This window comes from Ornithorhynchus anatinus, chromosome 5, assembly GCF_004115215.2.
Source record: "Ornithorhynchus anatinus isolate Pmale09 chromosome 5, mOrnAna1.pri.v4, whole genome shotgun sequence".
NCBI lineage: Eukaryota > Metazoa > Chordata > Mammalia > Monotremata > Ornithorhynchidae > Ornithorhynchus > Ornithorhynchus anatinus.
The window spans coordinates 688,063-755,783 of record NC_041732.1 but is presented as its reverse complement, the minus strand read 5'-3'; the positions used below and the strand labels follow the sequence as shown (position 1 = coordinate 755,783).

General features: G+C 56.8%; 5 protein-coding genes and 1 non-coding gene across 8 annotated transcripts in view; 4 read left to right on the top strand and 2 right to left on the bottom strand.

Moving 5' to 3' along the window:
• The window catches only part of RTN2 (reticulon 2), a 10,110-nt gene extending 9,739 nt beyond the window's left edge, over positions 1-371 (top strand). Inside the window, exon 11 of the mRNA XM_039912167.1 lies at positions 1-371. This exon is cut by the window's left edge and continues 273 nt beyond it. The gene's annotated coding sequence lies outside the window, so the exon portion shown is untranslated.
• A 31,425-nt stretch (positions 372-31,796) lies between these two features.
• FOSB (FosB proto-oncogene, AP-1 transcription factor subunit) lies at positions 31,797-39,799 on the top strand. Of its 3 annotated transcripts, none has more exons than XM_029065310.2 (5): positions 31,798-32,582; positions 35,042-35,344; positions 35,677-35,784; positions 37,091-37,243; positions 37,417-37,504. In XM_029065310.2, exons 1-5 carry the CDS (start codon positions 32,457-32,459, stop codon positions 37,417-37,419), a joined length of 693 nt encoding a protein of 230 aa, XP_028921143.1. In that variant the 5' UTR covers positions 31,798-32,456; the 3' UTR covers positions 37,420-37,504. The 3 variants fall into 3 exon arrangements, with proteins under 3 accessions (XP_028921140.1, XP_028921143.1, XP_028921142.1); XM_029065309.2 differs by having other exon boundaries at positions 31,801-32,582; positions 37,485-39,799; XM_029065307.2 differs by having other exon boundaries at positions 31,797-32,582; positions 37,091-37,663.
• A 1,078-nt stretch (positions 39,800-40,877) lies between these two features.
• TRNASTOP-UCA lies at positions 40,878-40,964 on the bottom strand. The gene has a single exon. It is a non-coding gene; the product is annotated as a tRNA-Sec (tRNA).
• A 7,366-nt stretch (positions 40,965-48,330) lies between these two features.
• ERCC1 (ERCC excision repair 1, endonuclease non-catalytic subunit) lies at positions 48,331-51,371 on the top strand. Its single transcript, XM_001517542.6, has 9 exons — positions 48,331-48,507; positions 49,086-49,280; positions 49,945-50,048; positions 50,260-50,359; positions 50,520-50,596; positions 50,768-50,867; positions 50,951-51,022; positions 51,106-51,174; positions 51,275-51,371. Exons 1-9 carry the CDS (start codon positions 48,346-48,348, stop codon positions 51,326-51,328), a joined length of 933 nt encoding a protein of 310 aa, XP_001517592.3. The 5' UTR covers positions 48,331-48,345; the 3' UTR covers positions 51,329-51,371.
• Positions 51,219-55,084, bottom strand: POLR1G (RNA polymerase I subunit G). The gene is made up of 3 exons (XM_029065276.2): positions 54,757-55,084; positions 54,267-54,405; positions 51,219-52,706 (listed from the first exon to the last, which is right to left on the bottom strand). Exons 1-3 carry the CDS (start codon positions 54,785-54,787, stop codon positions 51,467-51,469), a joined length of 1,410 nt encoding a protein of 469 aa, XP_028921109.1. The 5' UTR covers positions 54,788-55,084; the 3' UTR covers positions 51,219-51,466.
• Positions 55,085-57,621: 2,537 nt separating this feature from the next.
• PPP1R13L (protein phosphatase 1 regulatory subunit 13 like) lies at positions 57,622-67,338 on the top strand. The gene is made up of 12 exons (XM_029065205.1): positions 57,622-57,697; positions 60,503-60,592; positions 60,700-61,464; positions 61,993-62,091; positions 62,188-62,285; positions 62,411-62,969; positions 63,319-63,815; positions 63,992-64,123; positions 64,229-64,362; positions 65,142-65,308; positions 66,771-66,970; positions 67,138-67,338. Exons 1-12 carry the CDS (start codon positions 57,694-57,696, stop codon positions 67,174-67,176), a joined length of 2,784 nt encoding a protein of 927 aa, XP_028921038.1. The 5' UTR covers positions 57,622-57,693; the 3' UTR covers positions 67,177-67,338.
• Positions 67,339-67,721: the final 383 nt, after the last annotated feature.

Below are 67,721 nucleotides of genomic sequence, written 5' to 3'. Positions count from 1 at the left end.
CAGGGGCGCAGTCCGACGGCGGGGCAGGGTGGGTTTGGGGAATGTTTGCAATCGGGAATGGATGGAGGGGAGACTGCAGGGGCAGCCGGGCCCTCTGCCCGGACTACATTTCCCAAAAGGCCTTGCGGCAGGGGCAGGGGAAGGCGAGGTGCTTTGGTCGCTCGGCATGCTGGGATTTGTAGTTCTTTAGTAGCGGGGCCCGAGCGTTGGGTCGCGGCCCCGATACCCCGCGCCCGCCCGCAGCCTCCCGCAGCCTCCCTCCTGCTTCTCCTCAGGGCGTGGGTGCGGGGCTGCCTGGGGCCGGGGGTTGCGGGTGATGCGGGGCGCCCAGAGCTTGGATTTACACTTTAATAAAAACTCTTGTGGACGACCTCGGGGGCGGCCCCCGCCCGAGCCGGCTGGGCTCCATGGCCCCTCCTTGGGGCTGCGCCGTCGGGAAGAAGGGAGGGAGGACGAGGGTCGAGGAGGGGGGGGAAAAGCCGTACTCTCGCCCTGCATTCTGTCTTTAATTCATTCATTCATTGGTATTTATTGAGCGCTTACTGTGTGCAAAGCACTGGACTAAACTCTTGGGAGAGTACCATACAATAACAGACACATTCCCTAACCACAACGAGCTCACGGTCCTGCAGAAGAAGCCGGAACCACAACAGGAGACAGACCCCTGGCTTTTATCTTTTTCCGGCATTTGTTATGTGCTTACTATGGACCAGGCACTGTACTAAGCGCTGGGGTAGAGACAACATAATCAGTTCGGATACACTCAGTCAATCGTTTTTATTGGGCGCTTACTGTGTGCAGAACACTGTACTAAGTGCTTTGCAGAGTTCAACATAACAATAAGTAGACGCAATTCCTGCCCACAGCAAGCTTACAGTCGGGTGGGGGTGGGGGGCAGACATTCATAGAAATAAATAAATTACAGATATGGATGTAAGTGCTGTGGGACTGGGAGCGGTGATGAATAAAGGGGGATGTCCCACATGGGATTCACAATCTTAATCCCCTTTTTACAGGGGGTAAAATGAGATAACTGAGGCACGGAAAAGTGTGCAGGGGGCTCCACTGAGTGCGCAGAGGTGAATGGAGAAAGCCATTGTGTAGCAATGACACAAATAGCTGGAGCCTGATGAGTCTGACCTCCATCCCTTCCATTGCAACAGGGGAATCAGAAGATGCCATGAACCTGGGTCTCTAATAACAACAATAATTATGGAATTTGTTAAGCGCTTCCTATGTGCCAAGCGCTGGGGTAGTTACAAGGTAATTAGGTGGTTCCATGTGGGAATCACTGTCTCAATTCCCATCTTACAGATGAGGTAACTGAGGCACAGAGAGTTTAAGTGACTCACCCAAGGTCACACAGCAGACAAGTGGTGGAGGCAGGAATAGAACCCACAACCTCTGACTCCCAAGCCCATGCGCTTGCCACTAGGCTAATAATCTCTACCGGGCGCTAGAGATCACAGCAATCAATCAGTGGGATTTTATTGAGCACCTATTTTGTGCAGAGCACTACACTAAGAACTTGGGAGAGTATAATACAGTTGGTAGACATGATAGTTCTCCCAAATCTTAGATCCTGGTCCTTGCTTTCTGCTTCACAGCTGTCCCTCCCCAGGGCTTAGTTTCTCCCTCCCCCTTGCTGGGAGAGCAGCTGCAGGGATAATGCAAAAGCATCAGATAATATCATGTGGGAGGCAACATGGGATGGCCCCACCCCTGGAGCCTGAGAGAAAAAATCCTCCCTCTCCCCCCCCCGCACTTCCCTTCTTGTTTCTCTTTTGAATAGAGCCTTTCTCCTCTCCCTTCCAAAGCCCACTGGGTCTCTTCTCCGTCTCCTTCGGCATCTCCCCGGGATTGCCCTCCTCTCTCCTCTGCGCCTCCCTGCTCGTTTAACCGCCACCACCACATCCAGTCAATCAGTCAACAATCAATCAATCATATCTATTGAGCGCTTACTGGGTGCAGAGCACAGTACTAAGCACTTGGGAGAGTACAATAGAACAATAGAACAGACACATTCCCTGCCCAGAATGTGCTTACAATCTAGAGGAGGAAACAGACCTTAATATAAATAAATACATAACAGATAGGGACATAAAGCTGTGGTTCTGAGAGGGGGGATGATTAATGGGAGCAAGTCAGGGTGACGCAGAAGGGAGATGGAGAAGAGGAATGGAAAACCTTTTTGAAGGCACGGCTCCTCCAAGAGGCCTTCTAAGAGGAGCCGTGCCTTCAGAAAGGTTTTGAAGACGGAGAGAGTCATTTTCTGCCCGATATGAAGAGGGAGGGCCTTCCAGGTCAGAGGCAGGAAGTGGACGAAAGGTTGTCGGTGCGATCCATGAGATCAAGGTACAGCGAGTAAGGTTTGCATTAGAGAGGAGAAGCGTGCAGGCTGAGTTGTAGGAGAATAGGGAGCTGAGGTAGGAGGGGGGCAAGGCAATTGAGTACCTTAAAGCTGATGGTGAGGAGTTTCCGTTTGATGTAGGGGTAGATGGGCAACCACTGGAGGCTCTTGAGAAGTGGGAAAACCTGGCCTGAGTGTTTTTGTAGAAAAAATGATCCGGGAAGCAGAGTGAAGTATGGACGGGAGTGGGGAGAGATAGAAGGCAGGGAGGTCAGCAAGGAAGCTGATACAGTATTCAAGGTGGGATAGGATAAACGCTTGGATTAAGATGGTAGCAATTTGGATGGAGAGGAAAGGATGGGAGTATAGACGAGAGCCTACTGAGGGCAGGGCCCTCTCAATCAATCAATCAATCAGTCATATTCATTGAGCCCCTTCTGAGTGCAGAGCCCTGTTCTAAGCAGTTGGGAGAGTTCAGTGGATTGAGCAGACCCAATCCCAGCCTGGAGGAAGTTACGGTCCAGGCCAGACCCCATCCTAAATTACCCCCAAACTGTGCTTGGCCTCTACTGAGCCTCTCAGCTGTCGGGCCTCATTCATTCATCCATTCGATTGTACGCCGAGAAGCAACATGGCTTAGATGTAAGAGCCCGGATTTGGGAATCAGAGGAGGTGGGTTCTAATCCCCGCTCTGCCACTTATCTACTGTGTGACCTTGGGCAAGCCACTTCACTTCTCTGTGCCGGAGTTACCTCATCTGTAAAATGGAAATTGAGACTGTGAGCCCTACGTGGGACAACCTGATTACCTTGCCTCTACCCCAGTGCTTAGAACAGTGCTTCGCACATAGTAAGGGCTTAACAAATACCATCATTATTCTCTATCTGTTGCCAAATTGTACTTCCCAAGCGCTTATTACAGTGTTCTGCACACAGTAAACGCTCGATAATTACGCTTGAATAATTATGAACAACCTGATTACCTTGTCTCTACCCCAGTGCTTAAAACAGTGATCGGCAAATAGTAAACGCTTAACAAATACCATCATCATTATCCCAGCGTTTAGTACAGTGCCTGGCAAATAGTTAAGCGCTTAACAAATACCATAATTATTATTATTTATTGAGCACTTACTGTGTGCATGCTTGGGAGAGTACAAAATCCTGGCTCTTACCCAACCCCTTCCAGCCCTCTAATGATCATGATGTTGAGTAAGTGCTTATGCTATGCCATTAGAGAAACTGGGCTTAGTGGATTGAGCATCTGCTCTCCCTCCTACTGAGACTGTGATTCCCATTTGGGACAGGTAATGTATCCGACCTGATTATCTTGTATCTATTCCAGCGCTAAGAACGGTGTTTGATTCATAGTAAGCTGTTAACAAATACCACAGCTATTAGTATCATCCTAAATTTTGGCCCAGAACTCCTTCCACCAAGTCACGACGCTTCCTGAGAAGCAGTGTGGCCTAGTGGATAGAGCATGGGTCTGGGAGTCAGAAGGACCTGGGTCCTAATCCTGGCTCCGGCCACTTATTTGCTGTGAGATTTGGGGCAAGCCACCTAACTTCTCTGTGCCTCAATTACCTCACCTGTAAAATGGGGATGAAGACAGTGACCCCCTTGTGGGACAGGAACTGTGTCCAACCCAGTTTGCTAGTATCCACCCCAGCACCCCAGTGCCTGGCACATTGAAAGTGCTTAAAAATATTACCATTATTATTATTACCAATAATAATAAGCAGCCTCTCAACAGGGTCCACTGACAGGCTCAGGATGCAGCAGGAGGGATGAACAGGAGCTAAGGGGGCAGGGCTGAAGTTTGCTGAAAGAAGGATCGGGTAGATGGTGAAAACATGGAATTGCCATTCCCCAAATTGCACCCCACCAGAGCGAGGGGCCCCCACCGGAGCTCTAGGGCGGCATGTTCACAACGAATAGCAGGAGGCTTCCCCCAGGAAGGGTGAATCCATGGCCCACGCTGGCTCACCTGGGGGCCGAGATTCTCTCTCCTTCTTAGCCCTCACTTCTTTCCATCTGCGTAGTGGACAGAGCCCCGGCCTGGGAGTCAGAAGGTCATGGGTTCTAATCCCGGCTCCGCCACTTGTCTGTTGTGTGACCTTGGGCAAGGCACTTCACATGTGTGGGCCTCAGTGACCTCATCTGTAAAATGATGATTGAGACTGTGAGACCCATGTGAGGCAGGGACTGTGGCCAACCCGATTTGCTTGTATCCACCCCAGCTCTCAGTGCAGTACCTGTCATATAGTACGCGGTTAACAAATACCGTAATTATTAATTATTATTCCCCCCACCACCTCCCTTCTGACCGCTCCGCTCTCGGCACCCGGACCCCCTGCATGCATGTTCCATCCTTCCCGCCAGGGGGCGCCAGGGGCGCGCAGGAGGAGAACCCGCCCCGCCCCCTCCGAGATCCTTGGCCCTCTTCGCTGCGCGGCCTAATGGCTAATAATAATAATAATAATAATGTTGGTATTTGTTAAGCGTTTACTGTGTGCAGAGCACTGTTCTAAGCGCTGGGGGAGATACAGGGTCATCAGGTTGTCCCACATGAGGCTCACAGTCTTCGCCCCCATTTTGCAGATGAGGTAACTGAGGCCCAGAGAAGTGAAGTGACTTGCCCACAGTCACCCGGCTGACAGGTGACAGAGGCGGGATTGGAACCCGTGATCTCCGACTCCCAAGCCCGTGCTCTTTCCACTGAGCCACGCTGCTTCTCTAGAGCCCGGGCTTGGGAGTCAGGGGTCGTGGGTTCTAATCCTGCCCCTGCCACTTATCAGCTGTGTGACTTTGGGCAAGTCACTTCACTTCTCTGGGCCTCAGTTCCTTCATCTGTAAAACGGGGGCGAAGACTGTGAGCCCCACGTGGGACAACCTGATGACCTTGCATCTCCTTCAGCGCTTAGACCATCGCTTGGCACATAGTAAGCGCTCAACAATTATTATTATACTCTGGTCTTCAGCTCCCTCGTCTGTAAAATGGGGTTGACAACTGTGAGCCCCCATGTGGGACACGGGCTGTGTCCGACCTGATTACTTTGTATCTACCCCAGCGCATGGCTCAGAGCAGTACACGGTGAGCTCCTAACAAATACCAAGGAGGGAACAGAGCCCGATGCCACCCTTCCCTGCTCCACTCCGGCCTGCAGCATCCCGCTTCCCAGCTCCCTCTGGCCGGTTAAACTGGGTTGGGGCTGGAGGGGCCGGTGTCTCGATCCCACGTCGCCCAAACTGCAGGTGCAAGAGAGAAGAGGAAGCGAAGGGGGGGAAGGGGGAGGGACCTGGACGCCAGGGTCCCATTCGGCTTCTCTGCAGGCTGGTGACTCAGATCCGCGCTTCCAGCCGCGCGCGTGCGCATCCGCACGCTACAAATACACACACACACACACACACACACACACACACATTTGCGCGCTATTCTCTCTCTCTGCTGCATCCATTTTTACCTCGAAGGGCTAAATATAAATTCCCGGCTCAGAGCGTCGCCCGAAATAGCAGCGACCTGATATGGCAAAGCGATTCAGTTCTTCCGGGGAGCAGGCCTCCTTCTCCTCTTTCTCCTTCTCCTCCTCCTCTCCAGCCGGGCTGCAGAGCCCCTGGACGCACCCTACCCCCACCCAACGGCAGACTGGGGTCCTCAATTGGGGTGGGAGGCCGGGGGCTGAGGCTGAGTTCCCTCCACACCTCAATCAAGCAGAGCAATCAGCATTTATTTAAAGAGTACTCTGTGTAGAACGCTGTACTAGGCGCTTGGGAGTTAGACATGGGAATTAGAATGGCCAAGTGGCAGTCAATCCTATTTATTGAGTGCTTACTGTGTGCAGGGCACTGTAGTAAGCGCTTGGGAAATGCGAAAGAACGGTAAACAATCACATTCCCTTCCCACAACTAGCTTGCAGTCTAGAGGGGGAGACAAGCATTAATATAAATTACAGATATGGACATAAGTGCTATGAGACTGAGAAGGGGATATGAATAAAGGGAGCAAGTCAGGGTGACCCAGAAAGGAGTGGGAGAAGAGGATAGGAGGGCTTAGTCAGGGAAAGCCTCTTGGAGGAGATGTGCCTTCTATAAGGCTCGGAAGAGGGGGAAAGTAATTGCCGGTCAGATAGTAATTGTCTGCAAGAACACGGGTCTGGGAGTCAGGGGACCTGGGTTCTAATCCCAACTTCCCACTTGCCTATTGGGAGAGCTTGGGAAAGTTACTTAACTTTTCTGTGCCTCAGTTTCCTCATTTGTAAAATGGGGATGAAACAGCTGTTCTCCTTCCTCCTTAGTTAGACTGTCCAATCTGCCTATAGTTTATCCGCCTCAGCCCTGGGGCACATAGTAAACCCTTGACAGATACCATAATAATTATTATTATGACCCCTGCTCAAGGGGTTTAATCTCCACTGGGGAAGACATTTACTGGCCTAAATTACAGATAGAGGGAATGTATAAAAATATGCTTATAAATGCTATGGAAGTTGGGAGAATTTAAATGCTTAGGTGGTGCAAAAGGGCTGAAGTGGCAGTTAGTGAATATAAAGAGGGGGATTTCGAGATGATTCACTCATTGCCTCCAGAGTTGCTCTGTCGAAAGGGAGGAGGAGGCGGCAGGTATAAGGGTCGAGGTTCTGGGGAGGGACTACTGGCCCGCGGGGAGTGGGAGCCCGGGATGCTCCATCTACAAAGCCCAGGGTGGAGAGGGCAGGGTACGATCAAGAGGAGCGGGATGGGGGTCCCCGAGGGGTACCGGGGAGGCACTAGGTCTGCAGAGCTTTATTTCATGCATTCAATTAAATCGTATTTACTGCATACTTACTGTGTGCAGAACACTGTACCAAGCGCTTGGTAGAGTACTAAATTACAATAAACAGATACATTCTCTGCCCACAACGAGCTGATGGTCTAGAGAGGGAACTCGGGGAGAGCGGGTTTGCGGCTTTGGAGATTTGAGTAGAAAAGGGAGGGAGGATATGCGACTGGGAGAGGTTGACTTTTCTGACTCTGTGTGTGTCTTATTCATTCAATCGTATTTATTGAGTGCTTACTTCATTCATTCAATCGTATTTATTGAGCTCTTGTGTGCAGAGCATTGTACTAAGCATCTGAGAAAGTACAATCCAACAATGAACAGTGACATTCCCTGATCACAACAAGGTTAGAGTCTAGGGGCGGAGACAGACATCAATACAAATAAATAGAATGACAGATAGAAAAATAAGTGCTGAGGGGGTGGGGCGGGGGGAGAGCAAAGGGAGCAAGTCAGGGTGACGCAGAAGGGAGTGGGAGCTGAGGAAAAGTGGGTCTTAGTCTGGGAAGGCCTCTTGGAGGAGATGAGCTTTCGGTAAGGCTTTGAAGGGGGTGGAGGGGAGAGGAATTGTCTGTCGGATTTAAGGAGGAGGGGGCGTTCCAGGCCACAGGCAGAACGTGGACCAGGGGTCGGCAGAGAGACAGGTGAGATCGGGCCCAGTGAAAAGGTGAGCGAGACCAGAGGAGCAAAGTGTTTGGGCTGGGCTGGAAAAGAGAAGCGAGATGAGGTAGGAAGGGGCAAGGCGATGGATTGTTTTAAAGCCAATGGTGAGGAGTTTTTCTTTCGGTGGAAAGATCCCGGGCTGGGGAGTCAGAGGTCATGGGTTCAAATACTGGCTCCGCCTCTTGTCAGCTGTGTGACCTTGGGCAAGTAACAACTTCTCTGTACCTCAATTACCTCATCCGTAAAATGGGATTAAGAATGTGAGCCCCACATGGGACAACCTGATTACCTTGTCTCTACCCCAGCGCTTAGAACAGTGTTTTGCACATAGTAAGCGCTTAACAAATGCCATCATCATCACTGGAAGTTTTTGAGGAGCGGGGTGACATAGCCTGACCCTTGCTGTAGAAAAATGATCCGGGGAGTAGGGTGAAGTACGGACCGGAGTGGGGAGAGACAGGAGGCTGAGCCGGTCATCCAGGCGGGTTAGGATGAGTGACTGTACGGTTGCTCCGCTGGTGTCCTGCCAGAGCCCCGGGGAAACCGAGTTCGGTTGGTAAGGTGTCTCACGGTGGGCTCTCCGGGGGAGTGGAGGAGGGGCCCGCTCGTGGGGCCCTGAGCTCACCGTCCACCTCCCACCCAGGGCGGCCTCTGCGAGGGGGGCCGGGGACCCCCAGGAGCAGACCCTGAACCCCCTGCCCAGGCCCGGCCAACCGACGTTTGTCCCCCCTGCACCCCCCGCCCCTTGACCCGGTTTATGTAACCCCGGTGAGGCCGCCCCGCAGGGGGAGGGGCGGTGGCCCGAGCCAGGAATCTCAGGAATCCCAGGAATCCCAGGAATCCAGCCAAGGCGGCGGACAGGGAGCGGGACGGGGAGGTGGGGGGACGGGAAAGCGGGTCCGATCCTTCCTCGCCCCATCGCTCCATCGCCCCCCGACATCGTCGGCCGCCGGCTCCCGGCGGGGCTTCTGTTCCGGTGGCGGCCTCCTCCTTCCCTTGGTCCCTCCGGGGCCGGGGCCGGGCCCGGTCCCTCCGCCCTCGGCCCCTCCCCCGGACCCCCCCCCCCCCCCCCCCCCCGCCGTGGCCTAGAGACCCAGTTCACAGCCGCTAAACATTTGTCTCCTAGCAACGCACTCGACCGCCCCGACCCTGCGGCCCCCTCCTTCCCCGCCCGCTCCGGACCGACACGGCTCCTTCCCCGGTGGGTCCCGGCCCAGCCCAGCTCCTTCCCCGGTCCGGTCCGGTCCAGTTCCTTCCCCGGTCGTGCCCAGGCCGAGAACAGAGCAACCGGTCCGGGAGAGGCAGCGCTGACCCTTTTCGGGCTGGGAAGCAGCTGCGGAGGCCGCGACCACACACAACTACACGGTCCCACCAAACCGCAAACATTCACACATAGCTGCAGATAAACCCGGCCACACACAGCGCTACACACAGAGCCATGGGTACTCTGTCACACAACTACACATACACACAATCACAGTTACAATCACCCTTACTATCCGTTGTAGACACACCCACAACACAGTAGCACATGCACCCACCTGGAGTACCTTCTCCGACAGTAATGCACAAAACAGACCCATCCAACAACCCAGCACGAAAACTCGAACCCACAGGCCAGGGTCCTAGGTGTAGAGCGATCACATCGCTGCCCCAGCAAACACCCCCAAAATACGAAGCAGGATCGATGGTGCAGATCTATCGCATCGATCCCACTTCCCCCCCACCTCCTACTACTAATAATAATAATAATAATAATGTTGGTATTTGTTAAGCGCTTACTATGTGCCGAGCACTGTTCTAAGCGCTGGGGTAGACACAGGGGAATCAGGATGTCCCACGTGGGGCTCACAGTCTTAATCCCCATTTTACAGTTGAGGTAACTGAGGCACAGAGAAGCTAAGTGACTTGCCCACAGTCACACAGCTGACAAGTGGCAGAGCTGGGGGGCTCTGAGCTGGGGGGAGTAGCACTGAGCTACTAACCATCGCGGGGGGTCGGGGGGGCAAGTGGGGATTGACTCTCGATCTTTGCAATAGTGACCGTTCCCAGGACGGTTACCGAACAGGCTCAGGTCTCCGTTCAGTCGGCTCAACCCTCCCCCGCCTCCCCACATTCTCATGCATCACACAACCCAATATAACCACATTCACACATAAACTGAGAGAGAAGTGGGGGAGGTTGTCATATTTTAGGCATTTTGTCTCTCTCTCTCTCTCACATACACACATGCACACACTCTTCTCCATCCCCAGGGCGGCCCAGGAGTCGTCTGAAACTGATAGTTTTATGCACATAAGCCTGTTTATTTTTGTTTTGTGATAATAACAATGATAATAATAATGATGATCATATTTGTTAAGCACTTACCTTGTGCCAGGACCTGTACCAAGCACTGGGGTTGACACCGATGGGTTGCATGCACAGTCCCTTATCCCGCGTGGGGCTCCTAGTCTCAATCCCCATTTTACAGATGAGGTAACTGAGACCTAGAGAGGTTATGTGACTTGCCCAAGGTCACACAGGGATCGGGGCCTTGTGCCAGACAAGTGCCAGAGACGGGGATTAGATCCCATGGCCTTCTGACTCCCAGGCCCATGCTCTATCCACTATGCCGTGCTGCTTGTACTCGCCCAAGCGCTCAGTTCAGTGCTCTGCACACTGTAAGCGTTCCACAAATACGATTCGAAGGAATGAATGAATGGTTAAAGGTCAGAGGTCAGTTAAGCACAGAATTTCCCACGGGGCCCGTCTCTACCCAAAACGCTCAATTGCTTTATAAAATCGATAGCGCCTTATGGGGACAATAACATACTCTAATACACTTCCTGCGAAATGCTTTTCTACACCAGAATACACGAAACCTACTCCTCGGCGAGCACGCCCCTCTTCTGCAATCTGTCCTCCCTTCCCAAATTTCAGTAAACCCTTGTCCCTCTGCGCAGTTCCCTACCCAGAGGATCCCCCCTACCCGAAACCTGCTCCTTTTCCGGCTAGAGGATATGTCCGTTTCCCGTGCAGCTGCCAGTGGGGAGGGTCGCGGCGGTGGTGTCTCAGCCTCACGGGATCGGGGGAGGAAGGAAAGGCCGGAGGTCGCTGCAGCGGAGGCTCGGGGAGCCGCGTTTTGCAGGATACCGTCACCCCGTAGATGGAGGGCGGCGGGAGCGAACGATAACTGTCTTCGGGACCCTCGCTGGGAGACCCCAGGCCGGACTCGCCCCGGCGGGGACCAGGAGCATCCTTTTCTGCGGTGCGGCTCCTTTAAGAGCGCGGCTCGCCCCGCCCCTCCGGCGCTAAAGCCCGCCCTCCCGTTGCCATGGGCTGCCCGAGAACGGTTGCCGGGCAACGTCAACAAATCAACGCCGGACGTGGTGACGTAGACCAGGATGGAACGCCGTCTCCGTGGTAACGGACGGGTTGTTTGTTCTGGCTGGGACCGCCGCCGCACGTGGTGGCTGGGACCCGGGATCAGACACCGACCGAGCGGCGGACAGACGGTGACACAGGGACCCGCGGGGGGGGGGGGGGGGGACGGCGCGGGGCCCCAAATGGAGGGTTTCCGTTTGGAGATGCCCTGACCTCACACGTCCGGACGGGTTGCCCGGGGTTGCCCACCCAGTCCTTGGAGCCTTCTGCCAGTCCTGGTTGCCCCGGCCCCCTCCCCTCCCTCCTACCTCTCACCGTTTGGGCCCTTGGGGGACTCGTCCTCCCCAGGCCTGGTCCAGGGCTGGTCCAGGACTGGACCGGAACTGGTGCAGGGCTGGTGCAGGGCTGGTCCAGGGCTGGACCAGGGCTGGACCAGGGCTGGGGGGGCCGGAGTCCAAGGTCCGGCGGGGGAAACGGGGCCAGGCGGTCCGTCCCACTGGCCCTTCTGTCAGCCCGAGTTGCCCCGACCCCCTCCCCTCCCTCCTCCCTCTCACCGATTGAGCCCTCGAGGGACCTGTCCTCTCTAAGGCTGGTCCAGGGCAGGTCCGGGGCTGGAGTCCAAGGACCGGCGGGGAGAGCGGGGCCAGACGGGTCCGTCCCGGGCCGGGAGAGGACTCGCGCGAGCCCCCTACCCGGGCAACATCCCATCCGGCGCTCCAGCCGGACCCCGCCCCCTCCCGCAGGCCCCCTGGATCCCACCTACCAGGGAGGACCCCGCCCCCTCCCCCCCGCCCCTCCTCCCGCTCCTTACCGCCGCCTCCTTCCCAACCCAGGGTCCGAAACCCGCGGGGACCCTGCGGCCACCCCGGACCCGGAGCCCCGATCGAAAGGCGCGGAATGGGCGTGTTTGCACACGTGTTAGTATGAGTGTGTGAGTGGGTGGGTGAGTATACGTTTGCGAGTGAGTGTGTATGAGTAATTTGTAAGGCGCTTATGATGTGCTGTGCTAAGCGCTGGGGGTGGATAGCCCGCAGTCACATCTTACACAGTCCCGGTTCCACCCGGGTCTCACATTCTAAGGGGGAGGGAGAACATTTCACAGATGAGGACGGTGAGGCACCCAGACGTTAAATGATTCGTCCAAGGTGACGAAGCAGGTTAATGCAGGAGCCGGCAATAGAATCCAGGTCTTTTTGACTGTAGGTCCTGTGCCCTTTCCCCTAGGCCACACCGTTTCTGTGGGTGTGTAATTAGGAGTAGACATTCCTGAATGAGGGCAGATATGTGTGAATTTACAAGTCTGTGGGCATGAAAGCGTATGTGAGTGTTCACGCCTATGAGTGTACACAGTGTCAGAGTGGGTTTGTGTGTGGATCGATGGATGCGCATCCGAACCGTGGCCGCTGAACAGAAAGAGTGGAGGTGGGTCTGGCCACCTGCAGAGGCTCAGACTGAATCCTTGAAGCATAGAGACCCTTTGTCCAGAGGATCAGCAATAGCAGAGCTGGAGCAGGGGAATCTGGGACATGTCTGCTGTGTGTCCTTGGGCGAGTCACTTCACGTCTCTTTGCCTCAGTTACCTCCTCTGCAAAATGGGGATTGAGACCGTGAGCCCCATGTGGGACAGGGACTGTGCCCAACCTGATTTGCTTGTATCCACCCCAGAGTTTAGTACAGTGCCTGGCACATAGTAGTTGCTTAACAAATACCGCAATTATTACTGTCTTCTCTCTCCTCCCACCCATTGTGATGCTGGGAGGACTCACTTGTATTGTTTGAATACAGTGAGTGGGTGTCTTGTCCCATCAGAATGGCCCCCGCCCCCCTTCAAATGGGGCAGGGACCGTGTCTCTGCTGCTGAACTGTACTTTCCAAGATCTTAGTACAGTGCTCTGCACACAGTAAGCGCTTAATAAATACGATTGAATGAATGAATGAATGAATGTCTCCTCTCTCGGTTCCTCCCCCGTTCATTCATTCAATCGTATTTTTTGAGCACTTACCGAGTGCAGAACACTGTACTAAACGCTTGGAATGTACAATTTGGCAACAGAGACAATCCCTGCCCAACAACAGGCTCCCAGCACTCAGCTCTCAGTATATGGGAGTATGTAATATGATGACAATAATGATAATAATATTTATTAAGAACTTATTCTGTGCCATGCCTAGTCCTAAGCACTGGACTAGATACAAGATAATAAGATCAAACACAGTCCCTGTCCCACAGTCGAAGTGAGAGGGAGAACAGGTATTGAATCCTAGGTTAACAGATGAGGAAACTGAGGCACAGAGAAGTTGTGACTGCCCAAAATTACACGGGAGACAAGGAGCTGAGCTAGGATTAGAATCTGGGTCTTCTGAGTCCCGGGTCTTCTGATTCCCAGCCCTGTGCTCTTTCCACTATTCCATGCTGCTGCTGGGTCAAGGGTGCTGGGGCTGTGCCCCGCCCTGCCCTGCCTGAACTCACTCTACAAACTGGGGGGCCAGGAGAGTCAAAAGGAAGCTTATCAACTGCGACTGGAGTCCTTAAGGCGGTCCCCACCTGGAATTGACACCCCCTACTCCACCTGATCCCCAAAGCTAATTCAAGGGTCCTTAACGATCGTATTTACTGAGCGCTTGGTGTGTACAATAATAATAATAATAACGATGGTATTTGTTAAGCGCTCACTATGAGCCAAGCACTGTTCTCAGCGCTGGGTGGATACAAGGTAATCAGGTTGTCCCAAGTGGGGCTGACAGTCTTACTCCCCATTTTACAGCTGAGGGAACTGAGGCCCAGAGAAGGGAAGTGACTTGCCCAAAGTCACACAGCTGACCAGTGGCCGAGCGGGGATGAAGACTCCCGCCCTCTGACTCTCCAGCCCTTGCCCTCTCCATTAAGCCACGCTGCTTCTCTAGAACGGCGCCTGGTAAGCGCCTAACAAATACCATAATCATAATTATCATTAGCACGCAGTAAGCGCTCAGTAAATACGATCGAATGAGTAAAGGAAATGAACGAAAGTCAGCACCGGATGAATGTCATCGATTGATGTCTTTAGACACTATTACAGTCTCCCCTCTGGAAGTATTCGAGGCCGTCAAGCGGTAAGGGCCGGGGTGGTGTCTACCACGTCTACCGTAGCCCCCTGGACGCCCCCTCCCCTCCCGTCCCCTTCCCCTTCCTCCCCCGTTGTCGTGACTCGGATGACCAAGCGCCGGGCACCGGGCGCCCTCCTGGTCCTGCGGGAGCCCGCCGGCCGCAGACCCCCCGCCCGGGCGGAGGTGGCGGGGCCGGGCGGGCGAGGGGGGCCTGTCCTCCGCCGGTGACTCAGCCGCCGCTCGGACCGCAGGGGCCACGGCGGGGCCGGACGCGGGGGCGGGACGGGACGGGACGGGACGGGACGGGACGGGACGGCGGGGTCGGACCCCGGGGGAGGGAGGGAGGCCGGCCCGGGGCGGGCCAGCCGGTGGGAGGACCAGGTTAGGTCGCCAGGAAAGCAAACTGTGGCGATCCCGCCCCGGATGCCGCCCTGGAGCCCCCTCCCCCTTTAGAATAATAATGGTATTAAGCGCTTACTCTGGGCCAAGCACTTTTCCAAGCGCTGGGGTAGATCCGCAGTTGTCCCACGTGGGGCTCACGGTCTTCGGCCCCCCCCCCCCCCCATTTTACGTGAGGTAACTGAAGCCCAGAGAAGTTAAGCGACTCGCCCAAAGTCGCACAGCTGGTAAGTGGCGGAGCGGGGATTAGAACCCACGACCTCTGACTCCCACTCTCCCCACCGTTAAAGCCATTCTGAAATCACATCTAATAATAATGTTGGTATTTGTTAAGCGCTTACTTTGTGCAGAGCACCGTTCTAAGCGCTGGGGTACATACAGGGTAATCAGGTCGTCCCATGTGAGGCTCACAGTTAATCCCCATTTTACAGATGGGGGAACTGAGGCACAGAGAAGTTAAGTGACTTGCCCACAGTCACACACCTGACAAGTGGCAGAGCCGGGAGTCGAACCCATGAACTCTGACTCCAAAGCCCAGGCTCTTTCCACTGTGCCACGCTGCTTCCCCAACATCTCCTCCAAGAGTGCCTCCCTGGCTAAATCCTCATTTCCTCTACTCCCGCGCCTGTTCTGTATCTCCTATGCACTTGGATCTGTAATAATCGTGGTATTTATTAAGCACTTACTATGCCAGACATTGTACTGCTTGGGGCAGGGGGTGGGGGGAAGAGAAATACAAGCAAAATCGAAGTGGACACGGTTCTTGTCCCACATGGGTCCCACAGTCATAATAATGATAATAATGTCGGTATTTGTTAAGCACTTACTATATTGCAGAACACTGTTCTGAGCGCTGGGGTAGATACAGGGGAATCAGGTTGACCCACGTGAGGCTCACAGTTAATCCCCATTTTACAGATGAGGTAACTGAGGTACAGAGAAGTGAAGTGACTTGCCCACAGTCACACAGCTGACAAGTGGCAGAGCCGGGATTCGAACCCATCACCTCTGACTCCCAAGCCCGGGCCCTTTCCACTGAGCCATGCTGCTTCTCTGTCATATGCGCCATTTTAGAGATGAGGTGACCCGGGCCCAGAGAAGTGAAGTGACTTGCCCGAAGTCACAGAGCAGACAAGTGACAGAGCCGACATTAGAACCAATGACCTTCTGACTCCTTGGCCCATGCTCTATCCACTAGGCCATGTTGCTTCTCTGCACCCTTTAAGCGCTTGACATTCATCCCACCCTCAGTCCCACAGTACTTTAGTTCCAAATCCTTATATCCTGCCATTTCCCCTGTCTGTATTATTACAGTGTCTGTCTCCCCGTTTAGATTGTCAGCTCTCTGTGGGGAGGGATCCTGTCATCCAACTGTATTGTACTGTACCATCCCCAAGTGTTTAGCACGCTGGTCTGCAAACAGTATATGCCCTCATTTCCTCTTCTCCCACTCCCACTTACATTGCCTTTGCAAGTGGATTTGCACCTTTTATTCACTCATCCTCAACCCTTAAGCACTTATGTACGCATCGATAATTCATTTATTTATAGTAATGCCTCTCCCCTTAGACTGTAAGCTCCATGTGGGCAGGAACATGTCTACCAACTGTTATAATGTACTCTCCCAAGTGCTTAGTCCATTGCTTTGTACACCATAAGCGCTCAGTAAATACAATTGATGAATTTGTTGAATAAATACTACTGATTGATTGATCGATATGATGTCTGGGTGGGTGGTCAGTGTTTCGGGTCAATGCAGAATCACGTCCGGACTCCAAGCTTTAAGCGGTAGGCCTCCTGCCTGTCCCTCCGGCCACCGGCCACGGGCCCCCACCTTCTGGACTCCTACCGCCCTCACCACCATCTGGCTCCATTCTTATCCCCCTCCGCCTTGCTGCCCCACCTCATGGCCACCATCTGGTTTCTTCTCTGTCTGACCCCCACACCCCATCCCGATTCCTGCCACTGGTCCCTTAAAGAGAGGAGGAGACACCGTCCATCTCTCCCATCACCAGCCTCTGAGAGGGAGGAGGAGACACCGTCCCTCCGGCCACCAGCCTTGCAGAGGGAGGAAGAGACACAGCCCATTCCACCACCGGTCCCCTCAGAGGGAGGAGGAGAAATGGCCTCTGCAGTCAGGGAGTCGCCTTTTTGATGGAGGCAGAACATACACACATGCACCTATGTACACACACACACACACACACAAAAGCTGAAGAGGGGGCAGGTAAGTAAGGATCTGGGGGGGGGCTCAATCAATGTGGAATCAATTGAAAAATCTGGGTTGGGGGTCAGGAGTGAGTCTGGGACGTGGAAATATGGGTCAGTTCTGGTCCCAGCAGACCCCAATTCCCTCCAGGGACCCAAGAGCCCAAAGAACCTCACAGCGGATCCAAAAAAAGCTGCTGGCCTGGCCACTGCCCTGACGGAACTGATCCAACCCCAACTCGGTGGGTCGGGGTAAACGGGGGTCAGGGGTCGCTATTCCAAGAGGAACGGCGAGGCTATGAGCTCACTGTGGGCAGGTTACATTTCTACCAAGTCTGTTATATTGTACTCTTCCAGCTGCTTAGTACAGTGCTCTGCACACAGTAAGCACTCAATAAGAATACTACTGATAATAACGGTATTTGTTAAGCATTTCCTACGTGCCAAGCACTGTTCTAAGTGCTGGGGTCGATACAAGCTAATCACGTTGGACACAGTCCCTGTCCCACACTATAATAATAATTCTGGTACTTGTTAAACATTTACTATGTGCCAAGCACTGTTCTAAACAGTGGGGTAGTTAATCAGTTTGGACACAGTCTCTGTCCTATATGGAGCTCACAGTCTTAGTCCCCATTTTGTAGATGAGGTAACTGAGGCACAGAGTAGTGAAGCGACTTGCCCAAGGTCACACAGCAGACAAGTGGCAGAGCTGAGATTAGAACCCAGGTCCTTCTGACTCCCAGGCCCATGTTCTATCCATTAGGCCCTGAAGAAGAACAATAAATACCATTGATTGGTTGGCATTGATTGTCGAAGAGGCTCAGTCACGATAACTGCATTTCCAGATATGCAGAATCCTGAGGGACGGTGGGGAGTGGTGGGGGATGGGGTGGAAGGTGAGGTGCTTAGATACCCATTAGCCCCCGATGAAGGGTGTGAAGTCCGGGACCGACTTCTTGTTCTGTGATTTGGGGGAGGAGAAACAGAGAAGCATTCCACCTGTTCTGATTGGCTTTGAGTGAAGAGGGGCCACAAAGGAGTCAATCAATCAATCAATCATATTTATTGAATCCTTACTGTGTGCAGAGCACTGTACTAAGAACTTGGGAGAATATAATATAACAACATAACAGACTCATTCCCTCTCCACAATAAGCTTGCAGATCAGAAGAGGAGGCAGAATTAATATAATGAACGAATTATACATGTGTACATAAGTGCTATGGGGCTGGAAACAGGGGTGAATAAAGGGAGCAAATCAGGGAAGGCCTCTTGGAAGAGAGGTGCCTTCAATAAGGCTCTGAAGGTGGGCGAGTGATAGTCTGGATCTAATCCCTGCTCCACCACATGTCTGCTATGTGACCTTGGGCAAGTCACTTAACTTCTCTGTGCCTCAGTTACCTCATCTGTAAAAAATGGGGATAAGAGTGTGAGCCCCATGTGGGATAAGGACTGTGTCCAACAATTTAGAACAGTGCTTGGCACATAGTAAGTGCTTAACCATACCATCATTATTATTATTATCATTATTATTATAGTAAGTGCTTAACCATACCATCATTATTATTATTATCATTATTATTACTATTCTCTGAAGAGGGAGGGCATTCCAGCTCAGGGGCAGGATGTGAACAAGTGGTCTAGACCAACACTGTGCTGGGGAGAGAGTTGAAAATCTAATCCTCCCTGCACCAAGCCTTCTCTCCTTCTCTCCCTCAGCCCTCCACAACTTCTTACTCCCAAATGGGGGTCAGACCTCTCCTGTTCCTTGAGTGCAAGACATCATTTCTGCTTTCAAGGAGCTTATCATCTAGTGAGAGAGAAAGATAAGTAAATTAAAGGCAGGAGGAAGAAAGCAGGTTTATAATGATAACTGTGGTATTGGCTAAGCACTTAGAATATGCCAAGCACTGGGGTAGATAAAAGATCATCAGATGATAATCAGTCCCCACCTCTCACTGGGCTCAAGTTGAATAGTAATTTAATCCCTATTTTACAGATGGAGGAAACGGAGGCACAGAGAAGTTATATGACTTGTCCAGGGTCATCTAGTCAATCAGTCAGTCCATCAGTAACATTTACTGAGTATTTACTGGATGCAGAGCATTGTACTAGGTGCCTGGGAGAGGACAATAAAACAGAATTAAATGCAGGTCCTCTGAATCCCAGGTCCATAACCTTTTCACTATACTATGCTGCTTCTCAATCAATCGATTTATCAATTAATGGTAATTATTGAGTACTTACTAGGTGCAGAGCATTGTACTAAGAATTTGGGAGAGTATAATACCACAGAGTTGGAAGATATAGTCCCTGCCCACAAGGAGCTTACAGTCTAGAGGGGGAGAGAGACAGTAAAATAAATTCTGAATATGTATATAAGTGCTGTAGAGCTGAGGTGGGGTGAATATCAAGTGCTTAAAGGGGCAGATCCAAGTGCAAGGGCAACGCAGAAGGGAGAGGAAGTAGGGGAGTTGAGGGCTTAATAGGGGAAGGCCTCTTGGAGGATATGAGATTTCAATATGACTTTGAAGGTGGGGAGAGTGGTGGTCTGTCAGATATGAGTAGGGAGGCCAGAGACAGGATGTGGGCAGGGCTCGGCTGTGAGATAGACGCGATCGAGGCACAGTGAGTAGCTTTGGCATTGGAGGAGTGAAGCGTGCGGGCTGGATTGTGGAGGGAAATCAACAAGATAAAATAGGAGAAGGTGGGCTGACTGGGCTTCGTAAAGCCCACGATGAGGAGTTTCTGTTTAGTGCAGAGGTGGGTGGCCAACCGCTGGAGGTTCTTGAGGTGTGGGGAGATGCAAAATGAAAGTTTTTTCTTATTTAGGAAATGATCCGGAGAGCAGAAGGAAGTAGGGGCTGGAGTGGGGAGAGACAGGAGGCAGGGAGCTCAGTGAGGGGAAGCAGTGTGGCCTAATGGATAGAGCTCTGGCCTGGGAGTGAGAAGGATCTGGATTCTTCTCCCAGTTCTCGACACTTGTCTGCTGTGTGACCTTGGGCAAGTCACTTAACTTCTCTGTGCCTCAGTTGCCTCATCTGTAAAATGGGGCTTAAGCCTGTGAGCCCCATGTGGGATAAGAACGGCGTCCAACCTGACTAACTTGGATCTATCCCAGTGCTTAGTATAGCGCTTGACTCATATTAAGTGTTTAACAAATAACATTTAAAAAAAAAGTGACTGATGCAGTAGTCAAGGGGGAGAGGATAAATGGTTGAATCAGAGTAGAAGCAGTTCGGATGGAGAGGAAAGGGCAGACTTCTGCGATGATTGTACAGGCAGAACCGACAGGATTTGGTGACAGATTGAATAGGTTGGTTGAGTGATATATTATAGATTATTTATTTATATTAATGTGTATCTCCCCCTCTAGACTGTAGGCTCGTTACCACAGGTTTTATTATAGAGATTTTACCATAGGTTTTAAAGCCCTCAGTAACCATAATAATAATAATTGAGGTATTTATTAAACACTTTCTATGTACCAGCCACTGTACTAAGTGCTGGGGTGGTTACAAGCAAACTGTGTTGGACACAGCCCCTGTCCCACCTGGGGCTCACAGTCTCAACTGCCATTTTACAGATGAGGTAATTGAGGCACAGGAAAATGAAGTGACTTGCCCAAGGCCACACAGCAGACAAGTGGCAGAGCCGGGATTAGAACCCATGACCTTCTGACTCCCAGGCCCTTGTTCTATGCCACTATGCCATCCTGCTCCCAATGCCCCTTCCTACCTTACCTCCCTGATTTCCTACTACAACCTAGCCGGCATTCTTTGATCCTCCAACACCAACCTACTCCCGGTACCTCGATCTCATCTATCTCCCTCGCCCGTGTCCTGCCTCCGGCCTGGGATGCCCTCCCCCTCTATATCTGACAGACAATCACTCTCCACACTTTCAAAAGCTTATTAAAAACAAATCTCCAAGAGGCCTTCCCTGATTAGGCCCTTATTCTCCCACTCCCTTCTGCACCGCCCTTGCACGTGGATTTGCACCTCCTTCAGTCCCACAGCACTTACGTACCTAGCCGTAATTTATGTATTTATATTGATGTCTCCCACTCCGGACCGTCAACTCGCTGAGGGCAGGGAACGTGTTGACCAAATCCGTTATATTGTACTCTCCCAAGCACTTAGTACAGTGCTCGGCACACGGTAAGTGTTCAATACATAAAGTAGGTTGATTGGGCCTGCGAAACAGACCGAGAAGCAGTGACTAGAGAGAGGAGGAAAACTAAAAGAGTAGTGTCAGTGAAGCTAAAGTTAGATTATGTTTCCAGGAGGTAGGGGTGGTGCACAGTGTCGATGTCAGCTGAGTGATTGAGAAGGATTGGGGTGGAGTAGAGGCCGCTGGATTTGTCAAGAAGGAGGTCATTGGTGACCTCTGAGAGAACAGTGTCTGTGGAGTGAAGAGGGTGGAATCAAATGGGAGGAGATCAAGGAGAGAATTGGAGGAGAGAAAGTAGAGGAAGCAGGTGTAGACAACTTGCTTAAGGAGTTTGGAAAGGAATGGTGAGAAGGAAATGGAGTGATAACCGGAGAGGTCAAGGGAGGGTTTTTTATAGGAAATATGAGCATGTTTCAAAGCAGTGAGGAAGGAACCACTGGAAAGAGAACCCTTGAAGATAGCTACGAGAGATGGGAGAAAGGGGTTGGTCAAGTGTTTCGATAATGTGAGGAGGGATGGGGTCAGAGGTGCCAGTGGAGGGGGTGGATTTTGAGAGGAGTTGTAAGACCTCCTCTGGAAATACTGCTGGGAAAAAATGGGAGTGTTGTAGAAAGGGCAGGAGGATGGAGGGACGGGTGAGGAGCAGGAGAGATTTCAGGGAGATCACACCTATGAAGTATGTGCGTAAACGCTACGGATACTATGGTAACTCAAATGTTTGGGTGGTGAATAAGCACCGAGGTGACCGTTGAGGGGTGCAAGGTGGAACAGTGAGAGACTACTCAGGGAAGGCCTCCTGGAGTAGGTGTGAGCTCAGCAGGCTTTGAAGATGGGGAGAGCTGTGACCCACCGGTTATGAAGGGGGAGGACATTTCCCTCCTGGTAGTGGGGAAAAAGTGAGTAAGAGGTCAGTGATGGGAGACATGAGAATTAGGCACAGTGAATAAGTTGGCCTGAAAGAGGCAAAGAGTGCAAGCTGGAGGGTAGTGGGAGAAGAGAGAGGTTAAATAGGAGGGAGCGAGAGATGAGCATGAGAGTGTCTTAAAGCTGGTGGTCAATCCATCGATCTATCAGTTGTATTTACTGAGCGCTTACGGTGTGTGGAGCTTCTTACTAAGCTCTTGGAAGAGTGCAATATAACAGAGTCGATAGGAGTTGCTACTCTATCCATCTATCAATCAACCAGTGGTATTAATTGAGCACTTTGTTCAGAGCACTGCCCAATAGCATCTGCATTTAGTCAACACTATTCCTGCCCTCAAAGAGTTTACAGTCTAATGGGGGAACAGACATTGAAAGAAATTACAGGTAAAGGAAGGGATCCAGTACATGGGTGTGTACACAAGAGCTTCCTTAGTACATAGAAGTACCAAAGGGTCTGGGTGGTGGGACTAAATGCATGGGAGATGGGTGAGGGAGGGAAAATAGGGTTGGGGGATGAAAGCTTAGTCAGGGAAGGCTCCCTGGAGGAGAAATTATTTCAGTTGGGGGTTTAAGTTGGGGAGGGTGCTAGTCTGTTGGATATTTAGGGGGAGGGAATGCCAAACAATTAATCAATCAATGGTTTTTATTGAGTGCTTACTGGGAGTAGAGCACCATACTAAATGCTGAGGAGAGTACCATATATCAGAGTTGGTAGACATGTTCCCGGCCCACACCGAGCTTATAGAGGAGAGAGAAGCCAGAGGCACGGAGGTCGGTGAGGAGGTTGATGCAGCAGTCAAGATGGCATCTGACAAGTTCATGAACCAGTGTGGTAGCTGTTTGGAGGGAGAGGAAGTTGCAAATTCTGGAATGATTTTGGAGATGCTTGATGTGGAGAGGAATGGAAGATGGTTGAAGGTTTTTGAGAAGCAGGGAGATGTGTGTGAATGGAATTTTAGTAAAATGATCAGGGCCACAGAGTGAAGTGTGACCTGGAGTGGGGAGAGACCGGGGACCGGACGCTCAGCGAGGAGACAGTCAGGGATGGCAAGATATGACAAGTGCTTGGACCAGCATGGTGGCTGTTTGGTTGGAAAAGAAGGGGCAGATCCTGGAGATGCTGTGGAGGAAAAAACGACATGATTGGCAAAAGACTGGATGTGGGCATTGAAAGAGATGGTGGACTCAAACCCGTGGTTGCTGACTCGAGAGGCTGGAAGGATGGTGGTGCTGTCCACTATGATGGAGAAACGAGATCGATGAGAGGATCTGTAGAGGAGACACCATCTTCCTTCCTGCTCTTTCCCAAGGGGGAAGCTCATTTCCTCCCAATCCCTCCTCTCACAGTGAAAGGGGGAGGGGTTAACCCTCTCCAACTATTCCAACCCTTTTCCTCCCGTCCAAACCCCCCCAGCAGCCCACTCTTCCTCCACCCCCTTGGCCCTGATGACCTCACCAATAACTTGGTCGATAACATCTTAACCAATTCCTTCCCACTCTGAGATCAAATCTCTTATCCCTCCTAGCCATCTTCCAATAGGAGTTTTCCCTCTCACTTTCAAAATCCATCCTTTCCATCTGTGCCTCTGACTCCATCCCCTCTCACCTCCTAAAAACATTTGTGTCCTTTCTTTTTCCCTCCATGAGAACCATCTTCAAACACTCATTCTCCGATTGCTCCTTCTCCTTCGTATGTGTTTACATGTCCCCTATTTCTCAAAGTGAGAGCTTTCCTGAGTAATCTCTCATCTCCTCACCCTATTTCTCCCCCTACTGCATTACCTAAGCAATACTTAAATTCAGAACACACCCTTATCCATGGTACTCATGTACATGTCTTTAATTGATCAAGCAGTGGTATTCACTGAGCACTTATTGTGTGCCAAGCACTGTACTAAGTGCTTGGGAGAGTACAATACACCAGAGTTGGTAGACGCATTCCCTGCCCACAAGAAGATGGCAGACTAGAGGGGGAGAAAGACATTAAAATAGATTTCAGGTAAGGGAAATAGTACAGTAAAAGACTACGTAGGTGCGGTGGGGCTGAAGTAAGTATCAAAGTGCTTAAGGGATACAGAGCCAAGTGCCTATTTGAAACAGAGGGAGGGGCAGATGGAGAAAATAAATCGCATAGTCAGAGAAGGCCTCTTAGAGAAGATGCGATTTTTGGAAGGTTTTGAAGGTGAGGAGAATGGTGGACTTTTGGATATTATCTAATGATTATCATTATTATTATTTTGTTAAGTGTTTACTATGTGTCAAAAGGGGAAGGGTGTTCCAGGCCCGAGGGAGAAAGTGGGAAAAGGGTCAGTAGAGGAATAGGAGAGATGGAGGTCGAGAGAACGGGTTGGTGGTGGAGGAGCAGAGTATGTGGGCCAGGTAACAGTAGGAAATTAGGGAAGTTAGGAGAGAGACAACTCATTGACTACTTTAAAACTGATGTACTGAGTGCTTGATAGAGTTGGCAGACACAATCCATACCCACAAGGAGCGTGCAACAGGGTGGGGGAAATGAGAGTAAAATAAATTACAGATAGGGGAAGTAACAAAGTATACGGATACTTGCATGAGTGCTCTGTGTTTTGGATGGGGTGAGTATCAGAGTGCTTAGGGAGTCTGAACACAATACATAGGTGAAACAGAAAGGAGGGGACATGGGAGGTTGGAAGGAGATTTGATTTTAGTAGGGCTTTGAAGCTGGGGAGAGTGGCGGTCTGTTGGAAATGGAGCGAGGGGGAGGGCGGGGGGAGTTCCAGGCGGAGGGAGGTCGTGAGCAAGGGATTGATGGTGAGAGAGTTGAGATTGAGGCGCATTAAGTAGGCGGGGTTAAAGGAGCAATGTGTGGGGGCTGGGTTGTAGCGGGAGAGGAGGAAGGATAGATAGGAGGGAAAGAACCGATTGAGCGTCTTAAAAGTGATGCTGAGGAGATTTTCCTGGATGCAGAAATGAGTAGGCAACGGCTGGACTGAAAACTCCTTGAAGGCAGGAATCCTGTCTCCCATTTTATTGCGTTACATACTCCCAAGCCCTTAGTACAGTGCTTTACGCATTCCAAGTGCTCAATAAATACCACTGATTGATCAACTGGATGTTTCTGACGAGTGGAGCAATGTGTGCAGAACTGATTTTTAAAAGAATGATGAGGGCAATGGAGTGACACAGATACTGAAGAAGGGAGATTACTTGGGTCAGCATGGAAGCAGTTTGAATGGAGAGGCAGGTGTAGAGTCTAGAGATGTTATGAAGGTAGAACAGAGAAGTACAGTTTTACTCCTATTTCCTACCTCTAGACTGTAAGCTTGTGGTGGGCAGGGAAAATGTCCGTTAATATTGTTATAATGTACTCTCCCAAGCATTTAGTACAGAGAACTCAATAAATACTATTGAATGAATGAATGCTCTGCACACAAGAAATACAACTGATCGATTGACTGAGTTTGAGTTCCGGGGCAAATTCTTGTGCTCCAACAATGGTAATACCAACTCTGTGCTGAAAACTATACTGGGGGGGGTTGGGGCGATACAGCACAGTTAGAAGATATGATTCTCTGCCTCAAGGATCTTCTAATCAGGCAGGGAAGACAGATACTAAAATAAATTACAGATAGGAGGAAGTAATAGAGTATGAAGTTTGTCCCTAAGTGTTATGGAGGGATGTGAGTAATCGTAATAATAATAATAACATGTGTTAAACCCTTCTTATCTGTCAAACACTGCACTAAGTGCTGGAGTAGGTACAAGGTAATCAGGTCGGACAAAGTCCCTGTCCCACATGGGGTTCACAGTCTAAGCAGGGGGGAATACAGGTGTTGAATCATTTTACATTTGAAGAAATGGAGGCACAAAGGAGTTGAGTGACCTGTCCAAGGTCACAGAACTGACAAGTGGTGGAGCCAGAATTAGAATCCAAGTCCTCTGACTCCCAGGCCCATGCTCTTTCCACTAAGCCACTCTGCTTAACTGTAAGTGGCAGTTAGGGAGGATGTCAATCAATCAGGAGTGTTTTATTGAGGGCTTACTCAGTGCACTTGGAAGAGTACAATAGAGTTAGTAGACACGATCCCTGCCTGAAGGATTTTGGAATCTAGAGTATTTGAAGGAGATGAGAGATTAATCAGAGAAATCCCGCTGGAAGAGATCTGATATCACAGGGCTTTGAGGATGAAGAGAGGAGGGAGTACCTCTGATGCGAAGGAAGAAGGCATTCCAGGCTGGAGGGAGAGACCAGGGAACACAATGAGAAGGTTAGTTTGAGGACTGGGAGGTGGGGTGTAGTGGGAGGAGAGAATGTAGAAGTAGAAGGGAGAGAGCTGACATTGCCTTAAAGCCAATGGTCAAGTGTTCCTGCTTGATGCGGACAGGAATGGGAAACCCACTCCTGGGGAGTGGGGGACAACCCCAGGCCAACCGTTTTAGAAAAATGATGTAGCCAGCAGAGTGAAGCATTTTGGTCTGGAGAAGGAAGAGATTGGAGTCAAGAAGGTCAGTGAGAAATCTGCTAAGGTAAATCAAGCTGAGATATGGCCAAGTGCCTGGATCAGTGAGGAAGGAAAGGGCAGCTGTGGGAAATGGTAGGAAGGAAAACCCAGTGGGATTTGGTGACAGTTGGAATTTAGAGGTTGAGAGAGAGGGTAATGCCAAGATTGCAGGCTTGAGAGGATGGTGTTGGTGTCGACTATAATGGGAAAGTTAAGTGAAGGAGAGGATTTGGGAGGAAAGGTGAGGAGTATAGTTTTGGACATGTTAAGCTTGAGGTGACATCGGGACACCTTCTACAGAAACGTTCTTTCTACAGAAATGTTCTGGGCATGTCAACCCCCTCCTCAAAAATCTCCAGTCGTTGCCTTTCAACCTCCGCATCAACAAAAACTCCTCACTATTAGCTTTGAAGCTGGCCGTCACCTTGCCCCCTCCTACCTCACCTCCCTTCTCTCCTACAGCCCAGCCCGCACACTCTGCTTCTCTGCTGCCTCTAACCTTCTCACTGTGCCTCATTCTTACCTATCCCACTATTGACTCCTAGCCCACATCCTACCACTGACCTGGAATGCCCTCCCTCCTTAAATCTGCCAAACTCGCACAGTTTCCCCCTTCAAAGCCCTAGTGAAAGCTCACCTCCTCCAGGAGGCCTTCCCAGATTAAGTCCCCCTTTTCCTCTGCTCCCCCTCCCCTCCCCATTTCCCCGACTCACTCCCTTTGCTCTACCCCCTTCCCTGCTCCATAGCACTTGTGTATATATGTACAAACGCAAGTATATTTACGATTCTATTTATTTTTATTAATGACGTGTATATATCTATAATTCTATTCATTTATAACGATGCTACTGATGCCGGTTTACTTGTTTTGATGTCTGTCTCCCCGCTTCTACATTGTGAGCCCGTTGTAGGAAGAGATTGTCTCTATTTGTTGCTGAATTGTATTTCCCAAGCGCTTAGTGCAGTGCTCTGCACACAGTCAGTGCTCAGTAAATACGATTGAATGAATGAATGAGTGATGTCCAGGAGGAAATGCAAAATTACAGAGAAGGAGAGGGATCGGGGCAAGCAAGGTAGACTTGAGACTTGTGTACAGTGCTCTGCACACAGTTAAGCACTTAATAAATACGATTGATTGATTGAATCAATGAATGAATGAATGAATGAGAGTCATTCGCATTAAGGTGGAAGCTGACGTCAGGGGAAGCGGATCAACTCCCCAAGGAAGTGAGTGTGGAATGAGAAGAGAAGGGAAGAGAGGCAGAGGAGGAGTTGATGAAAGAGACTGAGAGAGGTCAGTTGGAGACAGCGGAAGACCATGAGAGGACGGTCTCAGAAAAACCCAGGTGAACTGGCAGTGTGGTCTAATGGAAAGAGCAAGGATCTGGGAGTCAGAGGACCTGAGTTTTAATTCTGGCTCTTCCACTTGCCTGCTGGGTGACCTTGTGCAAGTCACTTAACTTCTTTGTGCTTCAGCTTCGTCATAGGCAAAATGGGGATTAAGACTGTTAGCCCCATGTGAGACAGAGACTGTGTTCAACCTGAATAACTTGTACCTATCCCCCCACTTAGTACAGTGCCTGGCCCACAGGAAGCACTTTACAAATACCAGACAAAAATAAGGATTAAATACCTGTTTTCCTTCCTACTTAGACCGTGAGCTCCGTGCGGGACAGGGATTGTACCCAACCTGATAAACGTGTTATCAAACTGAGAGTTTAGAAAGGTGTTTGACACATAGTAAACGTTTAACAAATACACCAATAATATGAGGGATCATTATAAATCCTTACTCTCTAGACTGTAAGCTCCTGTAAACGCTGCCATATTGTACTCTCCCAAGCACTTAGTACGGTGCTCTGCACCTAGTAAGCGCTCACTAAATACCATTGGTGGTGATGATGATAATAATAATGATGGCACTTGATAAGCGCTTACTAGGTGCCAAGCACTGTTCTAAGCGCTGGGGGGAGATTCAAGGTAATGATGACCCAGATCGCCCCAGGCCAGCTCCGCTACACCCAAATCCCTCTAGACTGTAAGTTCACTGTGGGCAGGGAATGTGTCTGTTTGTTGTTCTCTTGTACTCTCCCCAACGCTTAGTGCAGTGCTTTGCACATGACAAGCGCTCAGTGAATCCGATTGAATGAATAAATCCCAGAGGGCAGCCCCTCCTCCTGCGATGGCACCTCATCCCCTCGGCCCCTCCAACGCGCCCAGAGGTGAAGTCTGGGCCCTGGCCTCAATTTTCCTGCCTTAGGACCCCGTGCCCTACCCAGAGCGGGGCTTGGAGGTGTCCGGGACAGACCCAGAGAGGTTGGGAGGCTGGCCTTAGGTCACACAGCATCCCAGGACTAAAAGCTTCCGTCCCGGACGGGACCCCTCACCCAGAGCTCGGAGGGTGGTCCGGTGGTGTCCGGTGTGGGGAGAGGGAGAGGAGGAAAAGTGTCGTGTGTCCCCCCGCCCTCTTCTCCAGCATCCCCGTGGTGGTGGTGGTGGGGGGTTAGTAATAATAATGACAATAATAATAACAACTGCGGTATTTGTTATAATAATGTTGGTATCTGTTAAGCACTTGCTATGTGCCGAGCACTGTTCTAAGCTCTGGGGTAGATACAGGGTCATCAGGTTGTCCCACGTGAGGCTCGCGGGCTTAATCCCCATTTTACAGATGAGGGAACTGAGGCACCGAGAAGTGAAGTGACTTGCCCAAAGTCACCCAGCTGACAGGTGGCAGAGCCAGGATTCATTCATTCATTCATTAATAGTATTTATTGAACGCTTACTATGTGCAAAGCACTATACTGAGCGCTTGGAATGTACAATTCGGCAACAGATAGAGACAATTTCTCCCCAGTGACTTCTGACTCCTATGTCCGTGACCATCCCACTGAGCCCATGCGCTTACTGTGTGCCGGGCGCTGTACTAAGCGCTGGGGTGCATACCGGCAAATCGGGTTGGACCCAATCCCGGTCCCACGGGCTCAGTCCCCGTTTGCCAGATGAGGTCACTGAGGCTCAGAGAAATGAAGCGACTTGCAGAGAAGCAGCCTGGCTCAGTGGAAAAAGCCCGGGTTTGGGAGTCACAGGTCATGTGTTCGAATCCCGGCTCTGCCGCTCGTCGGCTGTGTGACTTTGGGCAACTCACTTAACTTCTCTGAGCCTCAGTGACGTCATCCGTAAAATGGGGATGAAGACTGTGAGCCCCACGTGGAACAACCAGTCGAGAGGACGTGGAAGGGAGGGAGAGCTGAGGAAAAGCAGGGCTTAGTCTGGGAAGGCCTCCTGGAGGAAGTGTGCTTTCGGCGGCGTGGCTCAGTGGTAAGATCCCGGGCTTGGGAGTCAGAGGTCATGGGTTCTAATCCCGGCACCGCCACTTGTCAGTTATGTGACTTTGGACAGCTCACTTAATAATAATAATGTCGGTATTTGAGCGCTTAGAGCACTGTTCTAAGCGCTGGGGTAGATACAGGGTAATCAGGTTGTCCCACGTGAGGCTCACAGGCATTTACAGATGAGGTAACTGAGGCACAGAGAAGTGAAATGACTTGCCCACAGTCAGGTGGCAGAGCCGGGATTCGAACCCATGCCCTCTGACTCCCAAGCCCGGGCTCTGTCCACTGAGCCAGGCTGCTTCTCTGCAAGTCACTTCATTTCCCTGAGCCTCAGTGAGCTCATCTGTCAAACGGGGACTGAGCCCGTGGGACCGGGATTGGGTCCAACCAGATTTGCCGGTATGCACTTACCTGAGCCTCAGTGACCTCATCTGTAAAATGGGGATTAAGACTGTGAGCCTCACGTGGGACGACCCGATCACCTCATATTCCCCCCTTCCCCAGCGCTTAGAACAGTGCTTGGCACATAGGAAGCGCTTCACAAAACCCAAAATTGATTTTATTTATTTCGATAGGGCTTCGGAGGGGTCGGAGGGGGGAAAAGAGTGATTGTTTGGAGGATTTGAGGAGGAAGGGTAGGACGTGGGCCAGGGCGACACAGGTCCAGTGAAAGTTAGCCACCCGATCACTTGCATTCCCCCCCGCAGCGCTTAGAACAGTGCTTAGCACATCATAATAATAATGTTGGCATTTGTTAAGCGCTTACTATGTGCAGAGCACTGTTCTAAGCGCTGGGGTAGATACAGGGTCATCCGGTTGTCCCATGTGAGGCTCACAGTTAATCCCCATTTTACAGATGAGGTCACTGAGGCCCAGAGAAGTGAAGTGACTTGCCCACAGTCACACAGCTGACAAGTGGCAGAGGCGGGATTCGAACTCATCACCTCTGACTCCCAAGCCCGGGCTCTTCTCTAGTATGCTTACATAGTAAGCGTTTAACAAATACCCAAATGTATTTGATTTCGGTAGGGCTTCGGGGGAGGGGGAGAGAGTGATGGGAGGATTTGAGGAGGAAGGGTAGGACGGGGGCCAGGGCGAGCCAGGCCCGGTGAAAGTTCGCCACCCGATCGCCTTTGCATCCTCCCCAGCGCTTAGCACAGCGCTTGGCACATAGTAAGCGCTGAACAAACACCCAAGTTTATTTGATTTCGGTGGGGCTTCGGAGGGGGGCAGAGAGTGATGGGAGGATTTGAGGAGGAAGGGTAGGACGGGGGCCAGGGCGAGCCAGGCCCGGTGAAAGTTCGCCACCCGATCGCCTTTGCATCCTCCCCAGCGCTTAGCACAGCGCTTGGCACATAGTAAGCGCTGAACAAACACCCAAGTTTATTTGATTTCGGTGGGGCTTCGGAGGGGGGCAGAGAGTGATGGGAGGATTTGAGGAGGAAGGGTAGGACGGGGGCCAGGGCGAGCCAGGCCCGGTGAAAGTTCGCCACCCGATCGCCTTCGCATCCTCCCCAGCGCTTAGCACAGCGCTTGTCAGAGAGCAAGCGCTTAACCTGGCCCCGGGTCCCAGGCCGCGGCCGCCGGCGGCGACTTTCCTCCTTTCCCTCTCCCCGACTTTCCCCTTTTCGCTGGCGGCGGCTTCGCGCCGATAGTAAAAGTTTCTATTAATACCCGCCCCTCCCCCCCCGCCCCTCCCCCCTCCCCCCCCCGCCCGGAGCGCGAGCCGCCGCGCCAGAGAGGGATTCCCTCTGACGTCATTGCTAGGATACCAAACAAACACAGAGAGCGCCACCAACTCCATATATGGCTAATGGCGTCACAGGAACCCCCAGTGGGCGGGTCCAGGGATCCCCGGCGCCCCCCCCCCCGCGCCTCTGGAGCCGGCTATTTCTCCCCCGCGCGGGGTGGCCGGAGGCTCATCTGGGGAGGGGGCGTCGGGGACCGGCGGAGCTCGGACCCCGCCGCGTGGGGAGCGGCCGCGTCGCCCGAGGCCCCGGTTTTCCCGGGGTTTGTGGGGAGCCCGGGTGACGTCAGGAGAGGGGAGCGGTGGTATAAATAGAGGCGGCCGCGCCAGCCGCTTCATTCATAAGATTCTGAGCGGAGCCGGCCGGCGACGAGGGATTCAGTCCATCCACCGGAGACTCGGGGCCGGGGGACTCGGCGGCGGAGGCGCTTGGGGCCGGCCCGAACGGCGCCCGGGCCTCGCTCGTGGGGGGCTGCGGAGGAGCGGACCCGACCCCCGTCTGGAGGCCGGGGGAAAGCCGGTCCTCAGCGGGGGGCACCGACGCCTGGCGCCCCGGCATCGCGGCCGGCCGGAGGGGGGAGGGGCTCTCTCGGCCTCGGACTCCGCCGCCCGGACCTCCGGGGGAGGCGGCGACGCCGGACTCCTCCTCCGGCAGGACAGGACCCCCGCCGCCCCCTCCCAGGAGCTACGGGGCGGCCCGGGGAGCCTTCGGGACTTCGGCCCGCCGGGCATCGCCGGCCCGGACCCCGCGCCCGGACCCCGGGGGCGGCCCTCGTCCTTGCGGGACCTCGGTCGGGGAGCCCGGCCCGCCACCCCGTCTCGTGCCCCGGAGTCGCCGAGCTCTCACAACCTTGGCTTCCAGACGGCCCCAGCGCGGCCACAGGCTCCCCCCTGGGCCCAGGGAGATGTTTCAGGCGTTCCCCGGAGACTACGACTCCGCCTCCCGGTGCAGCTCGTCGCCCTCGGCCGAGTCCCAGTACCTGTCCTCGGTGGATTCCTTCGGGAGCCCCACCCCCACCGCCCCCTCCCAGGTAGGTGCCCGGCGACGGGGGGGGGGGGGGACGGGGACGGACACAGCGCTCCCGCCAGCAGGGACCGGGAGTGGGAGGCGCGGTCCGTCCGGAGGCGTGGGGAGCGCCAGCCCAAACAGGTCGGGAAGTAGGATTCCTGCCCGGACGGGGAAGGATTGCCCCCCCCCCCGGTGTCCCCCATCCTCTCCCTCCGGGAGACGGGGGGTAGGAAGCTGCAGGGAGGAAAAACAGTAACCGGGAAAGGGTCGGGGCGCCCTGGAAGACCGCGGAGGGTTGCAAAGGAAAGCTGGCCTCCCGGGCACCGCCCGGGCAGGAGCGCGGGGCGCCCGGAGGCGGAGGGGGGGGGGAGGGGGGCGGGGGGAATCGCGGGCCCGGAGAAGTCCCGGTGAAGTCCGGCGGGTCCCGCCGCTCCGCGCCCGCGTGGGGCGCGCGACCCCCTCCGGAGGTAGGCGGGTCTCGAACCCGCAGCCTCGGCCTCCACCTCCCGCGCTGGAACGTAACGGGGGGCTCCGTGCGTAACGGCTGACGCGCTGGAATCCTCCGCCTGACGTAGGGCACGCACGGCGCGCGGCCTCCGCCCCCTGACGTCCCGGGAGCGTTCTATTTTGGAACGCTGAAGCGCGTTGCTAAGAGAAGGGGGAACCCGGCGCTCCCATTGGCTGCCCGGGCGCAGCGGCGACCAATCATCTTCTCTTCCCTGTCCGCCCCCTGCCCCTCCCCCCCGCCTTACTCCAACTGCCGCGTGGGGCCGGGACCGGCTCCGGACCGGCTCCGCCGGGGTCCCCGGGGCTCGTCCCTCCGGGCGCTCAGGCCGCCGCCCCTCCCCCCCCCCCCGACCCTCCGCTCCCTCGCTCCCGGGGGTTTGGGGGGACCCGGATCCCCGCCGTCCGTCGCGGCGCGCCGGGGTTCCGCCGCGACGATCGCCCCGGGCGGAGGAGCGCTGGGCACGGGGACGGGATTCTGTTCCGAGTGGCCCCGACCACGCCCGCTTGGGGGAAGGCCGGGGCCGCGCCTCGGCCCCCGGTGGCGGCGGGGCAGCCCCGCGGGGCTCCAGGCCACGACGCGCCCAGGCTGCAACGGCGCCGACCGGGAGCCGCGCGTGTCGGGACCTGTGGCCTCCGCGGGGCGGCTTCCCCCGCACGACGGCCTTCTCACCCGCCAGAGAGGGGGCCGTGGGAAACTCGTCTCCCCCCCCCCCCCCCCCGCCTCCTTCCCTCCCTCCCTCCCTCCCTCCATAGGCGGTGCGCCCGCCGCCCGGTCGAGGACACCGGGTTGGGCAGCCCGCGAGCCGCGGGGCCCGGCCGGGATGCACCTCCCTCCCCCCGGGGGGGGCGGGGGACCCTCCTGGAGACCCCCAACTCTTCTGGCGAGATGGAGCCCCGGGGGAAGCGGGGAAGAGGGTGGGAGCGGGGCTGGGGAGCGGGGCGTGGTCCCCAGGTGAAGCGGGGGCCCGGTGCGGGCCGGGCAGCGAGGATCCCGGGCCCGGGACTCTCCCCGTGGAGACCGGACGCAAACGAGCCGGAGAAATCGGGGAAGAGCGCGGGGCTGGAACCTTAAGGAGCCAGGCCCTCGTCGCAATCCTCCCCTGGGGCCGCCGGCAGCCGGGGAGGGTCCCTCGGGGGGACGGGGGGGGGGGGGCGGAGGGCCCAGATGATCCTGTTCTTCATGGGCCGCCCCCCGTGGACTTTCCTTGGGGGGCTCGGACGGCCGTGGGCCTTCGGAGCGGGAGCGGGTGGGGGGGGGGGCCGGGATCCGAGCCAGAGAGCCGCCCCCGCGCCCCCCAGCAGGGGCCCGAGGGCTGATGTCCGGCCCGGTCCTGCGGACGGGCCTCCGGGGGATTGGGGCCGCGTTGCCAGAGGGCAAACGCAACCCTTCCCTTCCTCCCTGGCAGTGTCCCCCGGGGTCAGGGGTCAGGGATGGGGGAGGCCAGAGGGCACGGGGAGGGGGGGGGCCGGTCCCCTTCCCAGCAGGCCCGCCTCCCCCTCCTCCCCCCCCCCATTCACCTGTGCCCAGTGTGGACAGGCACCTGGCCTGGAGTGCCTTCATTTCCCCCCAGGCCAGCTTCCCCCCCACCTCTCCCAGGGGCCCCTGCTGGCCCCTCCCAGCTGCCCCCCCTCGCCCCTCCCTCCCGGCTCCCCCCCCCCCCCCCAGCTCTCACCAGCTGCTGCTTCCCTCTGGGATCGCAGAGCCCGCTCTCCCGTGGGCCTGGGGGCTGCTGCCTCCCCCTCCTCCCCACTCCCGGAGCCCCCGGAGCCCCTCCTAGGGCTGATTCACCACGGTCTCGGCCGGCGGTTCAGGCTCCCGGGTAGGAGGCAGAGGCAGCTCTGCTCTCATTAGCCAGTGCGTCATGGTGGCAGTGGCGGCGGCAGCGGCGGGCGGGTGGAGTGGGGGCTCGGAGCCTGACACACACGCTCGCACCGGGGCCGGAGGTGAGTGAGTGTGCGTGTGTGCGTGTGCAGGAGTGCACCGGCCTCGGGGAGATGCCCGGCTCCTTCGTGCCCACCGTCACAGCCATCACCACGAGCCAGGACTTGCAGTGGCTCGTGCAGCCCACCCTCATCTCCTCCATGGCCCAGTCCCAGCCGCCCCAGCCTCCGCAGCCGCCCCTGCCTCCGCTGCCGCCCGCCGTCGACCCCTACGACCTGCCGGGGACCAGCTACTCCGGCCCCGGGGTCAGCGGCTACGGCGCGGGCCCTGCCCCGGCGGGCCCGGTGCCCGGACGCCCCGCGCGGGCCCGGCCCAGGAGGCCCCGGGAGGAGACGGTGAGTGTCGACGGCCCCGGAGGTGGCGGGGTGGGGGGGACGGGAAGCCGGACCCCTGGTTCGGGGTGGGGGGCGGTGGGGCTCTCGCCCCCTGGGTGGCGAGGGCGGGGAGGCCCTCGGGGGCCACCCCGGGCGGCGGACCCGAGCTGAGGCCCGTCGGTGGCCGTGACCTCCGGCTGGGGGTCGCGACCCTTCGTTGCCCGGGCCCCGCCCCCAACGGGGTCGGCACGGCTCCGGGACCCCGGGGCGGACCCCGGGGTGGACCCCGGGGGGCCGGGCTCCCGTCGAGGTCCAGGCCCCGCAGCTTACGGCTGGCCTCCTCCACCCCGCAGCTCACACCTGAAGAGGAAGAGAAGCGTCGCCTTCGGCGTGAGCGGAACAAGCTTGCGGCTGCCAAGTGTCGCAACCGGCGGAGGGAGCTGACGGACCGACTGCAGGCGGTGAGGCCGCCCCCCCCCCCCCCCCGGCCCTCACCCCCTAACCCTTGACCCCTCTCCCACCCTCCTGGCTCTCTTCTGGCCTCGGACTTCCTCCACCTAGCCACGGTGACGACCTGGCCTGTGACGCTATCCACCTTGCCCCAGTGACAGTCTGGCCTGTGTGTGACCCCCTCCACCTCTCCACAGTGACAGGTTGGCCTGTGACTCCCTCCACCTCTGCACAGTGACAGCCTGGCCTGTCTGTGACCCCCTCCTCCTAGTCACAGTGACAGCCTGGTCTGTGTGTCAGACCCCCTGCACCTCTCCAAGGTGACAGTCTGGCCTGTGTGCTGTCCTCCTCCTAGTCACAGTGACAGTCTGGCCTGTGTATGACCCCCTCCCCCCCCCCACACCTTCCACCTAGCCATTGTGGCAGCTTGGCCTCTTGGCCTGTGGCCCCCTCCACCTAGCTACGGTGATAGGCTGCCCTGTGTATGACCCCCCCCCTTCACCTGACCACAGGGACAGCTTAGCCGGTGACCTCCTCCCCCTCTCCACAGTGGCCTCTTGGCCTGTGACCCCCCCCCCCCATCTAGCCACAGTGACGCTTCCATCTCTCTACAGTGGCAGCTTGGCCTTTGACCCCCCTCCCCCTCTCCACAGTGGCATCTTGGCCTGTGACCCCCCCCCCCCCACCTAGCCACAGTGACGCTTCCATCTCTCTCCAGTGGCAGCTTGGCCTTTGACCCCCTCCTCCTCGCCGCAGGGACAACCTAACCCGTGTCACTGTCCATCTTGTCATAGCGACAGTCTGGCCTGTGTGTGAGGACCCCTTCGCCCAGACACAGTGACATATGGCCCGTGACCCCCCTCCACCTAGCCGCAGTGGCAGTTTGGCCTGCGTGTGGGACCCCCTCCACCTCTCCGCAGAGGCAGTTGGGCCTGTGTCCCCCTCCACTTCGCCTCAGGGGCCGCTTGGCCTGTTGACCCCCTCCAGCTAGTCACAGCGACCGCCTGGGTGTTACCTCCTCCAGCTAGCCACAGTGGCAGCCCGACCCGTGACCCCACCCACCTGCCCCCCGGGGCAGCCTGGCTCCTAAGCCCCCCCAGCTTCATCTTGAAACCGAGCCAGGACCCGGTGGAAGACCAGGGCCCTCAGGCCCTCGGGGACCAGTCCATCCCTCCCCCCGCCCCCCTCCCTTGGCCGCCCTGGCCGAGGGTGGGTCACCCGCTCCAGTCTGGGCCCCTTCCCGGGAGCGCGGCCGGGTGGGGGGGACGTGACCAGCGGGCCCCCTCCCCCCTGACCGGCGGCGGTCCCCGCCCGCAGGAGACGGACCAGCTGGAGGAGGAGAAGACGGAGCTGGAGTCGGAGATCGCCGAGCTGCGGAAGGAGAAGGAGCGGCTGGAGTTTGTGCTGGCGGCCCACAAGCCCGGCTGTAAGATCCCATTCGCGGAGGGGCCCGGCGGTGCCCCCAGTGAGGTGAGCACTTTCCTGTCGGCCGCGAGAGAGGATCCGTTCGGGCTGGCGCCCTTCCTCCCTCCGCCGCCGCCGCCGCCGCCGCTGCCGCCCCCGCTGCCGCCCCCGCCGCATTTCCATGGGCACCAGGACCCCGGGCAGGACGCCCCCCTGACCCCTTCTTTCTTTACACACAGTGAAGCCCTGGGAGACCCCTACCCCGTTAACCCTTCGTACAATTCTTCGTTTGTGTTCACCTGCCCAGAGGTCTCCACGTGCGGGAACGCTGAGAGGAACAGCAACAGCGAGGCACCCTCAGACTCCCTCACCTCCCCCTCCCTCCTGGCCTTGTGAGCCTCAGCGGGGGGAGGGGGAGCCCCCGCCCCATCCTGCCCGCCGCCCCACTCCCACGTGTCCTACCCTGGCTTTGTTCCACGGAGCAGAGGGGTGGCCCCCCGCGACCACGCCTGTTTCTGGGGCAGCTGGGAGCGCATCGCCGGGACCCCCCGAGGAGCAGGAGGAGGGCGGGGGTGGGTCGGCCTGGCTCTGAGCGCAACAAGGAAAGATCCCGGAGTCCGGCGGTAACCGGCCCTTTCCCCGCCACCTCCTTCGCCCCCCCGGCCCCCGCCAAGGGGGGGGGGGGGGGTCCGTGTGCCCCGCCCGGCAGAGTTAATTTATTTGTCTAAATCTCCCCCTGCCCCTTCCTGCCTCGGTGCTCCTGGCCCAGGAACCGGGGCAAGGATATGCCCTTCCCTCGTGGGGGGTGGGCGTCTGGCCCCCCCCCACCAGCCCTCCTAGATTCCCCCTCCAGGCTGAGGGGGTAGCCGCCCCTCTCCCCTTCCCGGAATGTGAATGCTAACTCCGTGCTCCAGCGTCCATCCGGAGGGTCCGCTTCCCCGCTTACGAGCCTCCCAGTTGACCCTTCGGTCCTGGTCTTCCCCCGGCTGGAGTTCTGCCAGCGGCTCCCCCCCGGCCCCCACCCCAACGTTTCTGGGCTTGTTGCAGTATTAACCCCTAGCCCCCCGATCACCCTCTTGCATCCGGCTCCTCTCTTCCTTGTTGGGCTTTCTGTATTTTATGAGGGCAGGGGGGACGCTGTTTCTCCTCCCCTCTCCAAGGTGTTTATATATACTGTGAAATGAGCTGTTGGCATCTGACGGGTGGGTGGTGGTGGGGGTCCTTCTCAGTAGCAGCTGCCTGTCTCCCACTCCCTGACTGAGAGGTCTCATCTCCTCCCCCTTCTGGCCCCACCCCCGGTGCTCCAAAAGTGAGACTTGTTCTGGGGTGAATGTGGGCCAGGCTGGACATGGACCAGCTCCCTGCAGGACCAGCCCTGTCTCGGGGGCTCTGGCTGGGTCTTATGGCCCTGGCTGGGGGCGGGAGGGGTCCCGGGCTGGGTCTTTCGGCCCTGACTGGTGGGGGGGCCGGGGGGAGGGGTGATTCCTGGCCGGGTCTATCCGGGCTCTGACTTGGGGGTCTTGGGCCCAGTCTGTCCGGTCCTGTCCCTGGCGGTCCCTGGCTGGATCTGCGTAACCCTTACCCCGGGGGGGCCCCGGCCAGTGCCGTATTTATTGAGGGGAGGGGGCGGCACTTCCCTCTCTCCTCGAACCCTGGGTTCTCAATTCTCCCCCCCTTCACATTCCAGCTCCCAAGGGAGCCCGCGAGCAGACCCGGCCGCACGCCCCCTTCGCCACTCACCCTTGTTCCCCCTCTCCCCCCGCAACCCCCGGGCACTGCCCGGGGAGAAGCTCAGACGAGCTTCAGGGTGGGTCGGTCTGGAGAGCCTCCACCCCCCCCCCCCACCTCCAGCCTCCCCCTCTCAGTCTGGGAGATCTCAGAGTGCAGAGCGAGTGGGGGGCGGTGGGTGAGGCTGGGGTCTCCCCCTTGGGATCCCCTGCCGAGGGATGGCAAGGAGTCTCGGGCCGGGTGGTGGTGGGGTCTCGGGGGGGCCGGGGGTCACAGGAGCCGTTCCAGCTGCGGAAACATTTTGCCGCAGGGATTTGAAATAAGGCAAATTTCTATTTTTTAATATGAGGTGAGGTCCCCCCCCCCGCCCCCCCTCGCTCCCACCACTCCGCTGCACGGACCACGAACCCCCTCCCCGCTCCCGGCTATTTAACCCTTTCCTGGTTTCCAGAAGGCACCATCTTATTATATAGAGAGAGATATATTATATATATTATATATAAAATGTGTGTGTGCGTATGCGTGTGTGTGTGTGTGTGTGTGCGCGCGCGCCCACGGGCATGTCCAGGGAGCCATCTGCCCCCATGCCCCCCATCCCTGTGGTTGAATCAGAGTCATTGCTATGTCTCCCCACGCCCCTCACCTGATGCTGTTGGGGTGTTTATCTGTGACTGACCATAAAGAACTGTTTGTTTTTCTATTTTCCTAAGTTTGTTTGACCATGAGGGCAGGGTGTCCCGTGCCCCCGCCCCTTTCGCCGCCCCCTTCCCCCCCCCCCCCAACGCTGTGTTTGTGACTTTTGTAACTTTGCACCTGGCAAGGGGATGTGGCCCCTTCCACCTGGTCTGCACCAGCTCAGTGCTCAACTATCCAATAAAGAGGCTTTTCAACAAACCTGCCTGCTGTCTGCTCTTCCGTCTTCCCCCCTCCACCTTCCTCCCCGCCTTTGCTCCTCAACATCTTGTGGGCGTATTGGGACCGGGCAGTGAGAGGGACTTTCTGCATCTTCGGGGCTCAGCCTTCTCTTGTGTTGTCACAAGGCGGGTAAAGGCTTGGGGAGGGCGACCTGGTGGCTGACCATCTAACCCCCATCCCCTCTAGAGGTGACCCCCCCCCCCTTAACTTTGCCCCAGCCAGAAAGAATCCCTGGGACAGGACCATAGCCAAGACTCATTTCTTCATTAGGGGAAACCTTCCTTTTAGGCAAAATATGGAGGCTGGCAGAGCCAACCTGTCCCACATCCATGGCAGTCTGAGAAACAAGTGAGCGGAGACCCAGAGCCCGTTATTTGGGTAAGGGTGGTCTCTGTTGCCAAATTGTCCTTTCCAAGCGCTTAGTACAGTGCTCTGCACACAGTGAGCACTCAATAAATACGATTGAATGAATAAGATATGAGGTATAGCGCCTCGCACGTACTTAAAAAATACCACGACGACGATGATGAAATGACCCTTTAGAAGGGAAGAGAGAGGGGAAGGAAGAGCTGATCTGTCAGCCTCCCAGCCAGGGCAGCAAGTCAGTCAGTCAATCGTTTTTATTGAGCGCTTAATATGTGCCGAGCACTGTCCTAGGCACTTGGGAGAGTAAGACAGAACAATAAACAGACACGGTCCCTGCCCACAATGACCCTGTAGTCTAGAGGGGGAGGCAGGCATTAATATAAATAAATAAATACAGAAGCCAACGGTACCGAGGCCAGTCACCTGGACCTTGAGGATCTAGCCGATGTCCCTGCCCCGATCTGCTCAAAAGGTCATCCAACCCACGCCCTTAGCTTCGTGCCATCTTCTACTTCATTTGTTGGGGCCAGGGGCCCCGAAACGAAGTTGCCCCTTTCTCTAGGGCCCCCTCGTTTTGGGGGCCTAAACCTCCCCGGACCCAGGAGACCCCGCGCCCGACGGCACCGTCTTCTCGGGCAGATTAGGGTCTGTGTGGAGGGATCTTCAATCAATCAACAAAATGCGAAATAAACGCCCGAAAGGTGGAATTGAACCACTCTGTCGCTAGACAGCTACAGGTTTGAAGCCTGCACCCCAGACCACTGAGGCTCATCCGGGCAGGATAACCACCTTACTCACTTATTATATAAAGTGCCTCTCTTCCAATATTTTCCGCTTATGGTGCTGTAGTATTGCGCTATATTTGTTGGTACATGAATAGAGTACAGATACAGAAGTTGCGCTCGTATACAAAACCGGCTAAATATGTACCTTGTATCGTCTTTTTGCTGGATTTGCGCCAAAATATGCCACGTGCCAACACATTGCCGCTTATTTGCATTGCCCTGTGAGCGCGCGGGGTTCTGGGATACTACGCGTTCGGGTAAAGAGCGAAGGCATCTTGTCCCTCCGAGACTTCCGTCCGCTTCTCTCCCGCCGGGCCGAAGGGCCTTAAAGGGTCTTAAAGGGGCAGGCGCCGTTTTTTCCCCCCCAGGAAGAGGAACCGCTCCGGTTCGGGCGGTGACGAGCCGGTTCCCTCCACGGTCTGAGCGGGAACGAACGAGACCCCTCCTGCCCGTGGGGAGCATCATTCGTTTATGCAATCGTATTTACTGAGAGCTTACTGCGTGCAGAGCACTGTACTGAGCGCTTGGGAAAGTAGAAAGCAGCAGCAAACAGCGACATTCCCTTGCCCACAACGAGCTCTAACCTGCAGGGAATGTGTGTGTTATAGTGTGATCGCCCAAACGCTTAGTACAGTGCTCTGCACGCAGTAAGCGCTCAATAAGTACGAATGATTGATGTTTCCGGTGCAGGGATTGTCCTGGGCTGCGGCCTGGGGCGAGGACCGGGACCGGGACCGGGACCGGGAGGGAGAGACGGGAAAGGCTTTTGGGGGCGCCTCCAATCTTGGGGAGATGAAATGCAGGGAGGTCGAAAGATGCAGGAAGTGCTTTGAAGAGACAGTGGGTTCTCCTCCCGGCTCCGCTGCTAGTCAGCTGTGTGACCTTGGGCAAGTCACTTAACTTCTCTGTGCCTCAGTGACCTCATCTGTAAAGTGGGGGTGAAGCCTGTGAGCCCTACGTGGGACAACCTGATTACCTGGGAGAAGCGGCGTGGCTCGGTGGCGAGAGCCCGGCCTTGGGAGTCCGAGGTGGTGGGTTCGAATCCCGCCTCTGTCACTTGTCAGCTGGGTGACTGTGGGCGAGTCACTTCACTTCTCTGGGCCTCAGTTACCTCATCTGGAAAACGGGGATTAAGACTGTGAGCCTCACGTGGGACAACCTGATGACCCTGGGTCTACCTCAACGCTTAGAACAGTGTTCTGCACATACTAAGCGCTTAACAAATACCAACGTTATTATTATATTGTACTGTCCCAAGTATTTAATACAGTACTCTCTCTGCGCACTGTCAGCGCTCAATAAATACAAATGATTATTTGGAGTCTTAATGCCTGCATTGGGTTCAGAGCCGATCCTTGGCAGATAGAAAGTGCATAACAAACTAATGTTATTATTGTTATAATTACAATTATTTTTATGATGATGATCAACCACTCTTCTTTCCATACTCCACTCCAGCTCTTGTTTGGCTACTTTCAAGCCAACCGACTTAACATGCCTTGTTCTCATTCCTTCCTTTCTGAAACTCCCCACCCCTTCACCCCCTGAAGACAATTAATTGGTCTTCCCATCTTTAACCCTCTCCTGAAAGCACTAGACCTCCAGGGGGGCTCCCCTGATTAATCTCTCATTTACTTTTCCTAAACGCCCATCACTCCCACTTCCACACTTATCATTCATTCATTCATTCAATCTCATTTATTGAGCGCTTACTGTGTGCAAAGCACTGTACTTAGCTCTTGGAAGAGTATAATAGAACAATAAACATATGCAGTCCTTTGCCCACAACGACCTTACTGTGACACCTTAACACATAATAATAGTAATAATAATTGTGGTACTTGTTAAGCGCTTACTTGGAGCCAAACACTGAGGTAGACACAAGTTAATCAGGTTAAACACAGTCCCTGTCCCACATGGGGCTCACAGTCTGAGAATTGATTGACAGATTACTCTTCCATTATACATTATATAATCGCCCGAACCCCACAGCTCTTATGTACATGGCTTTAAATTATATATTATAACTTATTTATTCATATTAGCATGTCTCCTCTAATACACTTGATTCTTGATAAATAGAATCTTGATTCTATTTATTGCTATTGTTCTTGTCCGTCCGTCTCCCCCGATTAGACCGTAAGCCCGTCAAAGGGCAGGGACTGTCTCTATCTGTTACCGATTTGTACATTCCAAGCGCTTAGTACCGTGCTCTGCACATAGTAAGCGCTCAATAAATACTATTGAATGAATGAACTTATTATGGGCAGGGAACGTATGAGCCAATTCTGGTGTACTGTACTCTCCCAGGCGCTTAGCACAGTGCTCTGCCCATAGTAAGCGCTCAATAAATGCGCTTGATAGATTGATACTTTGATTGATTGATTGATTGACCAGGCCCAGGCAGCCGCTAAAACCTGGTCCTGAGCCTCCCCCTCGTGGGCACGCGGAGAACTGCAGAACCTGGTGGGACAGCATGGAAACCCAAACTCGTCCTCTCCCATTCATTCATTCGTCATTCATTCAATCATATTTACAGGGCGCTTACTGTGTGCAGAGCACTGTACTAAGCGCTTGGGAAAGTACAATACAGCAAGAAAGAGCGACAATCCCTGCCCACAACGAGCTCGCAGTCTGGAGTGGAGGAGGCAGGCATCAGGTGTAAATCAATAAAATGACAGTTATATACATTAGAGCTATGGGGTGCGGAGAGAGGGGAAGAGCAAAGGAAGATTCAGAAGAGAGTGGGAAAACCCTGACCTTCCCTTCTCTCCCCGCCTTCCCCCGGCCCGGCCGGGTCAGGGACCCTGGGGAGAGGTAGACCCCGGCCAGGGAGAGCCAGCCATCTCAATCATTCATTCGGTAGTATTTATTGAGCGCTTTCTGTGTGCACTGCCCGGGAGAATACGACATTAGAAGCAGCAAAGCATAGTGGCTAGAGCACGGGCCTTGAAATCAGAAGTTCTTGGGATCCAATAATAATGGTATTTGTTAAGCGCTTACTATGTGCCAAGTACTGTTCTAAGCGCTGGGGTAGACATAAGGTAATCAGGTTATCCCATGTGGGGCTCACACTCTTAATCTCCACGTAATTGAGGCAAGGATAAGTGAAATGATCTTTCACAGAGGCACAGAGAAGTGAAGTGAGTTGCCCAAAGTCACACAGCTGTTAAGAGGCTGAGTCGGAAATAGACCCCACCACCTCTGACTCCCAAGCCCATGTTGTTTCCATTAAACCACACTGCTTCTCATTCTGGCTCTGCCATTTGTCTGCTGTCTGACCTCGGGGAAGTCACTTCACTTCTCTGGCTCAGTTACTTCATCTGCAAAATGGGGATTGAGACTGTGAGACCCAAGTGGGACAGGGAATGTGTCCAACCCAATTTGCTTCTATCCTCCCCAGCTCTTAGTACAGTGCCTGGTACAGAAGTGCTTTACAAATACCATCATCATCACCATCAATACAACAGAGCTCATAGACACCTTCCCTGCTCTTAACTAGCTTACATTCTAAAGGAGAAGACATATTAATATGAATGAAAAAATTATAATACATACATATGTCTATATGTCTCTATCTGTAATTTATTTATATTAATGTCTGTCTCTGCTTCTAGACTAAGCTCCTTGTGGGCAGAGAATGTGTCTGTTCTATCGTGTTGGACTCTTTCAAGCGCTTAATACGGTGCTCTGCACACAGTAAGTGCTCAATAAATACTTCTGAATGAATGACCCTCGCACACTGACCCTGGCATAATGAGCTCCATCCAGTGACCCCCTCACATGACCCCCACACACTGACCACTGGGGCTCTAATGGTGATTTCAGTGAGGTTTGAGGTGGACACCCCCTCCTCCTTCTCCTCCCTGACCTCCCTCTTCTCCTCCTCCACCTCCTCTTAATTTTACTTATTTATGGTATTTGTTAAGCACTCATTATGTGTCCAGCACTGTTCTAAGCACTGGAGTAAATGCTACTTAATCAGGTTGGACACTAAAATAAATTACAGACATAATTAACTGATTAACTAGTATGTATTCCAGAATGGCTCAATCAATCAATAACATTAACTACACTAAGCACTTGGGAGAATACAGTCGAATTAGCATTGAGAAATGTTAGTATTAGAATTGAGAAGCAACATGGCCTAGTGGAAGGAGCAGTCAGACAATTATATTTATTGAGTACTTACTTTGTGCAGAGCACCATACTAAGCGCTTGGGAAAGTAAGATATGACAATATAACCGACATATTCCCTGCTTAGAGAAGCAGCATGGCTCAGTGGAAAGAGCACGGGCTTGGGAGTCAGAGGTCATGGGTTCGTATCCCAGCTCTGCCACTTGTCAGCTGTGTGACTGTGGGCAAGTCACTTCACTTCTCTGGGCCTCAGTTACCTCATCTATAAATGGGGATGAAGACTATGAGCCTCACGTGGGACAACCTGATTACCCTGTATCTAACCCAGCGCTTAGAACAGTGCTCTGCACATAGTAAGCGCTTAACAAATACCAAGATTATTACAGTGAGCTTACAATCTAGAGGGGGAGACAGACAATGATATAAATAAATAAAATTACAGGGGTCTGGGAGTCAGAGGACCTGGATTCTAATATGAGCTCCACTATGACCTTTGGCAAGTCACTTAACTTCTCTGTGCATCACCTCATTTGCAAAATGTTCTCCCTTCTACTTAGGCTGTGAGCACCACGTGGAACCTGATTATCTTGTATTTACCCCAGCACTTAATACAGCACGTTGTACATAGTAAGGGCCTAATAAATATGACATTTATTATCATCATTATTAATAGTGATGATAATAAATACCATAAAATTTAGTGGACATGATCCCTACCCTTAAGGAGCTTACAAGTTAGCAAGGGAACAGCCACTAAAATAAATTGCATGAATTACAGTAATGGTATTTGAACGCATTTACTATGTGTCAAGCACTGTACTAAGTGTTGGGGTAGATACATGGTCATCAGATTGGACATAGTCCCTCTCCCACATGGACCTCTCAGTTTAAGTGGGAGGGAAAATGTGCTTGATTCCCATCTTACAGATGAGGAAACTGAGGTCTGAAGGAGTTGTGTGACTCACCCAAGGTCACACAGCAGGCTAGTGTCAGATCCGGGATACTCAGTGCCCCTGACTCCCAGGCTAGTGCTCTTTCCACTAGACCAAACTTCTCCACATATTTAGATGTGAGAGGAAAGCTGAGGAGTTCCGTTTTGGACATGTGGAACTTGAGCTACTAATGGGACGTCAGGGAGAGATGTCCTAGAGGCAGGAAGAAATGTGAGGAGGAAATGTGAGCGCTCATCAAAACACCTGCCTTCTCCTTTCTCCCCTTCCTGACTGCCATCTTCGACTGTTCTCTCTCTAGGGGCTTCTTCCTCACTGCTCTCAAATATGCTTCTGTCTCCCCTAGCCTAAAACTCCTCTCCTTGACCCCATGGCTCTCTCCAGTTATTGTCCCAATTTCCTTCTACCATTTCTCTCCAAACTCCTTGATCGAGTTGTCTATACCCACTGCCTCCCATTACTCTTCACCAATTCTCTTCTTGACTCCTCACATCTGGCCTCTGCCCCTTTCACTACATGGAAACTTGCCCCCTCAAAAGTCACCAATGACCTTCTTGCCAAAACCGACTGCCTCTACTCTATCCTAATCCTCCTCTACCTCTCAGCTGGCTTTGACACTGTCGACCAACCCTTTCTCCCAGAAACATTATCCAACCTCAGCTTCACTCACGCTGTCCTCACCTGGTTCTCCACCTATGTCTCTGGCTACTCATTCTCATTTTCAGGCTCCTCCTCTGCCTTCCACCCTCCACCCACTGTGGGAGTTCCTCAAGGCTCAGTTCTGGTTCCCTTTTTTTCCTCCTTTTACACCGTCTCCTTTGGAGAACTCATTCACACTCATTGCTTCAACTACCCTCTCTTTGTGGATGATGCCCAAATCTACCTCTCCAGCCTCAACCTCTCTTCTCAGCAGTCTTGCGTTTCCTCCTGCCTTGACGGCAATCTCCACCTGGCGTTCCACTGACACTGAAGTAGCATGCTCTAGTGGGTAGAGTACGGGCCTGGGAGTCAGAAGGAGCTGGGTTCTAATCCTGCTCCGCCACTTGTCTATGAAGCAACATGGCTCAGTGGAAAGAGCCTGGGCTTGGGAGTCAGAGGTCATGGGTTCGAATCCAAGCTCTGCCACTTGTCAGCTGTGTGACTGTGGGCAGTCACTTCACTTCTCTGGGCCTCAGTTACCTCATCTGTAAAATGGGGATTAACTGTGAGCCTCACGTGGGACAACCTGATGACCCTGTATCTCCCCCAGCACTTAGAACAGTGCTCTGCACAAAGTAAGCGCTTAACAAATACCAACATTATTATTATTATCTGGACTGAGCCTTCTAGACTGTGACCCCTTCTTGGGTAGGGATTGTCTCTATTGCCGAATTGTACTTTCCAAACGCTTAGTACAGTGCTCTGCACACAATAGGCATTCAATAAATAAGATTGAATGAAGGATCTCATCTGTAAAATGGGGATTAAGACTGTGAGCCCAATGTGGAACAGGGGCTACGTCCAACCTGATTAGCTTGTATCTACCCCAGTGCTTAGAACAGTGCTTGATGCATAGTAACGGCTTAACAAATACTATCATCATCATCATACAAGCGCTTAGTACAGTGCTCTGCACACAGTAAGTGCTCAATAAATACGATTGAATGAATCAATCACAGTTATTGAGCGCTTACTACTACTAATAATAATTATGGTATTTGTGCTGTACCACACTGTACTAAGCATTTGGGAGAATACAGTATAACAATATAACAGACACATTCCCTGCCCACAACGAGCTTACAGTCTACAGTGGGAGCTAGACATGAATACCAACAAATAAATTACACATAAGTACCTAAGTGCTGTGGGGCTGGGTGAATAAAGGGGGCAAATCAGGTCGACGCATAAGGGAGTGGTATCTAATCCAGCTCTTAGTATGGTGCTTGACACATACTTTAAACGAACAAAAAATAAACAAAAAAAAAACCCGACCCCAGGCTGGTCAGACACCAACGCCTCCTCCCTTCCCCCGCCTTCCAGGAAAGAGGCTCCTTCTCCGCTTTCCCTCAGGCCCCGCCTCAGTCCTCCAAGACCATAGAGGTTACGGAGAGGCAGCGCCGTCTCTGTGGTCGCCCGGACCATAGACGTTCCTGGCGGGGCGGTGGAAAGAGAGGCAGGAAGTGCAGAGTCCGTGGCCCCTCTGGCTGCTTCGGCGCCGAAACTCGGTGGTCTGGCGCCGCGGATCGGAGCACGCAGGCGCGGCTGCCTGGCCCGGGGTGGGAAGGCCATCGTGCCAGACTGCGCATGCGCAGCCCCGGAGGGCGGGAGAGGCCTGCGGTTGACGGCCACACCGGTCCCGAGGTTCCTCCGCCGGTTCCGCCGGTGATGGAGCCGGAGCGAGCGGCCGCCCCGCCTCCTGGGAGGAAGAGGTTCACCGTCCCCCTGGAGGCGGAGCCTCCCGGGCCGGTAGGAAGGGTCGGGGTCAACGGGCAGGGGGTCAGCTCCCCAATAATAATGATGCTGGTATTTGTTAAGCGCTTACTATGTGCCAAGCACTGTTCTAAGCGTTGTGGGGGTACCATGCAATCAGGTCGTCCCACTTGGGGGCTCCCATTCTCAATCCCCATGGTACAAGGTGAGGTAACTGAGACACAGAGAAGTGAAGTGGTTTGCCCAAAGTCACACAGCTGGCAAGCGGATTAGAACCCATGACCTCTGACTCCCAAGCTCGGGCTCTTTCCACTGAACCACGCTGCTTCTCCCCAATAATAATAATGTTGGTATTTGGTAAGCGCTTACTATGTGCCAAGCACTGTTCTAAGCGCTGGGGTAGATACAAGGTCAACAGGTTGTCCCACCTAGGGCTCACAGTCTTCCTCCCCATTTTACAGATGAGGTCACTGAGGCACAGAGAAGTGAAGTGGCTTGCCCAAGGTCACACAGCTGACAAGGGACGGGGCTGGGATTAGAACCCATGACCTCTGACTCCCGAGCCCGGGATCTTTCCATTGAGCCACGCTGCAATCTTGCCTCCCCCCACCCAGGTGAAGCCACTGTTTAAGGCGGGAGCCGCCTCCAACCCCGCCGGCTCCAGGGAAACAACGCCGCCGCCCCCCGCCAACGATCCGGTTCCCCCGGTCCCCGACCCCTCGGCCGGCAGCACCGACGGGACACCCGATGGGGCCCCCACTGTGAAACCCGGCACGAGGAGCAGCAGCATCATCGTGAGCCCCCGACAGGTGAGGGGGTCTGGGCCCGGCCATCCAGCTTCAAGGCCGGAAGCGCATTGTGGGCAGGGAATCTGTCTGTTAGATCGTTGTGTTGTAATCTCCCAAGCGCTTAGTACACTGCTCTGCACACAGTAAGCACGATTGACTGATTATGGGCGGCGGACGTGTCTACTAATGCTGTTGCATTCAATCCTCCCAAGCGGATAGTATAGTGCTCTGCACATAGTGAGCGCTCAATAAATACCACTCATTGATCGACCTCTAGACTGTAAACTCCATTGTGGGCAGGGAATGTATCTGAGAAGCAGCATGGCATAGTGGATATAGCACGAGCCTGGGAGTCAGAAGGTCATGGGTTCTAATCCCAGCTCTGCCGCTTGTCTGCTGTGACCTTGGGCACATCACTTCACTGGGCCTCAGTTCCCTCCTCTGTAAAGAGGGGATTGAGAGCGTGAGCCCCACGTGGGAAAGGGACTGTGTCCAACCCGATTTGCTTATATCCACCTCAGCACTTAGTGCCTGGTACATAGTAAACACTTAAATACTATCATTATTATTGTTATATTGTACTCTCCTAAGCACTTATTTCAGTGCTCTGCACACAGAAAGCACTCAATAAGTACTACTGAATGAATGACTGACCTCAATCTCTTGCCTCTCTCTCTTTCCACAGCGGGGAAACCCGGTGTTAAAATATGTGCGGAATGTACCCTGGCAGTTTGGGGACATCCTACCCGACTATGTGCTGGGACAGAGCACCTGTGCCCTCTTCCTCAGGTGTGAGCCTGGGGGTGGGGGTAGGAGCCCGAGCTTCCTTCTGATCTCCTCCCTGCCCCCCCCCCCCCCCCCGGCTCTCGTAGTACAGGGCAGTGGAAGAGAGCCAGTGTGGGCTGGGGAGGTGACAGGCGCGGGCATTAGCGTCAATCCTAGCAGGGGAGAGGGGCCTGAGTGGGGCAGTGACCCCAGAGCATGGGTTGTCACCCCACAGTCTGCGCTACCACAATCTCCACCCCAACTACATCCACGAGCGGCTGCAGGGGCTGGGCAAGACCTACCAGTTGCGGGTGCTGCTGCTGCAGGTCGACGTGGTGAGAACCCCAGGAGGGCTGGAGAGGAAGTGGGGAGGGGCTTGTCGTCATCATCATCAATGGTATGAGCATTTAATGCCTGTAGAGAGCACTGTATTACAGGCGAGGTGCCGGGAGCTCAAGCTCACTCCCCCACAAACCCCTGTATGTCCCCGAGCAGAAGGACCCACAGCACGTACTGAAGGAGCTGGCCCGGATGTGTCTGCTGGCGGAGTGCACCCTCATCCTGGCCTGGAGGTGGGGGTGGGACACCCTTGTTGTGGACCAGAAGTGGGAGGGGGCACCCTAATACTGGCTTGGAGGTGGGGTGGGACACCCTTGTCCTGGCCTGGAGGGGATGGGGAACAACATGGGATGGGGGAGAGGGACGGACTCTTCCTACCCACTCTCCTACCCTCCACCCCCCAGCCCCGAGGAAGCTGGCCGCTACTTGGAGACCTACAAGGCCTATGAGCAGAAGCCGGCCGACCTGCTCAAGGAGAAGCTGGAACAAGATTTCCTGTCGCGGGTGAGGTTCTCGCCCCCCTCCCGGGGTCCCCAGCCCACCTCAGGTGGCTCCCCTCTTCCTGATCCCGGCCTCTCTCCCCTCAGGTGACCGACTGCCTGACCACGGTGAAGTCCGTCAACAGGACGGACAGCCTGACCCTGCTTTCCACGTTTGGGGTAAGGCTGGGGCTAAAGGGAACCGGGGGACTGAACGGTCACGGGGCAGCCTCTCTCCAACCCCTGCACCTCTATCTTCCCAGTCCCTGGACCAGCTTGTGGCCGCTTCAGCGGAGGACCTGTCCCTGTGCCCGGGCTTTGGCCCCCAGAAGGTGAGGGGAAGAGGGGGTGAGGCGGGGAGAAGGAGAGCCGCACATTCAGCCTGACAAATACCGCCATTTAATAACGTCTACGGTGTCCTCCCCACTCCAGGCCCGGCGACTCTTCGATACCCTGCACGAGCCGTTCCTGAAGGGATCCCGGTAGTCCCCTGTGACCTGTGGTGCGTCCAATAAACTGTGTATCTGTGCCACTGCCTGCATCTGCTTCTGTGCTCACCGGGGCAGAGGGTGGGCAGGAGGAGGCACTATAGTCTGGTCCTGTTCCCAGTGCCCCTCCTCCTCCTCAATTCTCCTCTTTCAGCTTCTTCTTTTTCTTCTTGGTGGGGTGCTGGGTCGGGGTCTCTGACCTGGGCTGGGGTTCTGGCCCAGCCTCCTCGGGGGGCAGCACTGGCACTGGGGAGTTGGCCTCCTCCTTTCTCTTCTTCTTTTTGGTGAGGGGCTCCAGCCCTGCCTCGGTCACCCCAGGCAGCTCCAGCACTGGGGCCTCAGACTCCTCCTTTCTCTTCCTCTTTTTGGTGGGGAGCTGGTTCAGCTGGCAGGGGGGCAGGGGCTCTGACAGAGGCCCGGCTCCCAGCTCTGCCTCTGCTCCCAGGGGCAGCACAGGTAGCAGGGGCTCGGACTCCTCCTTTCTCCTCTTCCTCTTCTTCTGGGTGGGGAGCTGGTCCAGCTGGCAGGAGGGCTCCGACAAGGGCCCGGCCTCTAGCTTCGCCTCAGTCCCCACAGGTAGATCTGGCGCTGGGGGTTCTGTCTGCGGGGGCTCGGATTCCTCCTTCATCTTCCTCCTCCTCTTGGTGGGGAGCTGTTCCAGCTGGCAGAGGGGCTCCAACACTCTCTCGGCCCCCAGAGGCAGCTCTGGCACTGAGGGGTCCAGCTTCAGCTCTGGGGGTCTGGCCTCCTCCTTTCTTCTCCTCCTCTTCTTGGTGGAAGGCTCTTCCAGCTGGCAGGGGGGCTGCAACAGGAACTCCTGCTCTGTCTTATTTACTGGAGGCAGCTCAAGAATTGGGGCCTCGAGCTCCTGTTTTCTCCTCCTCTTCTTGGGCTTGGGGCTTAGGGGCTCCAGGCCTGGCTGCCCATCTGGGAGAACCCCATAACCCCTATCCCAGGACTCAACTTCTTGTTTGAGCTCCAGCTCTGCCTCTCTCACTCGTTTCTTTGTCCTCTTCCTCTTGGGGTCTGCGGCGTCCACCACGGCCCCGGGCTTCCTGTTCAGCTGGACAGGCGGACTGCCACCAAATGCCCTGAATCGTTGGCGGAGTCCTGGTGGTATCTGAGGCGGGGGTGGGGATGGGATGGACAGAGGCTGAGAGGGAGTCTGTGGGGCCAGGGGCCCATCACACACGTTGAGGGAGCCCTTCAGGGCTGGACCGCACACCAGTTGTCCCCGGGCTGCAGATGGCACCAACAGACAGGGGCCACCACTCACAAAGCTGCCCTGGTTGCCCAGGACCTGGTAGGAACGGCGACTTCCATCTTTGGTCTTCAAGTTTTTGAGTCCAGTCAGTGATACTCGACACCCATTCAAGCTGGGGGAGGGGGAGTAAGGCAAGACATGAGGGTCAAGGCTCAGCCTTTCAGTCAGTCAACCGTATTTATTAAACCCTTATTGGGTGCAGGGTGCTGTCCTAAGCATTTGAGAGAGTACAGAATAATGGTGTAACAAGCACATTCCCTGCCCACAACAAGCTTACAGTCTAGAGGGGGAGACAGACATTAATATAAATTACAGATATGTACATAAATGCTGTGGGGCCGGGGATGGGAAGGGTGAATAAAGGGAGCAAGTCAGGACAAGGCAGAAGGGAGTGGGAGTAGAGAAAAGGAGGACTAAGTCAGGGAAGGCCCCCTGGAAATGTGCCTTCAGTGAGGCTTTGAGTTAGGGGTGAGGGGACAGTAACTGTTGGATAGGAGAAGAGGGAGCATACCAGGCCAGAGGCAGGATGTGGGTGAGACGTAGGCAGTGAGATGGACGAGATCGAGGTACAGTAAAAAGGTTCGTTCATTCATTAAATAGTATTTATTGAGCGCTTACTATGTGCAGAACACTGTACTAAGCATTTGAAATATACAATTCGGCAACAGATAGAGACAATCCCTGTACAATGACGGGCTTACAGTTTAATCGGGGGAGACAGACGGACAAAAACAAGACAACATAATCACGATAAATAGAATCAAGGGGATGTACACCTCATTAACAAAATAGATAGGGTAATAAAAATATATACAAATGAGCACAGTGCTGAAGGGAGAAGGGGAGGAAGAGGGAAAGGGGGCTTAGTTGAGGGAAGGTGGGGGGGGAAGGGGGAGCAAAGGGAACAGAGGGAAAAGGGGAAGCTCAGTCTGGGAAGGCCTCTTGGAGGAGGTGAGCTCTCAGTAGGGCTTTCAAGAGGGGAAGAGAGTTTGGCGGAGGTGAGGAGGGAGGCCAATCCAGGACAGCGGGAGGACGTGGGCCAGGGGTCGACGGGGGGATAGGCCTGAACGGGGGACGGTGAGGAGGTGAGCGGCAGAGGAGGAGCAAAGTGTGCGGGCTGGGTTGGAGTTGGGGAGTATTGAGGTGAAGTAGGAGGGGGCAAACTGATTGAGCTCTTTAAAGCCTAGAGTGAGGAGTTTCCGTTTGATGTCGAGGTGGATAGGAAACCACTGGAAGTTCTTGAGTGGGGAAACGTGGCCTGAACATCTTCGGGAGAACTCGAGCATGGAGTGGGAGGAGTCCTCTAACGTGCATCAAGCGTTCAAACCTCGCTGTTATTACTCCTGGGGATGGGATGTCAACTGCTGGGGGGGGGGGGGGGGGGCGGGGGGGGGGGGGGGGGGGGGGGGGGGGGGGGGGGGCCGCTGCGCAATTAGTCTGGAAACGGGAGGGAGTGTTTCAGCTTGTTGTGGGCAGGGAACGTATCCACCACCTCTGCTGAATCGTACTCCCCCAAGAGCTCAGTACACTGCCCGCACACAGTAAGCGCTCAATAAATGCGACTGTGCGTGTCATTAAACCGGGAGCTGGGGTGGGTAAGGTGGGCAGCTAACCCCGGGAGTGGGCAGGAGAGGAAACAGGTGGGGTGTTGGTTGGGGCGGGGGCCTCTTACCTCTCGGGAACGAAGTCCGCGGGGGCTTTGATAAGCCACAGTTCGGTGGTCGGTGACTGCAGCGACTCCAGCGAAAATGGCACGTCGGTCGGGGGCGCCGAGGGGGAGAAGTCCGGGGGACACTCGAACTTCTTGACGGCTGGGGAGAGGGGTCAGAGGGTCAGAGGAAAGGGGTTCCCCTGTCGCCCAAGCAGCATAGCGTAGCGGATAGGGCACGGGCCTAGGAGTCAGAAGGTCATGGGTTCTAATCCCGGCTCCGCCGCTTGGGCAAGTCATTTGACTTCTCCGTGCCTCAATTATCCCACCTGTAAAATGGGGATGGAGACTGTGCGCCCCAAATGGGTGAGGGGCAGTGTCCAACCCGATTTGCTTTATTCCGCCCCGGGGTTTAGTACAGTGCCTGGCACATATTAAGCACTTAGCACATGCCATAATGATTATTATTATTATTATTATTATTGCCCCAATTTTCTTCCCTCCCTCGGCTTACCGGGCGGCCCAGGAGACCCCTGCAGCCACATGGCTCGAGAAGTGCACGTTCCGCCCCTAGCGGGAGCCGGAAGTCCACAAACGCGTCATCGAAGGGGGCGGAGCCCGTCGGCAAGGACGAGTCCATATCAACAGGAGCGGGGGGGGACAAAACCGGTATTTCAGGAGATGAAGAGATTTTTGTCCCCGTAACCGTCCGGGGACGCGTCGACCTACGAAAACATATGGATGACATGTGGGTTAGGGACTCCCTCTTCCGCATCGGAGCCAGGAAGACCCAACGTCTCCCGCAATTCTGCCGGGCTTGGTTCGCTCCACGGGAGTTTTAAGGGGGGGGGGGAACCAGGGAAACTCGGTGGTTGCTCCCGGACTGGCCACCAGGGGGCAGGCTCGGCTCGCTCAACTCCGCCCCGATTCATTCATTCATTCATTCATTCAATCGTAAATAATAATAATGTTGGTATTTGTTAAGCGCTTACTCTGTGCAGAGCACTGTTCTAAGCGCTGGGAGAGATACAGGGTGATCAGATTGTCCCCCGTGAAGCTCACAGTCTTCATCCCCATTTTACAGATGAGGTCAGTGAGGCACGGAGAAGTGAAGTGACTTGCCCGCAGCCACACAGCTGACGAGTGGCAGAGCCGGGATTCGAACCCATGGCCTCTGACTCCCAAGCCCGGGATCTTTCCACTGAGCCACGCTGCTTCCCAATCGTATTTATTGAGCGCTTACTATGTGCAGAGCACTCTACTAAGCGTTTGGAATGAACAATTCGGCAACAGATAGAGACAATCCCTGCCCAATAACGGGCTCACAGTCTAAACAGGGGGGGGGCAGACAACGAAACAGAACAAAACAAGTAGTCTGGCGACAAAGCAAGTAATCCGGCGACCAAACAAGTAGCCTGGCGGGAGGGAGAAAAGGGGGGGGGCTTTCCCCTCCCCCCACAGTCCCGCGGCTACCGTTCTCCCCCCGCCCCGCGACCCCCCTCCCGGTGTAAACAGTTACACGTGTCCGCGCCGGATTCCGGGCCAAGCCAGGAGGCCCAGTCCCGGGTGAAGCGGCGCCAGGCCAGGCTCGGAGGCTCGTCCCCGCCCCCGCCATCCGGGCTCGGATCTTTCCGTGCCGCCCTCGGAGACAGGCTCCCGAGGCGGGGGCGGGAAAGCCGGCTGACCGCATTCCTAACCGATGCGTCAAGCCCCGCGAAGACCGTCGGGACTTGTAGGCTCCGCCGGGACCCCAAGTATTGGCGTTGACGGTGGGGGGGGGGGTGGGGGGGGGAGGGTCCTCTCCCCGAACCCACGCGTGAAGTCACCCAACTCCCATCCCGACCTCCCCCCCACCAGGCCCTTTGCCACCGGCCCAAGCGGGAGCGTTTCCGTCCCGCCGGGAATTGCCCACGCTTCAGCTTCCAAGAGTGGAAGGGGGATCTCCGAGGGGTGCGAGGCCCACGAAGCCGTCTGGGAGTTGTAGTCTCTCCGGGGTGGCCGCCACCCTTCCCCGGGGAACGGCCCCCTCCCCCCCCCCCTCGTTCCGCCCCCCTGCTTCGGAGGCCCGGGCCCGTGTCCTCCCTGCCCTCCCCGCCTCCTCCCCGCCGCCCGCGGCCGGTGATTGATGGTCGCCGGGCGGGGGCCGGAGTGGGGCGGGGGTTGGGGGCAGGGGCGGGGGCAGGGAGGGGGTGACTGAATCCCTATTGGTCGAGAGGGGCGCTGCTTGGGGCCGGTACCCCGCTGGGGAGGGGTATCCCTGCCCCCCGCCCGGCCTGAAGGCCCTCCCCCTTCCCCGCCGGGGAAACTGAGGCCGGGAGGCGACCCGGGTGTCCGACCCCCAAGCTCTCCGGTCCCGGTGCCCAGAGGCTGCGGCGGCACCGCCCCCGGCCCGCCCCCGCCCCCGTCCCCGCCCCCGGGCTGTCCCCGAGCCGGGAGAACTACAAGTCCCAGGATGCCGGCGGGGGAGCGCTCCCCACCTGTGGCCCTGTAAAACCTGCTTACTGCGCCCGTCCCGCAGCTCGAGCCGGAGCCCCGGAGCCCCGGAGCCCCGGAGCCTCGGAGCCCCCGACCCTCGGAGCCCCGGAGCGCCTCGGAGCCAGCAGCGGCCGGCCGGCCGGCCGACCTGGAGCGGCCCGTCAGAGGCCCCCATCCCCCCGACCCCCCGCCCGGGACCTCGCCTCTGCGCAGTAAGTCCGGCTTGGGGGGCGGTGGGGTTTATGACCGTTGAACGCCTGGGTCCCCGGCCAGGGGGCGAGGGCCGCCGGACATCTCGGGGCGAAGGGCTCCGCCAGGGCATCCCCGGCCCGGGGTGAGGTCGCGGGGGTAACGGGGGTCAGGGGGAGCGGGGGCGGGGGGTGGCAACCGCAGCCCGGAGAGCCGGGTGGGCTGGCAGGGAGCGAGGGGGCGCGATGGAGGCGGGGGAGCGGCCCGTGGCGCCCCCCGCCCGGGGCCCGAGCCCGGGGAAGGGCGGAGGTGTCTGCGCCCCTCCTAACGTGTAATTAACTAAGCGTCCGACCAGTCCGACTGGCGGCGCGTCGATTCCAGGCTCTCCCCCCGCCCCCACCCCCAAACGCCCCCCCCCAGCCCCCGATCTCCAGGGCTACCGACCCTCCCTGGCGTCAGGGTCCGGCCCCACCATCCTCTTCCCCAACCAGAGTAGGAATATTGGGAGCAGAGGGCCCTTGGCCGGACATTTCAGGGGTCGGGATTCTGAGGTCCGGTCTGATTCCCCAGCCGAGTCATCACAACGCTGGCACGGGCCCCGTCCCCTCAGGGTGACCAGGGAGCGAGTAAGGGGTGGGGACAGCCAAGTCCCTCCCGGGTGGGAAGGGGTGGGGCCACCCCGACCTCCCTCTTCTTCACCTCCCCGTGTTCTTCACACCAGGACCAGCGGCCGGCCGAGCCGCGGAATCTCCTCTACCCAGCGGCCGGCCGGGCCGGGAGGCGTTGGATGGGTGAGGGCGAGGGGCAGCCGGGGCTCCTTGCATCCTGTCGGACCCCTGAGTCCGGCTTCGGGGCGACACAGGCTGGACGCTTCCTATTAAGGGGGGAGGGAAGGCCCGTCGCGCCGGCTCGTCAAAGGGGGCAGAGGGACGAGCCGACTGCGTCCCACCCGCGAGGGTGACGAGCGGAGAGCCGGGGAGGAGGCCGTCGAGGCTAGTGGAGGGAAGGGGGCGAAGGGCGAGGGGCGGCGGCCACAGCCAGCAGCTGCCTCCCCCTTGCCGTTTCCCTCCCTGCCCCAGCGGCAGCGACGCCTCGGGGCCCGGGCCAGCGTGGGGCTTCACTTACCCAACCCGAAACTGGGAACGGGGTCATTGCGGCGGCCCCGCCCTCCCAAAACCTCCTCCTGGGAGGGGCCACAGGCAGAGGACACCGGGCGGGGCGAGGAGGGCCGCAAGGTGGGGTCCCCTCCCCTTCCCACCCCGCCCCGCTCGGAGACTTCTTCAAGGAGGGCGGGCGGGGTGCCGAGGTTTGGCTCTCGGTCCTCCCTGCCGTCTGGCTTCACTGCCCCCGCTGGTCTGATCGACCGTGGGCTTCGGAAAAGGGAGACAAGGGGGCTCGGGGGGGGAGGAGCGGGGGCTGAACCTGTCCTGCCTTGGAAGACATGGCGGGGGGGGGGGGGGGCGGCCGCGGATGGAGAATTGGAGGACGGTCCCCGCCACTTAGACTGTGCGTCCCACCGAGGGGCAGGCACGGTGTCTGACCTGATTATCTTGCTTCTACGACTTAGTACAGTGCTTGGCACAGAGTAAGCGTTTAACAGATACCACCTTTATCGTTACTGTTGTGGTTATTATTACCTCCGCTCCTTAGAGACAGACACAACACGCACACACACACACAGACGCATATCTCTCACACGCACCCCTGCAGCTATCTCTCACACGCACCCCCAGACATACACATATCTCTCACACGCAGACACACACACACAGAGGCCCCCGGTTCCCGGTCGAGGGGCCGGATCTGCCGGAACGTGTCGCATACCGGCGGGCTGAGCTCAGCGCGGGGCGAGGCGGGGCCGCACCCCGTTCCCTCCCAGCCCCGGGGCGCCGCCCGCTCCCTGCCGCGCCCCCTCGTGGCCGACGCCTCCACTGCAGCGGGGACCGGCGGCGGGGGGCACCTGTCACTCACGCAGTTAATCGTCTCTATCGAGCGCTTACTATGTGCAGAGCACTGTACTAAGCGCTTGGGAGAGCGCAACAGAGCAGTAAACAGACATAGCCCCTGCCCTTACAGTCTAGAGGGGGGCAGATTACAGTCGGGGGCGTGGGGGGACGCTTACAACCTAGAAGAGGAGTTTACAACCCAGAGGGGAAACTGAGAGGCTGAGGTGGAAAGTTTACAGACTAGAGGGGGGAAGCTTACAGTCTAGAGAAGAGCTTACAGCCTAGACGGGAAAGCTTAAAGTCTAGGGTGGGAAGCTTATAGGCTAGAGGGGAAAGCTTCCAGGCTAGAGGGGGAGTTTACAGCCTAGAGGGGAGAAGCTTACAGTCTAGAGGGGAATTTACAGCCTAGACGGGAAAGCTTAAAGTCTAAGGTTCTATTTATTCTAAGAATCTATTTATTGCTATTGTTCTTGTCTGTCCGCCTCCCCCGATTAGACTGTAAGCCCGTCAGAGGGCAGGGACTGTTACCGATTTGTACATGCCAAGCGCTTAGTACAGTGCTCTGCACAGAGTAAGCGCTCAATAAATACTATTGAATGAATGAATGAATGAATAAGGTGGGAAGCTTTCGGCCTAGAGGGGAAAGCTTCCAGGCTGGAGGGGCAGTTTACAGCCTAGAGGGGAGAGCTTCCAGTTTAGAGGAGGAGTTTACAGCCTAGAGGGGGAAGCTTCCAGTCCAGACGGGGATCTGCCCGGCCAAGACGGGGGAAACTCCGATGCTCTCAGTCCCTGGCGACGCATCCCTGTCTCTCCACCGCACCCCCCCCCCCCACTCCCGCCTTCCAGGGCCCCAGGCCTGCCCCGGCCTCGCCGCCCTTCCCCCATAGGGAGCAGGCGGGCGGGGGCTGGGGGTCCGGACCCCCGGGGGTCGGCCGGCTCGGGGGGGGAGGGGGGGAAGGGCGGGGCGAGTTCTCGGCGGCGGCGGCGACAGGGAGCGATCCAACAGCGTCGCCCGGGGTGCTCAGCGCCGACCGTCCGACCGTCGCTCAGGCTGGGAGCGGGCGGGGGGGCCGAGGGCAGGAGGCGAAGGTCACCCGCGTGCTGGCCCGGGGAGGAGGGGCAGGAACGGACCCGGGGGCGGGCCCGGACGCACCGGCCTCCGCGGCCCCGACCCGCCCGTCAACAAGAGCCTCGCCCTGCCGCCCCGGGACAGAGGACGGCGCTGTCACCGCGCCCCACCCCCGCGAAACCGAGCGCCCGGATCCCGCCCCCTACCTGCCGCGCTGGTCCGGGGGCGGGGGGGAAACTGAGGCAGGGAGCGGTGGCGGGACCGGTGCTGCCGGCCGAGCCGTGTCCCCGGGCCCGGCGGCGAGGGCGGCGAGCCCGGCGGCTCCGGGTGCGGATCCGCCGGCGGCCGATAGCGGCCCGGTCCGGCCAGAAGCCCCGCCTCAGTCTCCCCTTCAGCCAATCGCGCGAAGGCGTCCGGGGCGGGGAGGGAGCGCCGACGGGAGCGGGGCTCGGCCGGCTGGAGCCTCCCGGGGTTGCGGGGGCGGAGGCGGGGAGCGGGAGCGGGAGCGGGGCTCGCCTAGTCGGGGGGAGGCGGGGGAGGCCCGCACCTTTCCCCGCAGCGGCCGCTCCCTCTCCCCGCAGGTGACCTGGCGCTGCGCGGCCCCCCCGGCCCCGCCATGGACAGCGAGAGGCTGCAGAGCGCCCGGGACCTGTTGGACATGAATTTCCAGTGTGAGCCATCGCGGGTGGAGGGGGGGGGGGGGGGCCGGGACCGGGGCGGAGGGCTCCCCGCGGCTGCACCCCACGACCCCTCTGACCTGCCCCCCGCCCCCGCTCAGCCCTGGCCATGAAGCACATCGACCTGAAGCAGATGGAGCTGGACTCGGCGGCGGCCAAAGTGGACGAGCTGACCAAGCAGCTGGAGTCCCTGTGGTCCGACAACCCCACGCCGCCCCCTCACCCGCAGGCCGGCGCCTCCCCGAGAGCGAGCGCGGCCCCCTCCCCACTGGCCCGGGCCGGGCCCCTCCCCGGACCGAGTCCTCGCCCGGGCCCCTTCGCCGCCCCCCCGGCCGGAGCCCCCGAGTGCGAGTCGCCGTTTCCGTCTCCCCGTCTGCAGCTGAGCCGCTGCGGCCCCGGCCCGGACCACGGCAGCCGGCCGCCTCCGCCACGCAGCCGGCCGGCCGACGGCTCCGACCCCGCCCCGTCCCCGTTCGGCCGGTCCGAGAGCGCCCCGGCGCTCTTCCCCTACAGCCCGCTGTCCCCCAAGGGCCGCCCCGCCTCGCCGCGACCCTCCATCTTCCTGCAGCCCGAGACCTTCCCTGCCCTGGGCCGGGCCCCGTCCCCCCGACCCGGAGCCATGACCCTCCGCTCGGCCGGACCCCTGGACCACCCCGGGGCCGGCGCCTTCCGCCCCATCCCCTCCCCGCAGTACCTGTCCAACCGCGCGGCCTCCCCGCGGCTCGGGCCTTCCCACGCCGACGGCCCCGGCCCGCAGATCTTCTTCCCGGACCGCGTCCCCTCGCCCCGACCGACCCTGTCCGCCCCCTTCGACGGCTCCCCGCCCGCCGGAGCGGGCAGCGCCTTCGCCCCGCTCCGGGCTCAAGGTGAGGGAAGCCGGGAGGGCGAAAGGGGGGGATGGAAGGAAGGGGGGGGAGATGGAGGGAGGAGACCGAAGGGTGAGATGGAAGGAGGAGGAGAGAGGGAAGAGGAGGAGGGGAGAGGGAGGAGGAGAGGGGATGGAGGGAGGAGGGAGTAAGGTGGGATGGAGCAGGAGGAAGGGTGGGATGAAAGGATGAAGGGAGAAGGTGGGATGGACGGAGGAAGGGAGGGTGGGATGGAAGGAGGAGAAAGGAAGGACGGGGAGGAGGGATGGACGGAGGAGGGGAGGGTGGGATGGAAGGAGGAGAAAGGAAGGACGGGGAGGAGGGATGGACGGAGGAGGGGAGGGTGGGATGGAAGGAGGAGAAAGGAAGGACGGGGAGGAGGGATGGACGGAGGAGGGGAGGGTGAGATGGAAGGAGGAAGGAAGGACGGGGAGGAGGGTGTGGGCAGGGGTAGAGGCGCCCGCTCTCACCATCTCACCGATCCCCTCCCGCCCCCTGCCCTGCCCTGCCCCGCCCCGCCCCTCCCAGACGACCTGACCCTCCGGCGGAGACCCCCGAAGACCTGGAACGAGTCGGACCTGGACCTGGTGTACGAGAAGAAGCCGTCGCACAGCAGCAGCTACGAGCGTGAGGACTGGGGCCGGGCCAGGGGACAGAGTGGGCCTGGGGTCCGCCCCCGCCCCACCCTTGTCCCTCTAACCTCACCCCGGCCCCCCCCCCCAGGTCTGGATGTCTTTGGGGGGCTGCGCCAGGTGCCCCCGGGACTGCAGTTGTCGCCGTGGCGGGAGTCCAGCCTGGATGGGGCCGGCGGCCCCGGGAAGGTGAGGGGCGCCCTGGGGGGTGGAGCGGAGGTCTTTCCGGGGGTGGGGCCACCCCGGGGGCTCTGGGCCCGGTCCAGCTCCCGACGGCCGAGACATTGGACCTCCGCTCTCCTCCCGCCCCCCAGGACGGCCTGACCAGTTCCACTCTGCCTCGGAATTACAAGGTGTCTCCGCTGGCCAGCGACCGGAGACAGGAACCGGGGGGCTACCGGCGGTCTCTGCCCCCCGGGCCGCCGGGCACCCTGCCCCGGAGCTGGCAGCCGGCCTCTCGCATCCCCATGCCCCCCGCCAGCGCCCCGGGCCGGGCCCCCCGCCAGCGCCCCATCCCCCTCTCTATGATCTTCAAGCTGCAGAACGCTTTCTGGCAGTACGGGGCGGCCACGGCCGGGCCCCCCGGCTCCCCGATCTTGAGCCGGGTCCTGTCCCAGTCCCACCCTCTGTCCCAGCCCCAGCTCCACCCTCAGCCCCAGCCCCAACTCCATCCTCCGTCCCAGCCGCAGCCCCCTCCTCAGCCCCAGCCCCAAATCCATCCTCCGTCCCAGCTGCAGCCCCCCCCTCAGCCCCAGCCCCCTCCTCAGCCCCAGCAGCCCCAACAGCCCCAGCAGCCCCAGCAGCCTCAGCAGCCCCAGCCCCAGGCTCCTGCCCCTCCAGCCCTCACACCGGGTCGGGCCTTGGGCGTTGAAGGTGAGTGAATTCCTTCCAGTGGCGGAGGGATGGTGGCGGGGCAAAACGAGCGCACCCGGGGTGGTGGGCGTGGGGATCCCCCTCCCCCGAAGATCATCTCATTCCTTCCTCCGCCTCCACGCGGGGCCCACCTCCATTCCCGGGTCCCCTCAGTGAGGGGCAAAAATGTCCACCCGCTCCCCTGAGTCAAGCACCGCGGCGGCCCCGAGTCCTGCCCGAATCCCGCTTACCGTAGCCCCGCCACCCTCTGTCTCCTCGGGCATTTTAGTGGTTGGGGGGCGGGGGGAAGCCAGCGGGCCCCGGGGAGGGAAGGCCAGGACACCCCCCCGCCCTCTCTCCCTCCCCGCAGACGTCGGGAAGGCCGCCGAGCCCCTGGCCGACGTGGAGGCCGAGCTGGAGGGTCTCGGGCTGCTGCCGGTCAGCGAGGGGCCCGAGGCCGAAGAGGTGCCGCGGCCGCTGAGCCCCACGCGGCTGCAGCCGGCGCTGCCCCCCGAGGCGCAGACGCTGCCCGAGCTGGAGGAGGTGGTGCGGGTCCTGGCTGACATCCCCCGGCCCCTCAAGCGCCGCGGCTCCATGGAGCAGAGCCCCGCGCCCGCCCTGCCCCCCACCCACAAGAGGCAATACCAGCAGCTCATCAGCCGCCTCTTCCACCGGCACAGCCACCGCCAGGACCCGGGCGGCGCCGCCGGACCCGAGCCCGACCTCGGACCCATCTCCGAGGGCGCCGAGCCCAAGGCCCCGGCCCCGGCTCCGGCCCCGGCCCCGGCCCCGGCCCCAACGGTGCCCACCCCGCCCCCCACCCCGCCGCAGCTCCTCCCGCCCGAGCCAGCCGCCCCCCACAGCCCGGTACGTGTCTGCCCAAAGCCCGTGTCCGTCCCTGCCTCCCCGCCCCCGTCCCTCCCTCCCTTCCTCAGTACCGAGGGAGCAGGCCGACTCCCGGGCCAGCGGGCGGGGAGAAAGCCGGGGCCCGGAGGCGGGCAGCCGGACAACCCGCTGATCCCGCCCCCCGGCCCCCGCCCCAGGAGACCCGCTCGGTGCTGCGCAAGGCGGGATCCCCGCGGAAGAGCCGCCGAGCCCGGCTCAACCCGCTGGTGCGGCTGCTGGACGCCGCGCTGACCGGCGAGCTGGACGTGGTGCAGCAGGCCGTCAAGGAGGTGAGCGCCGGCCGGAGGGGCCCGCCAATGCCGGCCGCGCCTCGGAACCCCCCCACCTCCATCCTCCCCCTCCCCCGCTCACCCCCTGCCACCCCTCCCCCTCAGATGAACGACCCCAGCCAGCCCAACGACGAGGGCATCACGGCCTTACACAACGCCATCTGCGGCGCCAATTACAGCATCGTGGACTTCCTCATTGGCGCGGGAGCTAACGTGAACTCCCCGGACAGCCACGGCTGGTGAGGCCATCCGGCCCGGTGACACGGGGCTCGTGGGTGGGTGGGGGGGCTGTGGGGGAGTGTGGGGAGGGAGGGGTGGGGGGGGGGTGAGATACCCCTCCCCTCGGGACCACGGGGCTGCGAGTCGCATCACTCTCCCCACCTTCAAAGCCTTATTAAGACACATCATCTCCAAGAGGCCTTCCCCAATTAAGCCCTCCTCTCCTCTTCTCCCACTCGCCTCTGTGTCACCCTTGCACTTGAATTTGCCCCCTTAATTCACCCCCTCCCTCAGCCCCACAACACTCACGTACGTATCCTCAATTGATTTATAATAATAATGTTGGTATTTGTTAAGCGCTTACTATGTGCCGAGCACTGTTCTAAGCGCTGGGGTAGACACAGGGGAATCAGGATGTCCCACGTGGGGCTCACAGTCTTAGTCCCCATTTTACAGATGAGGTAACTGAGGCACAGAGAAGTTAAGTGACTTGCCCACAGTCACACAGCTGACAAGTGGCAGAGCTGGGATTCGAACTCATCACCTCTGACTCCAAAGCCCGTGCTTTTTCCACTGAGCCACGCTGCTTCTCTAATATTAATGTCTCTCTCCCCCTCCAGACTGTAAGCTCGTTGTGGGCAGGGAATGTGTCTACCAACTCAACTTGTATCTGTCCCGGCGCTTAGAACAGTGCCTGGCACATAGTAAGCGCTTAACAAATTTTTTTTTAAAAAAAGCTCTTAGTACGGTGCTCTGCATACAGCGAGCACTCAATAAATTCGACTGGTTGATCCCCCAGGACCCCGTTACACTGTGCCGCCTCCTGTAACGACACGGCCATCTGCACGGCGCTGGTCAAGCACGGAGCCTCGGTCTTCGCCACCACGTTCAGTGACGGCGCTATGGCAATCGAGAAGTGCGACCCTTACCGGGACGGCTACGCCGACTGCGTCACCTACCTGGCAGGTACGCTGCCCCCGACAGCCCAAGGGTCAGACTCCTCGGTTTCACTCTCCCTCACCCTTCCCTCGGCCCCACAGCACTTATGTCCACATCCCCAATTTATTTATATATATTAATATAATAATGATGGTATCTGTTAAGCGCTTACTATGTGCCAAGCACTGTTCTAAGCGCTGGGGGTGGGGGGGATACAAGGTAATCAGATGGGGCTCACAGTCTTAATCCCCATATTACAGATGAGGGAACCAAGGCACAGAGAATTTAAGTGACTTGCCCAAAGTAACCCAGCGGACCGGGGCGGAGCGGGATTAGAACCCATGACCCCTGACTCCCTAAGCCACTCCTCTTTTCCACTGAGCCAAGCTGCTTCTCTAGTATCGGTTTCCTCCTCTAGGGTCCAAGCTCGCTGTGGGCAGCGCATGTGTCTGTTATGTTGTTATATTGTACTCTCCCAGTTACAGTGCCCTGCACCCAGTAAGCGTTCAATAAATATGATTGATCGATTGGGACAGCCGCATCAATCAATCAGTGAATTGATCGTATTTATTGAGGATTTACTGGGTGCAGAGTACTGTACTGAGTGCTTGGAGAGTACGAGAGCTGATAGTCACGTCCCTAGCCCACGATGAGCTTTTACAGTCGAGAGGGGACCCCTATCTAGAGCCTCATCGCCTAACGCTGCCCCTTGCTTCTCTTCGCCATCACGCCCCTGCCCCTGTGCCCCTCGTTGCTCCGACTCATTCATTCATTCATTCATTCATTCAATAGTATTTATTGAGCGCTTACTATGTGCAGAGCACTGTACTAAGCGCTTGGAACGTACAAATCGGCAACAGATAGAGACAGTCTCTGCCCTTTGATGGGCTTACAGTCTAATCGGGGGAGACGGGCAGATGAGAACAATGGCAATAAATAGAGTCGAGGAGAAGAACATCTCATAAAAACAATGACAAATAAATAGAATCAGGGTGATGTACATCTCATTAAACAAAATAAACAAAATAAATAGGGTGATGAAGATATATTCAGTTGAGCGGACGGGTACAGTGCTGAGGGGATGGGACGGGAGAGGGGGAGGAGGAGAGGGAAAGGGGGGAGAAGAGGGTTTAGCTGCAGAGAGGTGAAGGGGGGGTAGAGGGAGCAGAGGGAAAAAGGGGGGAGCTCAGTCTGGGAAGACCTCTTGGAGGAGGTGAGCTTTAAGTAGGGATTTGAAGAGGGGATGAGAATTAGATTGACGGAGGTGAGGAGGGAGGGCGTTCCAGGACCGCGGGAGGACGTGGCCCAGGGGTCGACGGCGGGATAGGCGAGACCGAAGGACGGTGAGAAGGTGGGCGGCAGAGGAGCGGAGCGTGCGCGGTGGGCAGTAGAAAGAGAGAAGGGAGGAGAGGTAGGAAGGGGCAAGGTGATCTTGGCGCCCTGCTCCCGCCGCACCCCGTGGCCGGCATGTGACACTGACGCATTGCAGACGTGGAGCAGAGCCTGGGGCTCATGAACAACGGGGCGGTGTACGCGCTCTGGGACTACAGTGCCGAGTTCGGGGACGAGTTGTCCTTCCGCGAGGGCGAGCCCGTGACCGTGCTGCGGCGGGACGGGCCCGAGGAGACCGACTGGTGGTGGGCATCGCTCTACGGCCACGAGGGCTACGTGCCCAGGAACTACTTTGGGGTGAGCATTGGGGGGGGGGGCCTCCCGCGGAGGGATGGGGGAGGGCAGGTGGTCTCCAAGATGGGCGTGGGAGGGGGCGCGGAAGCCTGGGGACCTTCCATTAGGGATCAAAGGGGCGATCGGACAGCCGCGGTTACACCTGGCCTCTCTTTCTCCCTCCTGGTCAGCTATTCCCCAGGGTTCGGCTCCAACGCCACAAGGTGTAAACCAGGATTGTCGGCGCCTCCTCATCCCACCCGCGCCGTCCCCGCCTCTTGGGTCACACGCACGGACCGAGAATCTGGCTCAGACCCGACGGTCGGAGCAGGACCCTCCCCCCAGTGCGCCCCTCCGTTTTACTCTTCGTCAATAAAAGTGCCTTCAATCAATCAGTGGTATTTATTGAGCGATTACTGTGTGCAGAGCACTGAACTAAGGGCTTGGGAGAATACAATACAACAGAGTCGGTTAGGCGCGTTTCCTGCCTACAGCGAATTTACAGCCTAGGGAGGGGGAGACAGAAGGGTCGCGTGCCTTTTGTGTGCCTTTTGTGTAATTCGAGGGGAACCGGAGCCAAAACTGTTTAGAAAGGGGACTAGAAGCAGCGTCTTCCTCTGTGCTCCGGAACGATCGGCGGGAGCGCGCTTCGCGCCCCCGCCGCAAACCCTCGCAGCCCAACAGGCGGTGCCGACCTGATTGAGAACAGGCGGTAGTCCGGTCCGTCCCCTCCCGCTTTGCCTATTGGCCGCTTAGCTGATCCAGACCGCGGGAA

Coding starts and splice junctions, on each gene's coding strand:
- FOSB (XM_029065307.2), top strand. CDS start 32,457: ATGTTTCAGGCGTTCCCCGGAGACTACGACTCCGCCTCCCGGTGCAGC. Junction 35,345..35,676: donor GGAGGCCCCGGGAGGAGACG/GTGAGTGTCGAC, acceptor TCCACCCCGCAG/CTCACACCTGAAGAGGAAGA. Junction 35,785..37,090: donor TGACGGACCGACTGCAGGCG/GTGAGGCCGCCC, acceptor CCCCGCCCGCAG/GAGACGGACCAGCTGGAGGA.
- ERCC1 (XM_001517542.6), top strand. CDS start 48,346: ATGCGCAGCCCCGGAGGGCGGGAGAGGCCTGCGGTTGACGGCCACACC. Junction 49,281..49,944: donor TCATCGTGAGCCCCCGACAG/GTGAGGGGGTCT, acceptor CTCTTTCCACAG/CGGGGAAACCCGGTGTTAAA. Junction 50,597..50,767: donor ACCCTCATCCTGGCCTGGAG/GTGGGGGTGGGA, acceptor TCCACCCCCCAG/CCCCGAGGAAGCTGGCCGCT.
- POLR1G (XM_029065276.2), bottom strand. CDS start 54,787: ATGTGGCTGCAGGGGTCTCCTGGGCCGCCCG. Junction 54,406..54,756: donor GGGGTCTCCTGGGCCGCCCG/GTAAGCCGAGGG, acceptor CCCTCTCCCCAG/CCGTCAAGAAGTTCGAGTGT. Junction 52,707..54,266: donor GCGGACTTCGTTCCCGAGAG/GTAAGAGGCCCC, acceptor CCCCTCCCCCAG/CTTGAATGGGTGTCGAGTAT.
- PPP1R13L (XM_029065205.1), top strand. Junction 60,593..60,699: donor GTTGGACATGAATTTCCAGT/GTGAGCCATCGC, acceptor GCCCCCGCTCAG/CCCTGGCCATGAAGCACATC. Junction 63,816..63,991: donor CAGCCGCCCCCCACAGCCCG/GTACGTGTCTGC, acceptor CCCCCGCCCCAG/GAGACCCGCTCGGTGCTGCG.